The sequence below is a fragment of the Drosophila sechellia genome, chromosome 2L (genome assembly GCF_004382195.2).
Source record: "Drosophila sechellia strain sech25 chromosome 2L, ASM438219v1, whole genome shotgun sequence".
NCBI classification, from domain to species: Eukaryota; Metazoa; Arthropoda; class Insecta; order Diptera; family Drosophilidae; genus Drosophila; species Drosophila sechellia.
This window is the reverse complement of record NC_045949.1, coordinates 14,437,538-14,506,433: the sequence shown is the minus strand read 5'-3', so window position 1 is coordinate 14,506,433 and position 68,896 is coordinate 14,437,538. Positions and strand designations below refer to the sequence as shown.

The 68,896-nt window shown below is 40.2% G+C and overlaps 12 protein-coding genes across 15 annotated transcripts; 5 read left to right on the top strand and 7 right to left on the bottom strand.

Moving 5' to 3' along the window:
- Positions 1 to 3,925: 3,925 nt before the first annotated feature.
- LOC6611309 (serine protease grass) lies at positions 3,926 to 7,708 on the top strand. 2 transcript variants are annotated; one of them, XM_032727830.1, is made up of 5 exons: positions 3,926 to 4,583; positions 4,682 to 4,727; positions 4,795 to 4,946; positions 5,043 to 5,329; positions 5,429 to 7,708. In XM_032727830.1, the coding sequence occupies exons 1-5, from the start codon at positions 4,355 to 4,357 to the stop codon at positions 5,513 to 5,515; spliced, it is 801 nt and encodes a 266-aa protein (XP_032583721.1). In that variant the 5' UTR covers positions 3,926 to 4,354; the 3' UTR covers positions 5,516 to 7,708. The 2 variants fall into 2 exon arrangements, with proteins under 2 accessions (XP_032583721.1, XP_002035856.1); XM_002035820.2 differs by having other exon boundaries at positions 5,043 to 7,708.
- An 8,671-nt stretch (positions 7,709 to 16,379) lies between these two features.
- On the top strand, positions 16,380 to 17,708 carry LOC6611308 (cathepsin G). Of its 2 annotated transcripts, XM_002035819.2 has the most exons (4): positions 16,380 to 16,616; positions 16,705 to 16,750; positions 16,812 to 16,987; positions 17,043 to 17,708. In XM_002035819.2, exons 1-4 carry the CDS (start codon positions 16,382 to 16,384, stop codon positions 17,624 to 17,626), a joined length of 1,041 nt encoding a protein of 346 aa, XP_002035855.1. In that variant the 5' UTR covers positions 16,380 to 16,381; the 3' UTR covers positions 17,627 to 17,708. The 2 variants fall into 2 exon arrangements, with proteins under 2 accessions (XP_002035855.1, XP_032583275.1); XM_032727384.1 differs by lacking the exon at positions 16,705 to 16,750 and having other exon boundaries at positions 16,817 to 16,987.
- A 143-nt stretch (positions 17,709 to 17,851) lies between these two features.
- LOC6611307 (serine protease grass) lies at positions 17,852 to 19,462 on the top strand. The gene is made up of 4 exons (XM_032727383.1): positions 17,852 to 18,094; positions 18,151 to 18,196; positions 18,246 to 18,424; positions 18,502 to 19,462. Exons 1-4 carry the CDS (start codon positions 17,875 to 17,877, stop codon positions 19,401 to 19,403), a joined length of 1,347 nt encoding a protein of 448 aa, XP_032583274.1. The 5' UTR covers positions 17,852 to 17,874; the 3' UTR covers positions 19,404 to 19,462.
- A 6,508-nt stretch (positions 19,463 to 25,970) lies between these two features.
- On the top strand, positions 25,971 to 27,149 carry LOC6611306 (CLIP domain-containing serine protease 2). Of its 2 annotated transcripts, XM_032727365.1 has the most exons (4): positions 25,971 to 26,180; positions 26,237 to 26,282; positions 26,337 to 26,497; positions 26,590 to 27,149. In XM_032727365.1, exons 1-4 carry the CDS (start codon positions 25,988 to 25,990, stop codon positions 27,066 to 27,068), a joined length of 879 nt encoding a protein of 292 aa, XP_032583256.1. In that variant the 5' UTR covers positions 25,971 to 25,987; the 3' UTR covers positions 27,069 to 27,149. The 2 variants fall into 2 exon arrangements, with proteins under 2 accessions (XP_032583256.1, XP_032583257.1); XM_032727366.1 differs by lacking the exon at positions 26,590 to 27,149 and having other exon boundaries at positions 26,342 to 26,466.
- Positions 27,150 to 31,888: 4,739 nt separating this feature from the next.
- LOC6611305 lies at positions 31,889 to 32,494 on the bottom strand (the record flags this gene model as incomplete). The annotated part of the gene is made up of 1 exon (XM_032727367.1): positions 31,889 to 32,494. A coding segment is annotated over one exon (498 nt), but the record flags the coding sequence as incomplete, so codon positions are not given.
- A 6,620-nt stretch (positions 32,495 to 39,114) lies between these two features.
- LOC6611304 (ATPase family AAA domain-containing protein 1-B) lies at positions 39,115 to 40,493 on the bottom strand. Its single transcript, XM_002035815.2, has 2 exons — positions 40,410 to 40,493; positions 39,115 to 40,351 (listed from the first exon to the last, which is right to left on the bottom strand). Exon 2 carries the CDS (start codon positions 40,321 to 40,323, stop codon positions 39,169 to 39,171), a length of 1,155 nt encoding a protein of 384 aa, XP_002035851.1. The 5' UTR covers positions 40,324 to 40,351; positions 40,410 to 40,493; the 3' UTR covers positions 39,115 to 39,168.
- A 1,704-nt stretch (positions 40,494 to 42,197) lies between these two features.
- LOC6611303 (COP9 signalosome complex subunit 1b) lies at positions 42,198 to 43,562 on the bottom strand. Its single transcript, XM_002035814.2, has one exon. The coding sequence runs from the start codon at positions 43,400 to 43,402 to the stop codon at positions 42,308 to 42,310; it is 1,095 nt and encodes a 364-aa protein (XP_002035850.1). The 5' UTR covers positions 43,403 to 43,562; the 3' UTR covers positions 42,198 to 42,307.
- A 693-nt stretch (positions 43,563 to 44,255) lies between these two features.
- LOC6611302 lies at positions 44,256 to 45,421 on the bottom strand. Its single transcript, XM_002035813.2, has one exon. The coding sequence runs from the start codon at positions 45,214 to 45,216 to the stop codon at positions 44,428 to 44,430; it is 789 nt and encodes a 262-aa protein (XP_002035849.1). The 5' UTR covers positions 45,217 to 45,421; the 3' UTR covers positions 44,256 to 44,427.
- Positions 45,422 to 60,984: 15,563 nt separating this feature from the next.
- Positions 60,985 to 61,426, bottom strand: LOC116800395. Its single transcript, XM_032715095.1, has 2 exons — positions 61,415 to 61,426; positions 60,985 to 61,362 (listed from the first exon to the last, which is right to left on the bottom strand). Exons 1-2 carry the CDS (start codon positions 61,424 to 61,426, stop codon positions 61,021 to 61,023), a joined length of 354 nt encoding a protein of 117 aa, XP_032570986.1. The 3' UTR covers positions 60,985 to 61,020.
- Positions 61,427 to 62,307: 881 nt separating this feature from the next.
- On the bottom strand, positions 62,308 to 62,863 carry LOC6611301 (antifungal protein). Its single transcript, XM_032727303.1, has 2 exons — positions 62,769 to 62,863; positions 62,308 to 62,693 (listed from the first exon to the last, which is right to left on the bottom strand). The coding sequence occupies exons 1-2, from the start codon at positions 62,778 to 62,780 to the stop codon at positions 62,385 to 62,387; spliced, it is 321 nt and encodes a 106-aa protein (XP_032583194.1). The 5' UTR covers positions 62,781 to 62,863; the 3' UTR covers positions 62,308 to 62,384.
- A 1,445-nt stretch (positions 62,864 to 64,308) lies between these two features.
- LOC6611300 (heterogeneous nuclear ribonucleoprotein A1) lies at positions 64,309 to 64,968 on the top strand. Its single transcript, XM_002035811.2, has 2 exons — positions 64,309 to 64,402; positions 64,466 to 64,968. The coding sequence occupies exons 1-2, from the start codon at positions 64,391 to 64,393 to the stop codon at positions 64,757 to 64,759; spliced, it is 306 nt and encodes a 101-aa protein (XP_002035847.1). The 5' UTR covers positions 64,309 to 64,390; the 3' UTR covers positions 64,760 to 64,968.
- Positions 64,969 to 65,061: 93 nt separating this feature from the next.
- On the bottom strand, positions 65,062 to 66,403 carry LOC6611299. The gene has a single exon (XM_002035810.2). It carries the CDS (start codon positions 66,281 to 66,283, stop codon positions 65,234 to 65,236), a length of 1,050 nt encoding a protein of 349 aa, XP_002035846.1. The 5' UTR covers positions 66,284 to 66,403; the 3' UTR covers positions 65,062 to 65,233.
- Positions 66,404 to 68,896: the final 2,493 nt, after the last annotated feature.

The following is a 68,896-nucleotide window of genomic DNA, read 5'->3' as shown; positions in this document are numbered from 1 at the left end:
GTTGGTCAGCGGCAGCAGGAGAAGCTAGAAAAAACATCGAAATGCCCACGAATTTTTGCATGTGACTCTGCGGCGAGTTTTTATCTTTCGTACACCAGTTGTATTTCGAACTGCGGCTTAGGCCCGCGTGTATATGTGGAGTTGGGTTCATTAACGTTGCAATTCATCACCTCCGCTTGGCTCATATAACGCTGAAATAATTATCATCTACTTACAATAAAATGATTATAATTAGCGCTCGCAATTAAAGGTGATTGATTATAAGTGAACGACATTTTATGTTTTAATAAATTAAATTAAATAAATACACAATAGTACATGTCAATTACCTTAAGCTTAAATTTAAAGCTTGCATAACCCACCAATTGACCCATTACATTAGAGCCACCCCGAGCTGTGGCCCAATTAGTCGCAATTTTCGCTCATTTGTTGCACTCACTTGTTGGGGACCATAAGTCCCGAAGTCTCGACCATCAAATTATGATGAGGAGCGAAGTGAGGGTCACAACTTTATATCTTTGGCAGTAGTTCCTGCCGGATGTCGATCTTCTTGCTCTTGTTATTGTTGGCCATAAGTAATGCCGGTTCGGGTAATTTGCGTTTTACTTCTGGTGAAGCGTAAAACTTTCAAAAAGTCATCAAAAGTTATTTTAGGCGGACCCACCTAAGTCGAAGCACACAGCATTTTGCCAGCTCTCTGATTTTTTCCTTTGCATATGTTAACAGAGAAATTTTCAACGCTCGCAAGTTGGGCACAACTTTTAAAGTCTTCTCACTTTAGAGTCCATTTAAGTGGCCATAATTTAAGTTGGGGTTTTGGGGAAAAGTCGGGGCGCTGTTTCAGCTAATTAGCCAATGCCAATGGGAAACGCAACGCACTAAACGTAAACTCGATTCGATGCTATCGGGTTGCGACTACTTACATTCTCCCATCCAATTGCTTGTTTCTGCTTCGCTCACTCTCGCCTCTTGTAATTGCAAAAGTTTATCTTTATCTCATCCAACGCAGCAACTCGCAGCAGCAGAAGCTACATCAGCAGCAACTAAGGCGGCAAATGGTCGCATTAAAGTAATTACTTTCGCTGCCCTGTTCGCATGCAAAGCCAATGCTACATGAGACGAAACCAAAACCAGCGAAAAGAAATGAAGGATAAGGAAGCAGCTATATAATACCCATTGATCATGAGTTAACCCTTTTTTTTTTGGTAAAAATAAGTTCTGACCTAAAATATAAACCACTTGTATACTTTATAACTTATTTTAGAGCTCAATAAATATTGATTTATAATTAGCTGCGACCATTTGTTATAAAGTCATCTCTGTGACGCTTGTGATTCACAGTACAGTAAACACTAGTTTACTAGAAACGTACATGCAATATACAAGCAAAGGGAAGGCTACAACATGGTAATGAGTTTAGTTGTTCACAAATTTGTTTTCCAAAAGAAAAATAAACTTGGGATGATAGAACCAGAGGTTAAATGATTCCCATATGGATATTCGTTAAGTTTTCCAAATTCGGGGTAATCAATCAAAGGCTTTCTATGTACATCGAAATAAGCTGTTTATACCATCTGAACCAGTGATGTTTTAGGAAGAAAGCAGAAAGCTATAAAAGCTGCTATAGAAGGATCTGAATGCTTCTTGCCGATTTAGCTCCTTGGCTTGCTTTATTACCAACTCACATTCTCCACTGATGACAGTCCCCCACTGGCACCGCAGCTGTGCCCGATGCGAGGGCAGTCTCACTTAAGAAGATTAAAGACTATTCGTTAGTGGGACTGCGAGTGCAGTATTTCCCATTTCCTTTTTCCACTCGCCAGCTCAATTTTCCGTTTGCGTCTTTTCGCGGTCTGCCTATATGTATGTATATAACCACTGGTGACAACTTCATTTGTTTGCGGCATCTCTTACAATCAGTTCCAGGAGCCGCAAAGTCGAATTGCTTTTTATGGATGCTGCTTTCCCGCTTTCCACTTTCCAACTGGCAGAAAGGTATACAGTTATCCCTTTTAGGGTCTGAAATTCAATTTTTATCTGCGTTTTCTAGCTATTAAGTTATGGAATAAACATGCATTTTAAAGATGGCACGGTATCAGAACTACCCTCTTAAGCAAGATGTTTTGCACACCTCAAATAATAATCCTTAAAAAGGAGCTCAAGGTTGTATCTATCCTGTCATCGCAAACAATCGCATTCCCCTGGCGACATCCCTTTCCACCCCCATCTACTTATTTGCAAGTATCCTTGTATTTTCATCTCCCCCCGCTAACACATTTATAGCTGAAAACATATTTCTGCTGCATTTGTCGCCATTCCGTTCGTCAGCCAAAATGCAAATATCGCACTAAACATAAATCGAAGCATTTTCAATAAATTCCCACAGTGTCGACGACATTTCTCTAACTCTTACTATGACGGCCCGCCGCTCCGCTGTTCTATCTCTCATCGAAACGAAGCGAAAAATAATAAAAACTAAAAAATGTTCAACGAAATAGCGAGACACGAGAACAATGTGTTTCACTATTTGCAATTGAATTTGGCACTCTTGATTTGCTGCACCCCACATTTCCCCCGCCAAATGTACCAGCCATCGACTCCTGAATTTTATTTGCAATAGATGCCGTTTTCGTTAGAAAAAGAACTGAGCGGTTCGAACAAGATCCGTTGAATTGAATTGCGCTTTTTAAATTTTTCGTTTGTAAAAGCTTAATAATAATATAATAAATACAAATTAACGAATTATAATTTTGCTAGCTTTGTATTCATAGTTACATAGCATTTGGTTGGGAGGCAATATGAAAAAATAACACATTTTGAAAATTATTTATCGAATTTTTCTTCCGTTATCCATATTAAAAAGTTATTTAACATTGCTCCAATCCTTTAGACCTAATGTAAATTATTTCAAGCCATCGCCAAATCGTATAAAAGTGTTATAAATTTATACCATTTTACCATTTTCTGTCTCTCTTCGAATACATGTTCTGCTCTCTTATATGCGGGTTTTTAAGAGTCCTGTTGCCGGCTTTTAGCTCCAGTTGGCCTGACTGTTGCTCCACTTATTGGCTTCGTTGGCAGCCGATTTTCCTTGGCCTACCGCAAGCAGAAACTTGGTCAACATTATCCGCCTCTCCACATTCAGCTGTTTCCCTAGACTCGCTGAATCGGCTCTCTTTTGTCCCCATTTTCTCTCATTTCCCCAAAAGTGTTCTCGTGGCGCTTGGGCCTCGTTCGCCATGGCGCTCTGTGTCAGTTTGAGTTTATGTCTTCATCGGATTGGGTCTGCTGGAAATTTATTTGCATGCCGGTCAGGCCTTGCCCCTTGGAGTATGCTCTATAAATTAAACATAAATCAGCTGCACGGCAAATCATTTGATTTCATTTGACGAAGCTCCCTGCTTTGCATTCTAGCTGGTGACACTTAGACTTGTCTCACGTACTCCTGCATGGATGGGCCTTTAGGTCCGAGGTCCAAAATGACTGGAGTTAGTCAAATAAGGGCAGAAGTTGATGAGTGAGTGTCAAGGGTCACAGGTCATTGGGGTGGGGTGTTGGAGAGGTGCTCCAATGGGTTGAGACGGCATTGATAAGCAAATAGCCATTTAATGGGCCTGAACTGAATACTCAAAGTAATCAGAGTGATTAGCTGTGAATTAGGTTAGGAGCTACGCTTTTTTTGTTCTGTCTATCAGGCTTATTATATTCTGGGTAGTACAAAAATCGATGATGGCACAAGGTACCCCAAAAACAGCCACCAGCGATATATGCATCTATCAATATATAATATTTTATGGTGCATTTTCAAGCAAGTTTACGATGCGCCAAAATGAAAAGTTTTGAAATAAAAATGAGGGGATGGTTATGTGGAAATAAGAGCTTACATTGTTGGACAGGTTGACGACAAAACAGACAGCCACGTGTGGCCATAAAAACTGGTACACCGAATGTACGTTAGACGTCGATTGTATTCGGCAAAGGTATTTTAGGTTGCCTGACCTAGATTTAGCTTAACTTGTTCATCATATAGTAAGGCAATATTATCGACCATTTTAATGTTTTTTGAACATAACATAAAAACAGTCAATATTATTTTACATATTATTTTTTAAATGATGACTTTTTAATCGCCTCATATGAAGCTTTGCTTATTCTTAAAAAACGCAGTGGCATAACTGGAAAAACAGATTATATTTAAAAAAGGGCAACCCTCTTATCACCAAGCAATGGCGACAAATGACTACAAATACAGTTCCAGAAAGCCTTTATTGCGTGATCTCAAATTCTTTGAATTGTACGCATGATAAGCATTTATAAAATCGACTTACCCAACTGATCAGTTGGCATTCCGTCAATGGAGATCGTTGTAATCGGAATGGCATTCATTCTGCTGCTATTGGCACTTTTTCCCCTACTGGGGTCAACGCAATTTCTTGATTCGGAATGTGGTACACGCTCTCCATTGAAGCTTGGACCTCGTGTAGTTAACGGCAAAGTCGCGGTTAGAAACTCTAGTCCTTGGATGGCATTTTTGCATACGTCGAGTAATCAATTCATTTGCGGCGGAACTCTTATATCTCGAAGTGAGTACATATACATTTTTCTAGAGAAATTTTAATTTAATCATAAAAGTTGTGTGATTTCTAAGTTGTGAAAATATTGATTCGATTTTTGTTTTAAGGACTGGTACTAACTGCAGCTCACTGTTTTATTCCGAATACCACAATGTAAGTTTTGTTAAAACGAAAAACTAATAAATATGGATAAAAATTAATATGTGGTTGTCCTCTGCAGCGTTGTTCGTCTGGGCGAGTTTAATAGAAAGCTAAAAGGATATCGAGAGGAGCATCAAGTGGATAGGACCTTTCAGCACCGCCTTTACGATCAAAACACGCATGCCAATGATATAGCCCTACTGCGACTGCTGTCCAATGTAGTTTATAAAGGTAGGCTTGTTTGAAATCCAATATATATTTAAATTTAGTCTTTTATTTTTGACCTCCAAGGCACCGTATGGATTTTTAACTGATTTTCTTTAATAGCGAACATCAGGCCTATTTGCATTATGTGGGATGTGTCGTGGAAACATCATATCGATAGCATTAAGGTGTTAACTGGCACTGGATGGGGAAGAACTGAATCGATGCATGACAGCAATGAGCTTAGGACACTGGACATTTCGCGGCAGCCTTCAAAAATGTGCGCGTTTGGCAGCGTTTTGAGCAATCAATTTTGTGCCGGAAATTGGAACAGCAATCTTTGCATCGGCGATACTGGTGGTCCTGTGGGAGCAATGATTCGTTATAGAAGTGCATACCGCTTTGTTCAAGTAGGTATAGCCATAACTAACCAAAGGTGCCAGAGACCTAGTGTATATACTGATGTCATGGGCCATATCGACTTTATCCGTCGTATATTTTTGTCGCAGAACGGCAACGATAGGATCCAGACGACACTAAAGCCAGATAAAGAGCCGGAATTCGATTGGAATAATCCTTATCCTATACTCTGGTAGGCCTCTTACAAATAATGTGTTCTTATTATATTTAACAGGTCATAAAATTAGTTTAAGGCCATGGTAGCTCATCAAACTACCTTCTTATATGCTGACCTAATTGTGTTGCATTGAAGAATTTTTAATTTTTGTTAAGTTTATGAGCAAAAAACCAAAATTACCGAAGCTATAGATGCTCCAAGCCCGTTTGCTTGCATTTAAGCCCAAATATTTAAGCCTGCAGCCAATATGGTGGCTAACCCCTTAATAGAACGTGAGGGATTTTTTGCCACGTCATTGAAAATACGCAATAAAATCAAATCATGCTCAAAATTTGATGAATATTCATGGCATTAAAAGCTCTTGAATTATTAACGACGAGCATATTCAGTTGGCCAAATGCTCTTCGGCAAAAGCACTTGCCCATCCACACCCCCTGTGTGGTAACCTCATGCATATTCCCGTACTATCATCTCCGTCGAAGGCAGAAAGTGTTCAATAATGAATTTTTGACAATGCTTCCCTAGCAGCGGCGACCTCGAGTAACCGGCAGAAGGTGGAAAAGCTGCAAAAAAAAATGGTCTGTGAAAGGGGGCTAACAACCCTTAAATGGGTCTGCAATTTCACCTTTGCCAGGACTTTATAGTGAAGAGTCATTGAAAAATGCTTTTGGCAGAGTGCATCCGTCTGATCCCCAAAACTGAAAAGAGCAATGCAAGTGAAAGGGCCAACAAAGGCGCTGATTAGACGATGGAGGAGACAAAAGAAGGAAAATGTCGTCCTGGATGCATGTTAATTGAGACAGAGGAATGGGATTTGTGTCGAGCGTATGCAGAATGATTCTGCCTGGAAAATTACTCTTATTGCTCTTCTTACAATCACATTTCTAAGAAGTCCTTAACTTGCATGTGTTTTAAAACAAATTGTTCTCTCACGAACACATCGTTTTCTTAAACTTTGTAAGCGCAATGCCTGCAAAAAAAACTCAGAAAATAAGTTCTTGACAGGCAACAATCAATTTTTTTAATATTATTATTGTTTATGTTTACTTTTGTTTCATTGGACGCACAAAAAGCTAGACTGTGTAGACGGCACAACGTGGGTGTAGAGCCCACACATTGATATTTCGTTTTAAAATCATAAAAAAAATGGTATAAATTACTCATAATCAAATAGTCGAAAGTCAGACAGTTGTTAAAAAGGTGTTCTGTTCACATTAAACAAAGAGCATATGTTTTATTTTATAACAAGTATAAGCGTTGGACTTAGTAATTACAATAAGAGTGATTCATAATACCGAATATACATTTTAAACGACCTAATATATTTCAAGGCCACGTTAAATGAACAAACCCATTTAGTAAAGTAGCAACAGAAATTGAAGAAACATAAAAACGAAATCAAATTATGACTTAATTATTGCTAAACGCCTATTACCACAAGGACACAGATGTTCGGTGTCATAATGTTTTCCTCCCCGCAGATAACCAACCTCTGCGGAAAGTTGATTTCGCAGCAAAATAAATACTCGTAGCCCAGAAATATTTGTTACTTGAGTAAATTGGTCACGTCGTCGGTTTCAGGTATAAAGCGGATATTGTAAAATTAAATTGATTCTCTTTTGCCCGCCCCTTTTTCTTCGGTTTTTGTAGAATTTATTTTTCGATTTTTGCTTTATTCGCATAATGAAAAGCCGCATGTATATATTGTGGGCAGAATAAATAAATATAGATGTTGGTTCATCATTCGCATTTTCATCAAGAAAACGTTACAAATTTACGTGACAGATTAGTGAGTGATAGATTGTGTACCAGGAAGCAGAAAATGGCAGACGAGGAATATATTTTTAATAAATTTCAAATGTATTTCAAAGCTTAACTAGAAGAGCTTTGAGTCCTGCCGCTGAGCTTGTGCTCTGCGTCCCGATGTAAGGACATTTATCAAAATGTTGAATACAAATTCATAACAAATAGGTAAACTAAAGGCTATTCAATAATGTATAGGTTTGGTACGATAGTATTTAAATTAAAAGAAATACATTTTTTAAACAAAATTTAGCTTGCCACTTGTTTTATCACAACAGTCAAAAGTATGTCCCCTCAAGGACAACAATTAAAGCCAGATGTGAACTATTTTCTTGCTTAAGACTAAATAATTTTGAGTTTACAGCAATAAGTTAACGGCTTTCCGCATTTGTTCATCAATTAAAAGTATAACAGCATAACCTACCACCATTCGTTTCAATTCTATTCAACCACTGTCAACAAGCACATCAAAATATAAAGCAAAACAAGTCCGGGAAATCGGGGAAAAAACCGTAGGAAAACAACGTGAAAAACACTTTCATAAATGAAGGGGGAGACGCTGAAGGAAGCGCAACAATATGTTGCAATTTTCTCCCAGCGCGTTGCAACAAAAGTGAAATTCTAACATCACGTAGGATGTACAAGCAGCGAAAACAAAGAAAAAATGAGAAGTAAGAGCATCAGTATCGGAAAAAGCCAGAGCCACGTATGCGAACGTTTGGCGGCGGGTTCTATGATTTTCCCATAGGTAGGTATTCCCATATATGACCATATCGCTATGTGAGTGTGTGACGGAGCTGGTGTGTCCATCGCAGTTGCCGTGACAATCCCAATCTCAACAAAAACAAGGACCTCGCGGGCAACTGCTGCAAACAGTGAAACGAATCCAGTCCTAGTATCACGATAATTGGTACTACGCGAGTGAGTTTCTCCTCACATCTTCCACAAGGCAATATGACCCACGCCAACGGCTGCGAAAGGAAACAAGAAAAACGACCAATCCAGATATTCATTTTCACGAAAGGCAACAAAAAATTCGTGAAAAGTGATCTACATTTGATAAGAATAGATACACTAGATCTCCGATTTCAGCAATATTAACTTATATAAGTATGTTGTCAGTAAATAATATATTTATTTTGGATTCCTGAGTATAAAGTGAAACAAAAGATAATACATAGATCCCAGCTGAAAATACTTTTAAGGTTAATCGTGTTTACACACTTGGAAACACAATTGGCAAGGATCCTAACTTGTGTGTAATCTGAAAGACACTAAGCGCTAATTTTCGGCTGTGTTATTTGGGCCAAGTGCCAGAAACAAAGGTGTTGACTGTGCTTGCCAGGCTGCTAAACAATATATATTTAAAGGGTTAGAGGTTTTCTTAAAAGGTCAGCTTAAACTTAAGTATTAGTAAAATTAAATGCATTTCTTAAGAGATGCACATACATACTTGATCCACAATTTGTAACATCTTTAGACAGTTCAATTTAAAGTAGACTACATTTAAATTGTTTGTCCTAGCAATTTGGACAAGGAAATGTGGGAGTTGAACAAACTTTCTATGTAGGTTGTTGTTTTGAAGTCCTGTTATATTCTTTTTCCTGTTTTTATAACAAATGAAGCATTTCGCATTATGTTTCGTTACTCCCTAAAAGCACCACACAATTTACACACACACATCCGCGAATTCAGGTTCGCTAACTGTCAGCAAATCCTTTACATCTCACATGGACACGTCAAAAACCACATTTATTATGCAGAGATGCAACTTGCCTAGGAAGTTGACGACGGAAAGCTTTTTAGTTTGCTCCTGTATGTTTTTAGTTTGTGCAGACTGGAGTAGTAAAAAGAGTGTGTCTTTTCTTATATTCCGCTGCTTGTACAAAATTAAAAGGACTCGCATAGATGGGTTATTGTAAGGGTTTAAGCCTTAACTGAGCAAAATGTGCTTGGTTAATCTGTCTTTGCATGTATAAATAAAGAACAATTTTATACTTTAGCGCCATTTTAAAATTTTATATTTTAACACATTTATACCCAAACATTTAACTTCTGTATTATTTATTATATGAAGATACAACTTTAGTGCTTTAAATTTCACTGAAAAAGAACTTTTTCAAAAATTTTATATTTTATTATTCATATCATTATTTCTTATTTATATTGGTGTTTTATGGTTCTATTTTAATTATAGCAGGCTTGCGATAAGCGCAAATTATTGAAAATAAATGTTAAATGTCAAATGTTGTCGTTTCATACTGTCGCTTCCCTTAAATGATTCAATTAAAGAAACAATTTGCATTCGATTTTAAACGATTTTTATTTTCATTTTAACTTTTTCCACGACAACAATTACTGCTGCAAATAAATTACATTAAAATAGGCAGGGGAAACTGAACGATGCTGTAGACAGCGAGAATTTAATGTCAGTCCTGTCGAAATAAGTTCATCAGAGGACACCCAATATTGGTTGCGTGAACTGAAAATATTCGATATAAAATGTTTCAGAAAGGTATATGCCACTTGGAATTACGTAGAGACTCCTAAATTTTTCATATTATGGCTCTATGAAAATGGTGTTTAATTATTTATTTTTGTATGTAATTTTCTTTTCTGCACATTAAGAATTTATGTTCTTCGGTATTCGATACTAATTTCAGTAATTTCAGAAACCTGTATATCCCGAGGGCTTTGTAATATTCGTTCGTAAAAATCCACAAATACATTTCCGCTTCTGAGTGTCTCTGATCGTTATGTTGTTTCAGTTGTCTTTTTAATTTGCATATCAATGGGCAGCGATTCGACCCGTTTTCCTGGTCGCGCCCAAAATGCATCCATCAGCATTTCCATATGTCGACATCGTCATCGACAGGAGCGGAAAGGACAACACTTTTGCCCAGTAGCGAAGGCAATCGGGCAATTTGTTGTTGTCATTTGGCACCTGTAAAGTTGTGCGCTGGACTGCGCGTTTTAAATTCATTTAACCGCAAAAATGTCAAGCCGCAAAAGAGTTAATGCCACGCCCAATGGCCGCAGCTTCCCCCTTTACGACGATGCTGAATTTAATTACTCAAGTGGCAGGCACATAAAAAACGTCCGGAAAGAAGTTAGTATTGGGAGCGGATTACTATACACATACAATTGTGTGTGTGTGGGTGAATTTATAGCCATTGAATATAATTTTTTTCCATGTGACTTTCATGTCGAGCAGCAGCATGAACATTCACCAAGAATGTCCAAGGACGGATAATCAGAACAACAGAAAATCTGAAAGAACAATGAAACATTTTCCTTGATTTTATATCCCCTGTTGTCATGAGTTTTCCTTAACGGTTGATTGTGAAAAGACAAATGAGTTAAATGATATTAAGCGGAAATTATATTTATTGTATTTATATACGAAGGTCTTTTCAGTGGCATTTTAGAGAGCACCAATTTTGGTTATACATTTAGATACTAGCCGAACGACTGTACTATATATCTGATAGAACTTACCACTTTTAAGCTTAATGCCAAAAAAACCCAACAAACTTAGGGAGATGCACGAGAGGGGAAACTGTTGCCATTTCGCCGTAAGTGGCAGTTTTTCGCATCCCAGTGGGAGATTCCCCTGCTGCAGGCATTTGCTGCTGCCTACCGAGATCCCGACAGAACTCCCCGGTTAAAATATTCGATTTCTGGCACTTGCCAGCCAACTCTTTAAATATGCATTATGTACATTTGTAGCACGTCCCGAGACAGAGGTTTGGAACCGACCTAGGGGATCGTGAGGTTGGGGAGGAGCCTTCGGTGCTAGTGCCTAATGGCACTTAAGCTTAGGCATCTCCTCTGGTGGATGGGATGCCCGCAGCCCATGCCCCCCTGCTCTCCTGCCTTTTGGTGGTCCTGGACCCACTATATCACCGCTGGTTCTGCTGGAACGTGATTCGTTGACGCCCTACGACTTTGCTTTGGTTCCGCATCTCGCATTTTTGCCTAGGTGCAAATGCAAATTTCAGGAAAATCAGATTTCGTCTATGGATTCCATGCTACTCCTGCATAATTTATACGCACAATGCAAGCATCCAACAGTTGGTGAGGGATTGCTCAAGAAACGGAAATGGTGTAATGGCGGATGTAATACAGATATTCCAGATATGTGCTATATTTATACTATTCCTGCATGGCGGTAGGAATAATAGGTTGGAGAATAATTAGCGAAAGCAGGAAACTATGATAAATTTATATCTACTTACATAAATCGTTATCAAAATAAATTCTTAAATTTAAAAATTAACATCCTTCTTCTCATAAGTTCAGAATTGTCTAACATACTTGCATACCTTGAAGGTTTGATTAAATGAGAAAAAAACTTAAATAAGTATTAATATATAATGATTCGCTTCGTATTCGTAAGTATTTTTTTCCGATCAATAAAATCAATTAATTAAGTTCAGTAAGTTAATCCTTGCTTTTTGTTCATTTTTTTCCATCCGATTGCTTTGTTATCCCAATATTTTTTTCCTATCTGTGTCGGTGTCTGCAGTGAAAAAAGGGAAAAACTCTGAAATGACGCCACTAAAGTCCGTGCTGCATAGCCGCGGGCTGCATTAACACAATCTTTGTAAATAAGCTTTTATCCGTGCCACGCAGGAGCATCTCTCCACCCATTTTAAGCATTTCTGTACCACCCAGTTTTCCAGCTTTCTCTGTTCTTCGCAGACGTATTGTCCAAACCGAGTCGAAAGGGGCTTGCTTTCTCTTTATCTCTGGGCGCTGAGGCTTTTGTTTGGGCAACAGCAAGCGAAACAGACGCCGCGGAGCCGCAGCGGCGCAGGGTTCAGTTGGGCAACGGGGCGTATGCGTAATGTTTCCACTTTTTGTCCATACATATGCCTGCCAGTGTGTATTTGTGTTGAAGTCTTTTGTGTGTCGACGGTTGTAATTATTGCTACTGCTACCGCTACCGTCGTTGCTTTCCTTTCGCTTTACCTTCAGCCATATCGTTCCGACATTCATACATATATATACATGTATATATATATATAAATACGTATAGAAACACACATACTTCTGGTCTTTCTTTTCGGTCAGAGCTTGTTCTGGGTTTTCTACACTTCGTGGCCTGGCAACTCCTTGTATCGCCTCTGCGGCGCTTCGTTCAGTTTTTCGAGCCTTTTGTCTGCGCTAATTAGCACAGCTTGTGGCCTTTTCACTTAAGAATTGCCAGCCAGCTCTGGTACAGTAAAGAAAAAGTGTACGAATGTGGTCTAATTTTCAGTGCTTTCCATATTTTTGATTTTTAACGGGAGATTTGAAGTATTTTTTGAAACTATACATCATAAATTTTTTTGTATTTTTCTGCAAAAAGCTGTTAAGTCCACAGTTTTTATTTAATCAATATCAAATTAAAAAAAAAATAATATAATTTAATTTTTTGTATATTATTATTTATCTAACATATTACGTAGACTGCCTTGAAAATAGTATTTCCTGATTTATTGCAATATATTATTTAAGACACTAGCAATTTAATTTATTTTCCTACCGAAATGGTAAAACTTCTTAGTTATTTTGATTATTAAATACTGATGAAACATTACAAAGTTCGAAACTATTTAAACCTAATATTATGTATAAATTAGGGCTTCAACATGTCACTTTAATTGAGTCTATTTAGTCTCCAGCCTACATTCTCTTATACACCCTATTTATTTCTATAAGCCGTCGGCGATACCTTTATCCATTTAGCTGAAACACATTCATCAGAACGCTTGTGTGTGCGGCTCTATCCCTAAACTGTCAACTCAACATAATTTCAATTCCACAAATTCTAAATCAATTAATGTTAAGCTCTATCCGAAAACTTCGAATTTTTTGTGCGCCAGGGGGGCTTGTGAGGCGGGGGATGCACTGCCCTAAATTGGAAACAACAAATGTCAGCAGTTTTATGTACTGCAGACCACCACCGGCAGCAGCAACAACAACAACGTCAGACAAATACAATGTATAAATGATGATGTGGCTGATGATGAATGCACAAGGATGTGCCTGTGCGAGTGTGTGTGTGTGAGTTCGAATAAAACGGACATCCCTCCGTGCGTGTGTATTTGTCTATTTGTGTGCATGTGTGACAAAGTGAATACGAAATTTGCATACGTTGGCTTTACGACTGAAGGGAAAGAGTTTGCCTTGGCTACCAATTTACGAGCAGATCACCCAAATTGAAGGACTATCCGTCTCACTCCGCCGGACGTGTGTGTTTGTTGGTCTCGTCGCTTGTCATTTCGAATTTCCAAACATTTCTCGCAAAAAATAAACGATTTCAGCTTGAACCACTTGATTGCGGTACTAAATTAAATTATGGCGTTACTGAATACAGAATACATTTTAAATTTATGTAAATTTCGGTGCAAGTTTATGTTCATGCAAATGTGTTTATAGTATACAGAATGTTAGAAATCTCTAGAAGTGAATGAGGTTTATTTGGAGGAGAGACCCAGACAAGAGATAATGAAACTAGCATTTGTATTCTATCTCCAAGTTCCCTTTGCTGTTAATTTATATATATAGATATATATATATATATTTTAATTTTATAAGTTTTTAATCTTTAAGTGTAAGCATTTTTTCTATCAAGGGAAAATAAGTATTTGGATTAAATTACACATAAAACATTATCGATTATGTAACTGATAAAGGAAATAAAAGCGGCACGCTTATAATTTTCGTTTCATCTCATTTTCCTTTCAGGTAACTTTCGTAAAACACTCACTTTTATAAACGAGCCCCAGCCATCTTTTGGTTCAATGCTTTTTCAGCCATTTCTGGTTAGCCTTCGTTCACTCGATTTCCACCTGAGTGTCTTGAAAAGCAAAGCGTAGCTCATTACGCAGTCTATTTGCAATATGCTTAAGTAACCAGACTCCCAATCCCCAGTTTCCCGGGCATCCAGTTCCGCTGCACCAGCAACTCCCACCGCCGCCGACCCACCCACAACTCCACAGAGTGCATTGTAGTGCCACTTGGTGGTCCTGGGCCCTCTTTTGCGTCCTGGGGCGGCCCGACGCTGATGTTTTGCGAGTGCTGCGGTGAAAATTAAAATTACTTTGGTTACGTCAAATAATGTTGCCTGCGGCGCTGTCCAGGACTCAAAACATAAAGCGATGGCAAAGAAGAACGGGTTGCCCAGAGGAGCGACGCAAAAAGGATGCCAAAGCCAGCATCTTCACCGGCAAAAGGCAACAATTTATAGTGGCCACCGAAGAAGGTATAGTGATAAATTTGACATGGCCAGCGCACAGACCCAAAAGGCAGCTGCGAAGAATGTAGTTGTGGAAGGCAGCAAGTGCTGCATTCCATCCCAACGTTCTCTTCATCAATTTTAATTATGCCCAAGACGGAACAATGGCCGCATTCTAGCGATGATATGGTTGGCAAGTACAAAATTGGAGAGTAAAGTACTTTACTTATTTATATATTAACTAGCATTTAAACATAAAACAGATGGATCCACCCTTCTTTCTCCTGGGAAACTCCTTGATGATTTATATAATAGTATCGATATATATAAGTTAAAGTTATGCGCCCTCAATTGTAATAAAATAATCCACTTTAATCTTAGCTTAATTCTCAACTACTACGCCAACTCGTATTGCAATCATGCTGGCGTTTACCTCCTTTCAAATCAAAGGGAAAATTTTTATAACGAGCTGAGTTTGTGAAAGTACACAGAGGAAGGGAGAGACACAAACTACTTGCATGCAATATTTTATGGTAATTTTATGCAATAAACGTTGAAATGTTTGTCATCAATTTTCTTAACTCATATTTCATGTGCAACCCACCCACAAATTCTCCCACTTGCCCCACTTAGTCAACAGAGTCCTGCACTTTCTTCGCGCGGTTGGATGGAATTGAACGCCAGATGAAAGGAGCGGGTAAGCCGCCTGAAAACTATAATTTCAAACACTTTTTATTTTAGCCGTTGTCTTCGCTAAGCGCCCCCCTTTTCCACCCAATATACCACCTTTTTCATCCAACTCCGTCTCCATCCAAATGATTTTACGGCAGACGCAAAGTGCATCTCTCTGAAAAACAGGGTAGTAATATAATTGGCACTCCAGTTAAATATGGTATTCAAAAATAAATTTTAATGCTTTTTATAATTGCGTTGTATGTCCTGTTTATACCTTCGATCTCATCTTTAAAAGGGGAGGTACTGTTAAAATATTTTAATGAACACCCAGTATGAGGCATCTCTATTCTGGGGTATCTTGTATTGGGGATGGTTCGGCCAGAGTTCGAGTGGTGGAGCTATGCACTCTCCGTTCTCTGATGCCGGCCAATTTTTATTCGCTTCTCTTGGTTTTACCCTCACCTAATGTGATTTTCTGCGAATAAAAACGATAAATCTATGGGTAGTCCGATGATGATGATGACTACGGGAGGTGCGGCTGTGCTTGGCAGGGAAAGCGGTTTCGTTTTCATTCTTTCGTAGATATTTCGCTGCCTTCACTAACGAGGCAGTTAAAACGAATCTACGCCAATTTCTGAATTGCTTCGAACTGCAGCTAGAAATTGCAACCCATTAAATGCACATTTCCGTTTGTGAACGAATTTCCTGCTTTCCATTTCGAGTTAGCAAAATTTTTATTTGTATTATGTTGTTTTCCCCTTTCATGCTTTTCAATTATAACCTCCAACATAAAAGTGTTTAGCTAGATACCAATGTTATTTCGCTGTAAATGGTGAACAATGTAAACAATAATAACACGAAAGAAAATTAGCTTCAGCAACCCGAAGATTATATACCCTCACAGTATTTATAAATTAAAAAAAAACACCGATGTCTGGAGTGAAAACCCAGAAAATGTTATATCTTTTTTATCATTGTAAATATATATACTTTATATGACCAAAACTGTCCTCTTTACTGCGATGCCGTTTTTAATGCAATTCATAACTGCTTAACGTGTCACTTCTTTACACTTTCTGTAATACGATTTAAGAATTTTAATATTATTTTTGATACGAGTACCCGCCTGATAAGCTGGATTATAAAGCCGAGCCTCAGAATTAATCGTCAAGCACTCGCGCAATGCACACCGCAGTAATCGGAGTTCCAGCATTCGTTGGAATTATTCTGATGTTCCAGCTTCTACACCCCGGATGCAGTCAATTTCTCGACCCAGCCTGCGGAATTCGAACACAATCGAGGACTGCGCATCGCATAATCAATGGCCATACAGCTAAATATAACTCGAGCCCCTGGATGGTTTTTCTGCACTCGACTACAGACATGTTTGTGTGCGGTGGATCTCTCATTACGAACAGTGCGTATTCATTGGACTCTAATTCATTGTCATTGTCATTGGTTGTAAATTTCTAAGAACTGTATTTAATCTTGGCACCTTTCAATAGAACTAGTACTAACTGCAGCTCATTGCTTCATTGCAAATCAGCATTTGTAAGTAGCAATAAAAACAATACAGATAGACTTTCAAGCACTCAAATGCATACCCTAATAGAGTAGCCAGGCTGGGGGAGTATGAAAGAACGAGGAGTGAAGAATGCATCGGATATTACTGCAATTTTCGAGAGGAGCACATGGTAGATGCGGGCTTCAAGCACAAGTTGTATGATCCCAATACACATGCTAACGACATTGCCATTCTGCGGTTGGCCAAGAGTGTCGTGTACAGAGGTAGCAACCTCGGTTTTTGGGAATAAAATCATTTTATATAACATTATTTTCGTAGACAACATCAGGCCCATTTGCGTTGTGTGGGATCATAAGTGGAGGCAGTATATAGACAAAATCGATTTGCTAACTGCTACTGGATGGGGAAAGACCGAAATGGAAAGTGACAGTGATGCTCTTCAGACGCTGGACATTCGTCGCCAGCCACCAGAGGTGTGTGCTAGGTTCATCGGCCAGACCATCGCTGGTAACCAATTCTGCGCAGGAAACTGGGACAGTAATCTCTGCAATGGCGATTCCGGTGGTCCATTGGGAGCAATGATAACGCATAAAAACACACAGCGCTTTCTCCAAATCGGTATAGCCAGCTATACGAACAGAAATTGCCAAAAGGCAAGTGTTTTCACTGACGTTCTGAGCAATGCCGAATTTATCCTTCGAGTGTGGAGGATGTACGGCAAGGGTCAAAGGTTACCGATCCCAAAGAGACCCACACCGACCACCCGTCCACCTACATGGTGGCATACTCCAAAACAGACTTTCCAAGACTACGATTACGACACCAATCATGGATCGCATTGGGATTGGAACTACAGTCCCGAGTGGTATCCTGGAGGCTACTTTTATATTTCAACCTGGTAAAAGTTGTTAGAATATTTTAAGTACATTTATATAAATAAAACATACATACATATTAATTAAAAGTTAATATAAACAAGAAATGGTCACTTAATCACAATTATCTTGCGAATTGCTCGAATTACTATGAAAATTTACATATACATACATACAAATTTCCGGGAATCCATTCTTGATAAGCCCATTGGCGACGTTATAAAGCAGAGATCTTCGATCGATCACCCGACATTCGCGCAATTAAGACCGCAGTTATGAAGTTCCTAGCATTAGCCATTGTGGCTATGCTATTTATTCTGCCACTTCCAGGATATTGTCAGTTTCTTGACCCGAATTGTGGAACTATAACTGAATCAAAAAGTCTACTAAGGGTCGTTAATGGCAAAATAGCGAAATATAACTCGAGTCCGTGGATGGTATTTCTTAAATCAACTGATGGTGATTTCGTGTGCGGCGGAACTTTGATCACAAACAGTTCGTACAGAAATTGTTTTGTATATATACGTTTATATTATAAAATGTCATTGCAGGACTGGTACTGACTGCAGCGCATTGCCTAAAACCGAACCAGACATTGTAAGTGACATCCATCCAATGAAAAATATTATATATCTTTTTTTCTCAGATATGCTCGTCTGGGGGAGTACATAAGAAGTGGAAAAGATGACAAATGCGTTGGAAGTTACTGCCATGTTCGAGTAAAGCACAAAGTGGACGAGGCTTTCAAGCCACGGCTATTTCACAACAAAATGTTCTGGAACGACATAGCCATTCTGCGACTAGAAAAGCCAGTGGTTTACAGAGGTGGGTTTTATGATATAACTTCAGTTTTCCACACAAAAGCCAAATCCAATTTTTTAACTTTTTGTATGCTTCACTAGATAACATTAGGCCCATCTGCATTTTGTTGAATTCTAAATGGAAGAATTATTTCGATAAAATTCCGATACTAACCGGAACTGGTTGGGGCAAGACCGAAAACGGAACAGACAGCGATGCGCTCAGGACCCTAGACATACGGCGGCAGCCACCGCAAATGTGCCGCCAGTATATCGGTGCTAATATCGTGGGAAATCAGTTCTGCGCGGGAAACTCGAACAGTAATCTGTGCAATGGCGATTCCGGTGGTCCTCTAGGTGCCTTAATTCCCTTTAAGAACTCGAAACGCTACGTCCAAATCGGCATTGCCAGCTTCACAAACCTACAGTGCAAATATGTAAGTGTGTACACGGACGTTATCAGCCACATCGGCTTTATTCTCAAGGTTTGGCGTAACTTCGGCAACGGTCAGAAAAAGACAGTTTCAAATAGACCTCAGGTCAGACCTTCAACGCGACCGCCAACTAGACCACCAACCCGACCGCCAACAAGACCACCAACCCGACCGCCAACTAGACCACCAACCCAACCGCCAACTAGACCACCAACTCGTGCGCCGAGTCCGACGAGTCCGCCGAGTCCACCGAGTCCACCGATTCCACCGATTCCACCGAGTCCACCGATTCCACCGAGTCTACCGATTCCACCGAGTCCACCTATTATCATCCCACCAGCACCGAATCCTCCTTCCAAGCCACCTGTCATACCCCCGATTCCGGAACCTAACTTTATAGATCCCATGCCAGGACATTGGGACACCAATTATGATTCGGTTTGGGACTCCCATGAAGGTCATTACGGGAAAGTGGACTATGACTGGTATAATGATTATAGCCCAGAGGGCGATTCGCACGAGTATTTTTATAGACATAGATATCCAGGAAACTTTCCAATGATTCTTTAGCTGAAAGCGTATATGTTCGATAAATAAAATATTTAAATCAATGCTAAGAAGTACAGAAATATATGTGTCAGCTTTACATGCAATGCCATAGACAAAATTATTTTTGTTCCAGCTAAGCTTTTGTTTTCCATGGGGGTTCGTGTGAAGGGGCTGGCAAAAAGCAAAGCAAAAGCATTGCCAACTAATTAAACTGATGAGAGACAAAGCCTCATGTGAAACAGTAACAAGCAGTAACAAAATAGCAGCAAATACTGCCTATCTGTCAGCAATCCACCCTGTACACTTCTGCCTATTCCCCGAGCTCAGACTGATGTATGCAAACAACGGGCAGGAGTGAATCTACATCAGTATCTGTCTTGTTCGAAATACCCTTACCAGTCTGCAGATACATCCGTTTAAGTATCTGTGGGGGCTCCATAACGTTTTGCGTACCTTGTTGACAAAATGAAATCCAGAAATGTGCGCAACATCTTGGTAAATTTACAATTTTGCTAATTATATATATATTTCACATATTTTTTAAGTAACCTCATTTACTTCACTGAAGGGCATTCTTAATTTGTGTTGCGAAGGCCAGAATTTCTTTCAGGTTTTGTGTACTTTTTTGCACTGTTGTTACGGCACATTTAAACAATTGAACACACTCGTATCCGTATGATGGTCAGACCATGTGGCCATGTGTATGCGTGGCATTCGACCCCCCAAAAGCGAACTGTTGTCATGGCATTTGCACAATTTCCCACAATGAAAAATAAATAGGTGCTGGATTCATTAGGATTACAAGAGTTTGCAGTCGACAATTGTCGGAAAAAGCGGAGACATCTCATGTGAATGTGTAGAAATATAAAAACAGATAACAGTCAATTCGATTTTTTAATTGATGATTCCGGCTGTGAGCTAAACTGCCTCTAGCAATCAATGGATTGACGTGTTCAAAGAAATGTAATGAATATTTTTACTGCCTGCAAAAATTCAAAAACCCCTCAAAAGTTGTAAACAGGCTTTCAACATTTTAAAAAAATTTAATAATCTGACAAGGATATTAATTTTGTTTTTAGCCGATGGGTCTTAATAAATAAATATTCGTGGTATATAAATAAACATTAAATTAACAGAGCAGAAATCTTCTACACTACACGGAAATATGGTATATTGTAAAATTTCCTTTGTGTGAAACTTTAATGTTATCTACCCTATTTGATTTCAGTGCACCATAATATATTGTTTATATATTTATCGCACTGATATGCCGACTTTCGTTTCATATTTACCTCTGAATTTAGGGACATAGCTTACGCTGCGTCGCCTGCTAATTTCAATGTAGACTCTAATTTCATTGGTGAAATTCCCTTCTCTGGTAAATGTTTGCTCAACAACTGGCAGTACAGTTCCCAGCACTGCTGCAATTTCTGCATTCAAAATTTTGAGCAAATAGAGTTCCAGAATGCATGTGCATGCGTATTGTTTGGACAGAAGCAGCAGGATGTGTCGGTCGTAGGGTGCATGAGGTGGTGTTGGAGTCTCTACCAAAATATTTAGCTAATTTATAAATTGCACATACTGTCCCTTTTCATCGACGCGTACACATATGCCCATTTTATGTTGAGGTTTTCGACCAACAAAGGCATGTGAAGCACAAGTGCTGGTCAAACAGCAGTCAATTTAATTGACAATATATGCCTGCTTTATAAAATTAAAAGCCCGAAAACAACTGAAAGGAAATTTCCCTTCATTATCGTAGGAAAATAAACAAATATCTTTTTTCTTTTAATGCTTAATTTTTTAATGAACTAATAGGCACTTATTTTCTACGGAGCTTGTAGCACACATTCAATCGTTTCTTTATTAAATGTTATACACAATATCCGGTATCATATCGCTTCAGGACGGTTACATACTTGTGTCCATAAATGTGTATACATATTGCATAACTGCAAACATAATTCATTTTAAAAATCGATTTACCCGCTGGGTTCTGTGTCCAGTGTCCTGTGACGCAGACGTCGTCGCTGCAGTTTATGAGTTTATTGTTTACGCTGCTTTCAACCATAAATATTTGCAAAGTGCTTGTAAAAAACAAAAGGTGGCAAGAAAACGGGGCACCCAGAGTGGGTGAGTTTGAGCATCGGACAGACAGTGTTGATGATGGCCAAGAACGCTGGGTAGCGGAAGCGAGGGAAAGCCAATAACTTTGTTAAACGCCATCGAGTCGAGCGGCTTTTGTTGTTACTCTGCTGGGGTCGGAGTTCGCACAGAACTTAACTTTTAGTTTGCATGTTTCAGCCATAAATGGAGCTGAAGGAAATTGAAGTGTCCATTGTCCTGCTGGGAATGGGATTAGCCAGCTCCACCACTATAAGCTCGCAGAAAACAAGCCAGCCAAATCTATAATTGCCCCCAAACAATCGTCAATCAAATTGGGATCCTTCCATTGACTCCTGCTCCCGTCTGTCCTGGCTTCCTTCCGTGTTAGCGCACCCAAGCTATAAAATTTAATTTATTTGTCTCTAATAATTTCCCACGGCGACTGTTTGTTCTGCAAGTGTTGGCCAGCTTGTCGAAGGGCGCAGAGTATGTACGATATCTACAGGAGTGTATCCTTTGTAGTAACTATGTTAGTATATTGTTTTAAAAAAATATTTATGAAAATTTAAAAGCCCTCTCTCCTTTTAATTATAATTCTTAGATATGAAGTATAAGAGATAAATTTATTATATCACAACATAGTTATAGGCGCTTAAAAGCTTGGTCATTTTTTTATTAAACATAAATTTGTATTGCTTTAATGCAAATTTTTTAAAATAAGGGTACCCACACTGCGGTGTTTAAGTATCTGCCCAAAGCGCACACTTGTTGTACCGATTTCTCCAGACTTCAGCCGAGCAAATCTGAAGCAACAAGGAGCTTGAATAGGACCACACACTCGCTCCAAGACCCTCTCTGTTGGCCAAACTCATAACTTCATTTGGCTTGCGTGCCAATTTGAATCGAATCGGAGGTGGCTTGAGTGGGAGCAGCTAAGGGGAATGCTCGTAAAGCTGCTGCTTTCCCACTTAAGCGCAATTGGTGGCCATAAAAGCCACCGCGCTTGGCTTGAAGGGATGGTCAACAAAGCAGGGAAGGGCCACGGATAATAAATAATTAGATCGTTTCGACCACAAATTGAAACTAAATGGGGCTAATAATAGGCAAACCCTTAACTGCAGTTATATGCATTTTTTCCATGAATTGCTAGTGTACACTCAAGCGCAATTATCGCCGTTTAGCTTTCGCTTAGCTATAATTTTTACATAATTAAACATATTTTATTTATTTCACAATAAAGTTGGAACTGGATTTCCAATTTCTATTTCTTTTTTTTTACTGCTACATCATTTTATGTATTTATTTTTCTGAGTGCTGGAGGCGTAGTTGCTGTGGCAACGGAAATTTCAAGCCAAACAATTGACTTATCATTTGACTGGCGGAGCAGCCAATCCCCTGGAAGCGATTGAAGGGGACAATGGCGGAATTCCACGCAATCGGCTTATTCTGTTGACATTGCTGCGGTTTGTTGCCACTCCCAGGACCTTTCCCTTTGACCACCTGCCAACAACAATCACCCAAAGCCAACAACAATCACCGAGCATATCTTCCCAATGCGAAACAAAGAAGAGCTCGTCGGAAAATCAACAATGTTGACAGACATATTTTCGTGCTTGGTCGAGGCACGTAGGTAGCAAGTTTATTGCAATTAAAAAATGCTTTTAAAATAGAAATTTATAATCTTCTTTCACTTATCCTAATCAGCCAAGAAGAAAATTCACTTTAAATTGGTTAGCTAACTCGTTAACCTTTTGCTACTACACTAGATAAAAGAAATTGATCAATTCATTTAAATTTGCATATTCTTTCGTTTTCGCCATTTTACTTTTTGTTACTAGGGATTTTTCTGTCTATACTTTTTTGAAGTACACGTGGAAAGAAGCCACATTGGCCGAGATAAAAATTCAATTAAGCCCGTCCCAAGCCCACTAAAAACAACTGGCACGAACACCTTTGTCAACTAATTACATGTCGGCAACCCGATGGCCGACGAAAGGTTAAAGTAATTTGCAGGGGACCGTTCTTTGGCTTTTAATTGGAAAAATACGTTTTCGCATTGAGTGACAAAGGTGTGATTTATTATAATCAATGGCTGTTTGCTTCATCACTCCTTTTGGCCTTTTTCAAACTCCTTTTGAAACCCTTTCTGCTCTTGATTTTCTTATGTTTTGCTTTTTGTTGTCTGCAAACTTTTGTATTTTAGATTGCTTCCAAAAAGATTTTTCTTGCCAGACAAATCGAAATGAAATGTGTTTGTCTATGCTAAACGACGTTTGCCTAAAGGACTTTAAAATTTAATTAAATTATATAAAAAGCATAAACAGTTAACAAAATGAGATTAATTTCAATCTTTCTCAATAACCACCACCTTGTTAAGTGCAACAGTGACGAATAATCAGTAATCAAACAGGAAATTAACTTATTGAACACCTGCCAAACGAATACAATTCTCGGAATGTTCCATCAATTTTGATGGTGATTAAAATTTAATTAAAAAGTCTAGAAATAACACCAATGGATGGAATTAAAATAAACAGGAAGGATAACGAAAAAATTATCAAGTAAAAAAATCTTAAGGGAAATCAGAACTCTCAGATTGCCACTTTGATATCAGAATATGAATAGAGAGTATGATCGAAAACTTAAAATTATTAACTTCGTGTTATTTTAGGGAATAAATGGAATAGTTAACAATAAATTGTAAAATTCAAAATAGTTTAATCAATAAGCCTTGACGTGGTGTATATTTTTGTAATTTAACAATCTTTGGTTAATCTTTGGTTTCTATTTGGTGAAATATTTATGTATTTATTTATTTACATATAAAATAGCATAACTCATTGATTGGAATTAGTTGTATCTTCACCACACTTCCTAATAAGGACCTAATGTGAAGGCCATAATGTGAACGATCATTGAGAGATTATAACATATTTCCATAAAATTATCAGTTCGGTCTTACCAGCTTATTTGATGTTATTGCCAGGGCATTATGAAAAATTCCCTGTGTGTTCGATGCCTAAGTGGCCTCAGGTGCGTGTGTTTTAAGCCACTTTATGCTGCTGTGCACGTAATTAGTTAACAAGTTGCATAAGTCCTCAGACCTAAGCCGTTTAAGTAGCCATGGAGCGTTGATGTTTTCGTCCTCCTTTCGGGTTTTCGTTCTTATGCCACTTATAGTCGGCTTTGTCCACTTGTAGCTAACGTACACGTTCGTATAAACGTGTATACGGCTATCTACACGGATAAAAATTACTGACTTCCTTATAAGGTTTTATGATAAAAGAAAAATAGGCATAGGTCCAACCTAAGACTAACTATGAGTAATTATTTCTATTTAAAATTTAATTAATTGCCTTGCTTTTATAATTCCTTATAGTTTACTAGTGTATTTAAACATACGAAATTAAGTGGAATTTTAAACCAATTTGGGTCGACTTATACTTGTAAGTACCCCAATTGCTCTAAACCGAAACGCATGTGTTGTTCCCTTCGAAGGAAACTATTTTTCCTGTGCATCAGTACGTTTGAGTTGGCAAGGACATTTTATGCAGCTAATGATGTATTCATTTTCTATGTGCAGCTCATGCTCCTCCCCAGTGTGTCTTTTCAGGCTTTCAATTGCCGGCAAATGAAGCTCCTTGTGGGGCTGTCAGAGCGTTCTGTGTGCTTAGTGCACTGGAAAGATACTTGAATTCGTATGAGCAAATAATGCGATTTGCTTAATGAGCTTGCCAGGACACAAAAAAAAGCACACAACACATACCCACACCGATAAGTAGGCAATTCGGTCAGCGAATTTCAACCTTGAACTCAATCTGTGAGCCGTAGTTAATTCCGGTAAATATATTCACAAATTCCGGCTGGCTCGGGCCGATTCTTTGGCCCTTCGCTCCCAGGAGAACTATAAATAACCCTTTCGATAACAAACATTGCGATGTGTTGATAATAAAGGGTTGATTTATTTCTATGCTATGTTGTGATTTATGACCTTTAATGGCCGGCGATGGAAAAGCTTGTGATGCGAACGCCGTCGTTGTTGAACAATAAAGGGGGAAGGAATTCGACAATGAAAATTTAACATTTAACATTGGGCAGCTGCAAAAAATGTGAAATAAAAAACAAAGTGAGAAAAGGAAGCAATAAATGCGGAAATTGTGGTGACTGGTGTGCCTTGAAGTTAATCAGTGAAAAGACATCATACTAAAATGAAATAATATCCAACGAATTATTATTGTGTTTATTTAATTGCGAGGCTTATCTTTTCTTGCCATTCTTTCTAATTTATATAGGAAAAATGAATTCATTTTATTAAATATTTAGTGATTCTAAGATATTAGCAACGGTGCTAATGATTATGTTCAATGATCAACTGCAATCCATTATACTGATATATATATATATATATATATATATATTCTCGGAATAAACAGCCTGATAAGCCCGATTGTCGAGCTTATTAAAAAGAAATGCACTACCGATTGATCCGCAGTAGCGTAATGGATTCAGTTGTAATTGGAATCTCAGCACTGCTGTTTCTGCTCCCCATTCCGGGATCATCGCAATATCTCGACGGAAGGTGCGGACTTCTGTCGAATGGGAAGATTGCGAATAATATCTCGAGTCCGTGGATGGCTTATCTGCATACTTCGGAATTGCTATACGTGTGCGGCGGAACTGTGATAACTGAAAGTTCGTCAAAGCAATCTACTTCCTCGAAGTCAGATACATATTCTTTAACATTACAGAACTAATTCTGACTGCAGCGCATTGCACAAGGGCCAACGAACAATTGCACGTGATTTATTATATAAATATATAAATTTCTTATAATATATATGCTTACAGAGTAGCTCATGTTGGAGAGTTTATAGGAACGGAAGATGCTAATGACACGATGTTATCAGAGCACCAAGTAAGCCAAACCTTTATACATCCCTTATACAACACGACTACAAACGCCAATGACATAGCTATTCTCGGCTTGGCTACAGATATTGTGTTCTCAAGTGAGTTTATTTATTGCATTTCCTTTCTTTTTAATCTATTAAGAATCCGAAGTATATTGCATTTGCTTAATTCGAATTGGTTCTCTTCGTAGAAGCCATTAGGCCTATTTGCATAGTGTGGTGGACCATTTGGAGAAACTATATCGACAACATCCAGGTGCTAAGCGGTGCACAATGGGGTCTACCCAATTATCAAAATGAAAGCGATGCATTTAGAATAACCGAGATCAGACGTCAACCAGCAAATATGTGTTCTACCCAAAACGGCTCTGAAATTTCGAGCAGTCAGTTTTGCGCTGGGGACTCGGATTCCAAACTGTGCAACGTAGACTTTAGCAGTCCTCTGGGAGCCATTATATCCTTTAAGAACTTTCCGCGCTATGTTTTAATCGGCATTGCAACCACTAACCAAAAGTGCAAAAGGGCAAGCATTTATACGGATGTTCTGAGTCACACCGATTTTATCCTTTCAGTATGGCGACAGTACCACAAAAGTGAAAGATCTCCCAAAACTTGGGATTTGCAAAATAATTTCGATGTGGAAAATACCACATTGAATGCTAATTCATAAGATTAATATTATTTTGTTAAGCTTTTGCGGCGTATTAAGTATTAATAAAACAGTACAATCACTACAATCACTGAACTATGAGATTTAAAATGTGGTTCTTACTTTAAGAATTTTAAAATAATTCAAAATTACTTTTAAAAGCAAAAAATATCCTTGAAAATGCCGCAACCTTCTTACCGTTAACCTGCATAAATGAAAGCGTCCATTTTGACGGAGGTGGTACTGCGAAAAAAAGGAAAGCCTTCGAAACTTCCGGAAAATCCCGATTTTGTTTGAACAATTAAAATGCCTGAATAGCCGAGTTGCCCGCCCTCATGCCAACCGACAGCACATTAACTACAAATTACATTCACATTAGTGTTTCGGAATTTTGCAGCCTGCCCATCCGGTCGGTTCCTTGGTCCTTGGTCCGTGTGCCGTGTTCCTTCTTCCTGGTTCCTCGATTCGTCCGGCTTGTGCTCGTCCTCTTGTGCTTTTCATTTCGTTGCCTTGCTTTTTTTCACCAAACACCTAATAAATCAAAGCGGACTCGTGAGAGACCCCAGGAGTATGCTTGTTAAATGCTCGTAATATATTAGCTGCCGCCTCCCGGACCGCAAAGCCCGGCCCCGCCCCCTGAACAACCGCCAACTGAACCGAACCCCCACCCACCTGCCAGACACTGGGGGTCCCCGACTCCAGACCCTTGATTATTGGCTTAGCTCATGGTCTGACCATTTTACAATTGCCTCCCCGCCATCCGATGCCCACCAATTGAACTCAATCGATGCCATTCCTACTCTACACTCTGTGGCCCAGACTCATTCATTTTGCTTGCAATTTTATTTCTTTTTCTTTTTTGTTAGACATTTTTTTTGTGTTATTTTTTAATGAAGTCAGCGCAAAATTTTACGCTGCGCTAGCAATTATTGAGCATGGCGGGTGGAGTTTTCCGATTGGGGGAAAAGATTTCCCGCATTTGGCGTTCTCTTTTATGCAATTCATTTTTAATTCCGCTTTGCTTGAACTTTACGCTAATAATTTGGGTGAAGTGTTTAAAACTAGTTGAACCAGTTTCTTTGTTCTCAAAGAATACTGTCAACTATTAAAAAATATTTTACGGCTCACAAAAAATACTAGTCTAATAACGCGGTGCTTGAGTTTCCTAATATCAAACTCAATTTCCAACCCTTTGCATTACCAAAAGGCTCGTGTTGACTGAAATCAGCTTTCTTTGATATAAATACAACGAGCTCATGAGCACACACGGACATTTTTATGAGTTGCGCGTAAATGTTGCATAATTGTTTCATGTACACAATGTCACACGCACGCGACTAACGAAGTGCTCCATGATCGGCGAAGAAGTCGCAGTTTTCTGGCAGAAGGAAGCAGGTGGGTCGAGTCGACGCTAATTAGAATGCCAGAGACAGGTAGAGGAAACCAAGTAGCAGGGATAGTCATCTGCAGCATCCCACATCCTGCACTCAGAAAAATGTGATGTTGTTAACAAAGTATTTGTAAAAAGAAATTGTCACACAAATTATACAAATACAAATTTAAGCTGTACCGCATAAAGCCCACATTTGTGGGTGATATTTTGATATTTTAAATATAATCCAAAAAAAGACGTTCCTACTTATTTTCAGTGCTGAAAATTTTGTGCCAGCCAGGCAAACTTGATGAGAGGGGCCTTCTTGACTTCCAGCCTCCGTGCCAAACTTCCTTTCTACCATTTTATTTGAACAACTTTGGCGCAGAAAAGTTCTTAAGCGTGCAAGTAAAAATGCAACGTCAACGCCTCGAACGTAGACCCAAAGTTAAATGTATCTGAGTAGCAGCAGTAAGGTGGGTAATGGGGGAAGTGCATCACGCTAATTTCAGCAAACGCGTGGCAGGCTAAAATTAAAATAGCAACGCCAGAGATGCTTACTTTCTGAATCAGCAGCAAATAAAAGGTGGCGTGCGCTGCAAGGTATGCGACCAAATTTGTGCAGGCTTCTGCAAAAAGTTATACGTTTTAAGTGGATACAATTTTTAAAACTTTTTGTATGTTCACTTACTTATATCATACAGACAAATACAAATACAAACAGAAATTATTATAAAAATATAAAATATTCTAAATGACTAATATTCGCACTAAAATATCTAACAATATGTATACAAATTTATAAAATATTTGCTTTTATTTTAAAGATTCAAATGTTCATCGGCAACCCTCTGTACGAGTACATGATATAAAAGCCCCAAAATTCCGAGACTTATTTATTATTCAAAAGCCAAAAATAAGGGATTCCGTTATATATTCAGAAGTGAGAGGCTGAAAGGCTAAGCAATTTTTTTAATACATGCAGCAGCAGAAGTGGTGGCTTGGTCACTTTGCAGTTGCATGTCGCACGCGTTCAGTTCCCCCACCACTTTTGGTCACAACTGTTGCCCAAGGCAGTCCAAGGAAAATCGCTCCAAATGAAAAATCACAGCGCCGTGCAGCGGTGTCTCATTCCGTGCGCCCCACTTCCGCTTTCCCCGCATTCTCTTCCGCTTCCTGCTTTTTGGGTTCCGCTCACCCACTGGCCAGCGAGGTCCTAACATTTTTATTGTGTTCTGCTCGGTGTGGCAAAGTCATATTCATTCACATTCATTCATTCACTTCTGACTTGCAACACATTTTTATATCTCCTCCTTTGGTGTTGCTCTTTTTCAGGGCAAAGAGTGTGAATGGTTTTGTATTTTTATCCAAGTTTCTCATATACACTTTTTCGAAATTCATTGTAAACCCAACTTTTTGGAACCGCACCTTGCTTTCAAATATGCAGCCAATTAAGGATAACAATTAAAATAGACTTGCGTTCATTGATTTCATCTAAGAACTTCTCTGCAGTCATTTATAAATGTATATTTATACATATTGTATTCTTAAAGTAGAGAGTTGTTTGTAGTCGGCCTGACTGAACGACATTCGGTTTTTGTTTATTTTTTTCGTTTTCATTTCCTATTTTCACATTTTTACTTCTGTCTGTGCTTTGGCTTTTTGATGTGTCCCATTTTGTGTTTGGTGTGGTGTGTGCAGTTAAAAGATTTATAAATATGAATTTTATACATTGTGGCATGAAAAATGCAAATTTTAGAAATGGCCAAAGGAAATAGAAATGGTTGTGCGCAAAAGCACAGATTTTGCCATTTCCCTCAAAAGACTTAAGTCCCAACATTCCCCTTTGCCCCTAACCAACGTCTATTTTGTCTCTCATTTTTTTGTGTCCTTACAAAGGAGTTTAATAGTTTTTTCCACCATTTTTTTATTTTGTCACACAGATGCGTTTAATGACCAAAAGACTGAAACATCCAGGATTGCAGCGAATGCAACAAATGGCCACAGGAACCACGAAAAGAATACTCTTTTAATAGAAAAAAAGATGGCATATCGGCACAGTATTTCATATACAGTATTTTGATTAGTTCTGCTTATATACTTCAAAATTTAAAAGCTATGGTGTGCATAATCCTTTAAATGCAATTATTATATGTTCTTATTGTTCAAAACATATATATTTGTGCAACAAACTGCACTTTTAAAAGGTACATTAAAGTCGATTCAATGTTTAATTAAGCATTTTCGTTTCATTACTAGATAATTAATTGCAATTTGTGCAGGTTTTTTTTGCAACCCCACTGGCTGAATGAACTTGTTTGTTTTTTTTTTGTTTGGCAATATCATAAATCAGTACACTTTTATGCAAAATTTTCCGGAAATTTTATGGCTAAAATTGGCAGTTCGCTGGCAAGCTGAAGGACATTAATATTTATTAACATGCGGTGCATGATTAATGCACAGTAATAAAATTAGTTAAAGCCTCGAGAACTGCCGGCATGCAACGGGAAAAAATAGAATGTGCCCTTTACAAATAAAGGTTTCAAGTTGGATTGTAAAGTGTAATTAATATTAAATGTCATCAATTATTCTAAAACAGCACATTCGTGCACATGGGGTGCGATAATTGACAGAGAAATCGCTATTCCCATTTAAATCAATTAAATTATGAATGCGACTAAAATTATTTAATGATGCACAGGGCCATCCCGGCTTGGCTTCTCCCAGCCACTTGATGACAGCAATAAAATAAATTTTGTATTGCGCAATTGCAGTTAATTATTAATTCAATAAATTTTTGCCCACTCACTTAAAAGTATTTCAAATAATTGTCATCAATAAGTGCTCGTGAGTGTGTCTGTTGGTGAAGCAAATTACATAAATTATGCAGTTTATCAACAGCCGAGGCAAAGAAATTGTCATTTAAAGAGTGTGTTAATTGTCAAGTGGCTTGCGGAAGTACACAATTTAATTGAAATAGCCAACTGGAGGACCTATGAAATTAATATTTAAGCTATCTGATAAGTTGCAAGAGGTAAATAATTTAATCAGGCGAAAACCACACGTCAATTTAAATTCAAAAGCAGAGAGCAGGTGAAAAATCGTCGCCCTCATGTTCTCCAAAATTACATGTATTTGAATAGAAAAGTCCTCTGTAATTTGGTGCTCTTTGAATTAGCTAGCAGAGTGAATCATTAAAGTTTATCGACTGTATGCTTTCAGTTTCACATGACTTTGCCTCAGCGCATTACTAAATTAATTGTTTTTTGCTGCTGGCTGTTAAAATCCTTCTCCAAAAGTTTCTCTTGGCTCAATTATGCCATCTAGTAGGCAATTGTGAAGACGCCACAGCTGCATTTGATTTTATTACACCGATTTACATAAAACAGTCAAGCTAAACGGCGCATACAATCGTAAACGTAAATTTTGTTGACAATCAAATTAGTTGGCCAAATCCGTTTACCCCGGATGACATTTCAAAGAGTATTTTGCCATCCCTGATAAGTCAGTAATTAGCAAAATTTACATATACAAAAATTGTTATCCTTTATCTGAAAGTTTTTAATTCAACCGGAATTCATTTTTGATTAGTCGGTGACTTTTTCGCTGAACTAGATTCTGAGGAACTGTGACCTTTGCTATAATACCGCCATGCTCGCAGGATAAAGTCCATGTGGCTTAGCACATCCGTGTATATACTGGGCATGTTGCACCTTTGATTCATTGTGGCGATGCCGATCTGGACATATCTCTGTATCTTTTTGTGAACCACCATGGCTCCCAGAGGACTGCTGGAGTCCGCGTTGCATAGTTTACTTTTCGTGTCCCCAGCGCAGATCATGCTGCTCGATGTGTTCTCCCTAAAGGTGCCCATATAGTTGTGACACCATTCTGGTGACTGGCGTCGGATGTCCACGATTCTGTTTCCACCGTCATTCTCGTTCTCTGGCTTGCCCCGTACAGGGCCACTGAGTATCTGAATGCTATCGATATAGCGTTTCCACGAACGATCCCACACAATGCAGATTGGTCTGATGTTGTCTATTCCAATAAAACATATTCTCCTTAAAAATCTAATTGATTCGTGTTAAAAGATTTTCTAGCAAAACCACTCTTTATATGCGAATTGAATCTATATATTCACCTGTGTAAGCAACTTTTGTGACAAGCTCAAGAACGGCTATATCGTACGCATGTGTTATCATATCGAAATAGGGATGCTTGCTGGCTTCCTTTACATCGTGCAAAACTGGTAAAGTTTTTTCTTCTGCTACCATAAACTCTCCAAGCCGAGCTACTCTGAAAAATAAACATCTATACAAATACTATTTTTTCATCGAGTAATTACTTTGATTAATTTACTTACAGTTTTGAGTTGGACGTTACGCAATGCGCAGCAGTTAGTATCAGATCTAAAAACAGGAATTCCGTATTATCATCAGGCAATCAAGCATATATGTACATGAATATGTGATACTTAGAAGCTAATATCAAATAATAGCTTTTATTACGAACTGTGAGAGATCAAAGTTCCAGTGCACACGAATATCAAATCAGTCGTGTGGAGGAATGCTATCCAGGGACTCGAGGCACGACTTACTGTCCGTCCATTTTGCTGAACACCGCACTCGCCGTCGAGAAATTGGTTTAAAACTGAAGAGGGTATACACATCAATAGAATAATACTAACTACTGGCATTCCGATTAGTTGTGCTTTCATCGCGATACTGTCGTTTGATCGTACAAAGCTCTTAGTTTATTATAATCGACATTAGTATATGCTTATCAAGAAAAAATGGGAAATGAGCTCGCTGAATTCGAAAGCTATCTTGAAAAGATCTTTTGAAATTGAGTTAACAGAAATATAATCCGGTTTTCCAGATTTCCATTTAGGATCGTCTTTTATTTAGACAATCTCCATTGAATTTAGGGTGCATGGCATTTCGGGGAACTCGAAAGAGTGCTCCCAAGTTTACAGGTCACCAGCGGCAGTCAATTTTCTTGTTTACTATAGAGCACACATACGCAGCCCCACAACCCACACTCCACCCCATTCACACACGCACACAATGACAAATAGCAAACAATTACAGGGGGCGGGGCGAGGCCGTCTACGCCCCCATATCTTTGTGCGGCTTCGGTGTTGTTGTTGGTTTTTGGCCGCAATAAATACAATTTGCATGACAAAATAGCAAACACCGGCAGCTTTTGCATGTGCCTGTGTGTCCCTGTATGGGTAAGTGTGCGTGGGCGGGAGATGAGTTGGGGGCGTGGCGCGGAAGCGTCTGCAGGTTCACTCAGCCAAACAAAACTACACACAAAAACAATCAACGAGCAGTCCAATGCGACAACACTACCAACAAAGGACCTCATTGCATGGTCCTAAATACCGAATATAAAGTACCCTTTGCACACTTAAGATTGCTCTTAAAAACCATTAAAAGCATGACCATCGATTTTTCTCATCTTATATCTTTATATAATCCTATTTATTAAAGCTTCTTAATTTTTGGTAGTCGGCACTACAATAAGAAATTTAACTAAACTAACTAAATTATAACTAATCATGTATTTAGATGGGCTATATAAGTTAATATTTTCATGCAAACTTGACTGGCTGATAAAATCTAAGTTGAAATATTCAACATTTTCCATACACCGACTTTATTATTTAACTTCTTTACATCTGAATTGCATATGCATGATAAAAATAAAAACACTCTTCGCAAGAGTAATTCAGAAGCAAACGAGGCGGAGGCTGAGGTCCGTAGTTAGGCTTCTGCCGCTTCTGTGAATCAACTTATGAATATTCAATTTTACATAAAAGATTTTTTCTTGTTGCTGTCGTAGCTGTTGTTATTTTGAGTTTTTGTTGCCACTGTGCTGGTGCTGTTCTTTCGCAGCCGTTCCTGGTTGCAGACCTTTTTTCAGATATCTCGCCGCTCTTCATGGCTGCAAAAACTCTTCATGCATGCCATGAAATGTGAAAAATATTGGTCGGGCTGACAGTTTGGGGTGTTGGTAACTGGGCAGGATGAGCTAAAGTGAGGTATAAAGAGGGTAGTCTCGTAAAATAGAACTAGCCGGAAGATAATGGCGTAGCACTGAAAAAAATTAGCTTGGCTGTGAAATGGAATTTGTTATTGAACATTCCAAGCCGGTGGGAGGACGAAGGAGGCTTGACGTTTTATAGTTTAAAATATAAATTGATATAAAATTTGGCTTATACATTTTTTTTTTTTTTTTTGGATATATTAATTTAAAACTGTCCTTCGCGGACAATCATTAAATTTGATGACTAAACTTAACGGTAGAGAATTAATTGATTACATAAATTGTTGCGAAACTATACAATAACTGTCGATATTGTATGTATGATGTATATAATAATGTATGTATATAATTTAATTTAATTTGCGTGTCTAATCCCAGAGAGGTCCAAAGGGTGTGATCGGTGCAGCCTCCTGGTGCGTTGACTGGTGTCCAGCAGGTCTTGTGCCAGGTTGTTTGGGTGGTCTTGAAGCCTCTGCATGTACTGCCTGCTGCTTTTCTTAATCTCATCCTTCACCCAGGGGAAGCTGAGGACCTCGTGTATAGTGGCATTATCGTGGAAAGGGTGAGCGTTTGTGACTGTGCGGAGCGTTTTGTTTTCGAATGTCTGGATAATGTTGATGTTACTTTTCGATGCAGTGCCCCACAGTTGAATGCCATACGTCCAGATTGGCCTTATGATCGCTTTGTAGATAAGGAGCTTAGTGGAAGTCGGTAGCTTAGATTGTCTGCCCATCAGCCAGTAGAATTCACGGACTCGGTTCTCCGCCTGTTTCCGCTTCTTTAGCAGGTGTGGTCTCCATGTAAGTCTCCTGTCCAGTGTAAAGCCAAGATAATTTGGATTGGCTACCTCTGGGATTGGGAACCCGTTGAAACTGACTGGTGGGCAAGTGCCGCGTCTAGTTGCGAAGGTGGTAGCGGTTGACTTGTCGCTGTTTACCGATATATTCCATCTCGTGTGCCACGTGTTCAGTAGATCTAGTTGCTCCTGCATAGTCTGGGAGGCCTCTGCTGGGGTATCTGCTGTTGTTAGGAACGCAGTATCATCGGCGTAAGTGGCTGCCATAATGTACTGGCTCGGTATCACCGGCAGGTCAGCCGAATACGCGTTGTAGAGGAGCGGACCGAGAACGCTTCCTTGGGGAACTCCTGCACGGGCTTCTTTGACGTCTGAGCGCGCTTCTCCACACCTGACGGCGAATCTTCTGCCCTCCAGGAACGATTTTAAGAACTTGAAATATGGCTGGGGCAGGCCGTTTTTGAGCTTTAGGAGGAGACCGGGGTGCCAAACACGATCAAAGGCTTGCTTAATGTCCAGCATTACTGCTAGGCAGTATTTCTTATTCTCAAAGGCGTCCAGGATATATTGCGCTACTCGGTGGCCTTGCTCTGGTGTCCCGTGGCGGCGCCTAAAGCCAAACTGGTGATCAGGGATCAGACCAGCCTCCTCAATCACCGGCAATACTCTGGTCAAAAATACTCTTTCGAGTATCTTGGAGAGTACTGGTAGTAGGCTGATCGGGCGGTAGGAGGCGGGATTGGCTTCGTGTTTACCAGGCTTCAGGATCATAACTACTTCGGCGCGTTTCCATGATGAAGGGAAGTGCCCCAATTGCAAGCACTTATTTATTATGGTCGTGATTAGTGACTTGCTAATAGGGGGGAGGAGCTTTAAAGCAATGGCATTGATGGCATCATCGCCTGGAGCCTTGTGGTTACCCATTGCCGCTATTAAATTGCTGATTTCCTCTTCCGTGGCCTGGGGTATCGACTCGGAGTCAAAGAGAGGTTCTGACAGGAGCCTGGCTGTTTCGGCTGCTTCATTTGGGGAACATCGATTGGCTGGTGTGAAGACTTCCTCCAAGTGCTCGGCGAATGCGTTGGCTCTTTCGGTCTCAGTTCTGCACCATGAGTTGTCTTGTCTTCTGATGGGCGGGATCCTCTTCAGTGGCCTCTTGATGCGCTTGGTAACATTCCACAGGTTGTGGTGGGGATCACCCGGCGCGAGATTACCAACAAAGCTGTCGAGGGCCTCCTTCCTTAGCCTGACCAGAGTTTCCTTCAGCTCCTTGGTGGCTCTGTTGAGAGCTGTTTTGTCTCTAGGGTTCCTGGAGAGGAACCAAACCCGTCGGAGACGCCTTTTCTCTGACTTGAGCTCATTAACCCGATGATTCCAAAAGTGGACGTCTCTACTTCTGTCCCTCGTTTGGTTAGAGAACCTTGGAGCAGCATAAGTTGCTGCCTCCTGAATTTGCGAGGTGAGGTTCACAACGGCCGCATCTATAAGTTCAGGGGTATCCAATGGTGGATTAGTGACTGTCGAGTTGTTCAGCCAGTGGTGGTATTTGCTGATGTCGGACGTTTTGAAGATTAACTTTTTACCCGCGGATCTCAACATGGCTGAGGCGTAGACCGAAACGGCAATGGCACTATGGTCCGAGAGAAGGTCTTCCACCTCCCTGGTCTGGATTCTTGCCGGGTCCAGGCCGCCAGAGATCGCATAGTCCAAGATGTCTGGAGTTTTTGCAGGGTCAGTGGGCCAGTATGTTGGCGTCCCAGTTCCGTGGCAATTGAGGTTGCGGGAGAGAACCTGCCTGCATAGCGCGCGTCCTTTTGGATTGCATACTCTGGAACCCCACCAAGTATTCTTGTCGTTAAAGTCACCTCCTATGACGAATTTGGGGCCGAGGCTGTCCAAAAGCGAAGAGAAGCAATCGTCCGTGGCTCTAAATCTGGGTGGGCAGTAGGCAGCAGCTAAGTTAATGTCTCCGTGGGTGGTGCTTACCGATATTCGGGCGCATTGCACCCAATCCTCTTGAATTGGTGGTTGGGTGTCGAATTTGATGCTGCTGCGAATAAGGATGGCGGCGCCGCCGCGTGCTGAACCATTAGGGTGGATGGCTGACACGAGGTCATACCCCCTTAAGGTGAAGTAGGACCTGTCTGAAAAATGGGTTTCGGATATGAGGAGAATATCTGCTTGGTTGGTCTTGCAATAAAGCTCGACCTCTGGCCTGTTGTTGATCAGGCCGTTTGCGTTCCAGATGGTTATGTCTAGTGCTGATTGCATAGGGACTTACAGACGGTTGCCATCATCTGATTCATTTGACTCATTACCTTCTCCATCATCTGATTCGTTTGACTCATCGCCTTCTCCATCATTTTTTCAAACATGGCTTCCATTCTGCCCATTATTGTTTCCATCAGGTTGTCAAAATTGGCCTGAGTATGAGGGATGGCATGTGTCTCATCAGTTGCCTGCTTGACAGCGTTGGCAAAACTAACGTTAGGAGTAACCTTGCTGCTGCTCACAGTGTAATGGGCGCGTGGGGCTGAAGCCAGCTTTGGAGCGAGCATGCTTTTGGCCTTCTTATATGCGGGACAACCTTTATATGAGGCTGCATGCGGTCCTTCGCAGTGCAAGCAATGGGCCGGCTTATTATTATTTTTACACTCAACGGTTGGGTGGCTGTCTCCGCACTTGACACACCTGTGTTCTAGGTGGCAGTACCGTTGGGTATGTCCAAATGCCTGACAGCGATAGCATTGCGGCACGTCATTAAACTTTATCGGTGGCTCGATTGTCACCACTGATCTGCAAAGTCGCGTAACTTTATAGGCCTCCTTGTTGTTCTTGGCCGGCTCGAGATTGGCGAAAAATATGTTAAGTGGCTTTTTGGTACTTCTTTGGGTGGGGTTGTAGAGGTCTCTGACCTTGTGTCCGTGACGGTTTAGCCCATCCCGAATTTCCTCTGGGTCCGTTGAGTAGTGAAGACCTTTGATGACTACTCTATAGGCACGTTCGTCTCGGGGCTGGAAGGTTTGAAACCTTTTATTGGACTTGGCCAAGAAGTCCTTCAGGGCGGAGAAGCTTTCCTTGTCCGGGGTCATCACGCGAACGTTGTTGTTGCTTGCCATTTTCAGTGTGAACTCCACATCATTGCCAAGTACTCCAGCAATGCTATTAGTGAGAGCCTTGATATTGGTCACATCCGGTATGAAGATTGGTGGTGGCTTGAAAGTCCTGAGAGTAGTCTTGGGTTTGCCCGGGGTTTTGGTGGCAGCAGGTCCAGGTTCTCCGTCTTGGATGCCTTGTTCGTCGTCGTCATTGCCGTCCTCTTCGTTCGAGAGAATGGCAAATCTGTTTGCCAGCCTTCGACGATAGGCTGCGCTGATGTTGGGCGTGGGTTTGCTCACAGGTTTGCGCTTGCCAGGCTCCGAATGCGAGGTGCTGGAGTCGCTGCTCGGGCTGGGTTCCCTTACTCTGCGGGCCTTCTTGCAGGGGGTTGATTTCCCTGGCTTGTGGGCGCAGGGGGTGGCCTGCCAATCCATGATGAGGGGGGATGGATCGTGGGGGGGGAGGGGGGGGACGGTGTCTGGGTACAGCTGGTCGGTGTACCAACCACTGCACGTGGGTGCTGCTGTGTTAAATTGCTAAAATGCGGGCTCTATGTGAACAACACAGATAACTCGCGGCCCGCAGGCACGTCTGCACTCGTTGAGTGTTCGATCGCGACGATATGCTATGGTGAACACAAAATTAACTTCGTAAAAAAGTAAAGTACGACAGTAGACGCAAATAATGATAATGGCTTATACATAGAAATCTTCCAAATAAGACAAGAGAGAACTGCGAAATTGCAGATAACGAAGCTTTTATTGCCGATTTTATGCTCATCAATACCCAATACGGAGTCCTCAGTCCAACTCCAGATCCTTTTCGACAAAAGTGCCCTGCTCCTGATGTTTCGACGCCTTCATGACGGACAGCGACTTGAGAAAGTCGTCCATTTGGATTTCCAAGTGCTCCCACTCCTGCAAGGCACGATCCTTTACCTCGAAGTCCCATTCAATCTTGCCCTTTCCAATTTTCTCGCCGGTGTTCAGCTTTTCGCGCATAAACTTGCGCATACGGTACAAGGATGCGTGGCGACACAATTCCCGTAAATCGGATCCTGAAAACCCAGTCGTCAAGCGGGCCAGTTCCTTTAGATTAACCGAAGGACACAGTTGCTCTGTCTGGAGGATCAACTGAAGGATTTCCAGTCGCTGGCAGTCTCGCGGCACTCCAATGTGAAATTGTGCGGGCATGCGGCGTAGGATGGCTTTATCGAGGTCTTGCGGCCGGTTTGTGGCCCCCAAAACGAGGACATAAATGTTGGTATTGCTCATTAACCCATCCCACTGCAACATAAACTGAGTCTTTATCATGGCAGTGGCCTCGTGATCATTGCTACCCCGCATCCTGAGAAAAGATTCGATTTCGTCTATGAAGATGATGCAGGGCTGAAGTTTTTTAGCCAGCGTGAAAACGGCCGTGGCCAGCTTCTGGCTTTCCCCGTACCACTTGTCCGTTAGCACACCCACGTCCAGATTTATGAATCGCATTCCAGCATCCTTGGCAATGGCCTTGGCGATCAGGGTCTTGCCACAACCAGGCGGCCCATGCAGCAGGACTCCCTTGGGCGCTCGCCAAAGTTTCGATCGGCTAAAGAGTTTACGATGACGCACTGGGAGAACCACCGTCTCCCTGAGCTCCTGGATAGTCCCATCCAGCCCGGCTATATCCGACCAACTGATATCGATGTCCTCAGGAGTCACCAGATGTGAAGCGATCATGATTTCGTGCTCATTAAAGTCACGGGCTCGAAACTTCTTTGCCGCGCCAGTCGCCGAGGAGTTCAGCTTGCGCAGCTGCTCTTCCGCCACATATTTCGCCTTACCCCGGATCTTATTATTGGGATCCAGCACGTTGATCATCCATTTGGCAGTGTAGTACGTTAACGCGCTAAACACACACACCCGAATTACGACGGCTAGGATGTGGCACTGAGTTCCCTCCTGCGAGTCCATTTTTCACACACCAATTTGTATCGACAATCTAGTATCGAATAATAAATAATTGTCTTTTACAAATTACACATCGTTGTATTACTAACTGCCTACTGCTACGCGCCAGTGTATATACAACACAGATTTACGATAAAATTAATATAGGACTGTCAAGTGTCGTAGAAAAATATTGCTTTAAAAAGTTGTCTAAGCTCGCAGAGACAAAAAAACAGAAGGTGCTTTTTAAAAATTTGCTAAGATTAAATATGAAAAGTAGTTCTGCTAAATTAAATAAAACCAAAGCTACCTACTGCATAGAATAAGGAGTAATAAGCCATTTTTACCCACTGTGCATTGTCCAGATGCGTTTTAATTTCTCTGTTCCTCCTGCAGGATTTTGACGCTAACCTGCAAGAAATGCCGGCAAATAAAACTTAAAAAGCCTGAATGGAAGGCGGAGAAGAATGTTTTCTAGTTTAGTATCTCTCAGCGGAAGTCAATGTAACAAAAGATAAACTTGTCGAGCCAGCTGCTGTTGCTTGTTCCTTGTATCTAGCTGCGAGAATCCATCGCTGTTCCTTCGGTATCCTGCTGAATTGGACGCAGCAGCCAAGGACGAAAGGCCACGCCATAAGACGGTCAGAAGTATTAACTAAACACTGCAGCAATTTATCTGCGAACCCCTTTACCACCCAATTTTCCCAGCCCACCGAACGCAGGTCAGTTCTGTGCTTTGTCTTGAAGTTATTTCCGCTACCCTTTCCCTCTTCACGGAAATCGCTGTACACTGTGTTGTTTTGGGCTTCCTTCCGCATTACAAAAGAATTACTCAACACAATGTCTGGACGAAGTTTCCACTACTACGAGCAGAGCCCTTTTATCCACCGTTTTTGCCCAATAGTTTTCATATTCCTGACTCAGGTGTCTCTGTCTGCCACCCAAAAATTGGTATTTCGCAAAAGTCTTGTTAGCATTTTAATCCAAGATTTTCAAGTCTGTTTGCGCCGATCAAAAATTAAATCCAATCTAAGCCAGAAAATGTTGTAAGTTAACGGAAACCAAAGAGAATTTCACAAGCGCTTACTCCATGTAAAACTAAACCTTGTCTATAATCCACATGAATTTAGTTCGATTGAGCTATTGGTCAACAAAATGAATTGAATTGAATGAATTAGGGCATGTTTAAAAATTTCTTTAAACAAATCTAATTAAATTTTAAAGACTACCTTAAGAAGACCTTAAGAAGTGAAATCCATCTTAAACAGTGAAGTGGCTTATTTTTTATGAGCTCTAAAATCTGATCTGCTCTTGACCTTTGCCCACTTAACAGAGTTTTCCAGACTTGGGCTCAGCTTTCGGCGAAAATCACCTTTATCCCGAAATAGAAAATCGTTGGGCGCCATTATGGATGCAATTTCAGTGCGCACTTTGTGCAACATCTTTAAGCTCGTTAGCGTGCCGGGAACCATTATGTTGAACAAACAGCCCAAGTTCTTCCACTGTCTATTCGCCTTTCACTGAGCTACTTTTGAAGAGTTCATAAAAATCACTTCAGCTATGCAATATTTCATGATTTCACCAACTCCTGCTCGCTCACTACCTTTCGCTGGATACCACCCACTATATTCGTAGTCCTTTTCCCTTATTTTGTCTTCTTTGTCAGATTCCAAGTTCGCTCGTTCGTTCTGCTGAGCACACGAAAAATTTAATTATATATTTTGTTGTTATTACTGTGCCTATATTGTTGCAAAAGCTTGAGCTTTCACTTGGAAAGTTTTGCATCATTCGTCAAATTGTGACAAGACAACATAAAAAAACATCCTTTAAGTTAGATGTTTTGAAAGCAAACTTAAAATAGCTGGCAATATCCAATGGAATGTTTAAAAAAAAAAATAAAACTTTTAGGTTGGACTTTATTTGTTGTAAAAAAGAAAAGGGTCTTTAAATCAATAGGGTCCCCGAAATACAAATGCAAATTCGGTTTTGATATGTCTTTTTTTAGCCTTTATCTTGATTTCCGCTTTTTCACAGATTCCGTCATAACTTCCCTGTTTTTTTTTTTTAGCATTCTGGCCATTATCAAATCGTAAAGCGCACTGACATGGGGAGACAAATAAACATCCAGCCTGACATGATCTTCGATTTCGCGCAACAGAGTCATACAGGTATCGAACTCCCTCGCGTAGAATTTGGCCAATATGGTCCACATTTTTGGCGAGAGCTGAAAAAATGGCTTAAATGCTTCCGAGTTGATAGCGTCCAGCTGTAAGATTTCCCGATCGAAAGTGGCTAGGGCGCAAAGGCCAGCATATAGAGTAACGTCTTCGGGTGCCACGATTTTATCGTAGTCGTAACGCCCATACGGAGTACTCAGAAAATATTGGGCTGCTGACTTGTATATCTTTAGGCCCATATGAGCCAAACCGGCGGCGCAGCTTAGACGTGCTGGAACCTCCTGGGCCAGATTTTCAAAGCCATAGGCATACTGCTTGGCCTCATCGATGTAGGTGAGTACGTGCCACCAATTTTCCATGTAAATTGATAACCTTATCAGGTTCCGGAACATATTGATTACATTCTCGCTGCTGGTACAGTAGGGCCTGGCTCGAGCATAAAACTTGACCGCCATCTGCAGGTTTCCACTCTTCTCGTGGTGATCCCCGATCTCCTCTAGAATGCGTCGCACATAGGAGCTGCCCGAATTCGATTTCTTGAAGTTCAGCTCGGCGTCTAGTTCCTGAAGCATCAGAGTGGCCTCCATGATGTTGTCCTCCACCCAGTAGGAATCATAGGGCACCACCTCTCTCCCCCTGCCACTCGAAGTACTCGGCTCGCTTTCACCAGTGGCATGAAGTTCTTCGTTTCCCTTGGACTGGGTGGGGTACTTCCTGTCCACCTCAACGCACAGTGTTTTGTAGAGTTCGTCGTACAACTTGACATTGTAGGTGGTCTTCACATGATTGAGGGCCAACTCGAGAGCAGGAACACTTAGCTCCGGACAGACCTGGGCAATGAACTTCAATCGGATGAGGCGGGGAATGTCCGTATAGCGATCAGCGTAGCTGGGCAGATGCAACAAGGTCTCCTCCACATTATCCATGGCATTGGCTGTTATCAAAATGTAGGAGGATCGGGAAATCAAGTTGGAAGAAATTCGGAAACTCTTTCCGGAATTTGTTACTATTTTAGTCCAAATGTTTGTGAATGGGAAAGAAGAGCGTTCTAGTTTTTAAAATGTTATTACTAGTATAGTATACTCTTAACAAATTCTTTTATTTACCAACATACTTTCTACTTTATGTTCAAAATATCAAAGCGTGAAAACGCCACACTTGGCGTCCGGGTATTTTTTAGAGCAAAGCATTTGACAGCTTAAGAAGCCGGCTAAGAGCCAAATCAATTCAACGCTTTGCTCGATTCCTCCATTTCGGTTTTGCCCATTTTCCATTTGCGTGCGGAAGCGAAAGACCAACGACCAGGCCAATAAATTCAGCCAAAAGCGACGCATCAATAAACCGTTAACTAGCGGTAACAATTTCTTATATAAGTACGATTCCTTTCCCTTCGTCTTCCCCACTGATTTATGGCTCTCTGATGTCTGCGATTTCTCAAGTCCTGGTAATTTGATTTTTGCATTTTATCCCTACCTCTCCAACCAACCCTCGTTTGATCCCTTTCAATGCCTTTTGCCAATTTGATTTGTATCTGTATAATGGAATTTGGTTATTTCCCTGGGAATTGTAACCACTTCGGACAATCTGCAGATACAAACTCGCGTACGGACTGTTGCATATTGCATTTTTGCGAGCATGTCAGCGCACCCGGCACCAAATGCCAGCAACAAATTCACATCATCTCACACTAAAAGGTCGAGTTAACATATATACTAGGACTTACTATTTAAGAGTAATGTGCAAAGCCCAATACCAATGAATTTAAACATACACTTTTTATTCATATCGAATATTTTTATAGTTCTTTAATACGAGCATGACAACACATAGTTGGGATAGAATTGTCATATGCTCTCAAAATGCGAAAGCACCTTTTGTTGCGATAGGCCTCCAGACATTAATTTAGTTGGGTCAAAACTTGGTAAAAATCCTTTGGTGAAATCGAAGTTGATTAGCCAAATCGGCGGCGGTAGTGGCGCCACATATCGCAGATGGCCGGCTTGAGCAGGCAGTTGCACTCGATGGGTCGAGGATCCGGGAAGGGATCGCGTCGACACTCGGAGAAGCTTGGATACTTGGTCTTGGGTCTCTGGCCACAACGTCTAAATGGACGACGGCACTTGGGCGGATCGCGGGCTTCCTTACAACAGTTGGGCATTTTGAAGCGCGGACATTTCAATGGTTTCGTAGCGCAGGGTTTAATGAGGTTAAGCTCCAGTTTGCCCAAGACACACAAATCCTCGGGGCAGGGGGGCTTGAGCGACTTGCGCTTGCGCCTCGGCATCGGAGGCGGTACGGGGACGCAGTGGGCCTTCCGCTTCCGCCGCTTGACCACACATTCGAACCAGGTCCGGGGATACTTCCGTTTGCCCATGTCAGAGGGCTTATAGTGGGTGAGATCGATGGCCAACATCTCGGTGGCGCAGGGGTCTTCTAAACAACTTTTGCGCGAATCGATGAAGGCGTGCATCTGAAACTCTGGATCCGAACGGCACTTGTATTCGGTCCGTCGCGTCGTTTGCCAACAGGCATCGTATACCTTTGACCTGTCTTTCTTTTCCAACGGCTTTAGGTCCTTGCGCGGCAGCGAGGGCGCCGGGTAGCCATTCTCCCATCCATCCTGGGAGTACAAATTGTTCTCGGAGTTAAAATGTCGAAACGAAGACGGAGGCAGAAAGCCTAAAACCTGCTTTTGCAGCAAGTGCGACATGCCAATCAGCGGTTTGCTTTTGGCCAGCATTTTAATTTTGTTTGATTAAAATTTTGTTGCAGCGAGTCTTCAAATCAAAACGAGATAATTTTGGATAAAAACTGGTTCGACGCCACGAGCTTACACTTCGATTTCAATTTCGCAATTTAACTACTGACCGCACCGCATTTTTTGTTTTAGATGTGCTCCCTTTGGAGCGTTTGAGAAGACTGCACGTGGGGTATTGTGCTGGGGTCAAATTATTGACATATGAACTGAAAGAAATCTCATGGATGTTTAGAATTCTCCAATTTTCCGACTTTCAATAATAATATCAGGATATGTTCAAATAGCATCATAAGGGAGGGATATTTTATAAAAAAATCCCAACAAATGAATACAAATATAATTATGAAATGTCTGATGTCTATAATGAACATGTGACCGAAAATTCTTTTTCTCGATATAAAAATATACAGAATTGCGAAACCATTTTCAAGAGCCAAAGCTTCCGAAATTTCTGGTACTGCTTTACTTCAACTGGAAATAGAAGCAGAAAAACCTTCATTGGACCAAGTTCCGACATGCCACGCCCCGTTAATGTCCACTGACAGATACACACTCGCCCACTTGACCGCTAATCGAGCACCGCGGCTTTGAGCCTAGATTGCAATTAAAATCGATTTTCAACTTTGATCGGCGCTCTTTGATTGCCAAAGCTGCCCCTCCCACAAGCCCCTCCACCGCCCACCAGCCTGCGTTAGACGTCTATTGTGTCGATTTGTGTCTGTCAACGTCTGGGACTCCAACATCCATCCGACAACCGCCCTTTGCCGTCAGCCCTTTGAACACATTTTAATGAAATTAGAAATTTGAGCGCGCCGACGAAAAACTGAAAACGATGTCAACGTTTTCTGGTGTACTGCACTCTTGTCCTCTCGATTACTTGCCAATCGTGAGCCATTTTTGACTTTGATTGCAGAGCCTGGGAGAAAGCGAGTCCCCATCTCTCAGCTATCAATCTGGTCGACTTTGATGCTTGGACCCAAAATCTGTCGGCGCGATTGCTACTTTCAATCAAAGGTCACTTTACATCGGACAGGTCACAATGGCCACGCCTTGACGAAAAGTCAACTTCGCTCTACAAAAACAATTTTCAAGCCTCCATTCATGTTATGCAGAACTTCTTTCAAAGCACTACTTCTAAATTGCACAGATTTTATTGCTTTTTAAAACGACCATTTTGACACATTATAAACAGGCTATAAAACACTCAAAAAGTGCAAGAAATTTATATAGCAAGTCTGCCCTTGTGAGAAAATTTAATTATATTTCAATTTATTTCCATTCCTTTTTCCCACCGCAGGAAATTAGCACAAACAAAGATGACTAAGAAACGCAGCCAGGAGTGAACGAAGGCTTCCACTTTTTGCACTTCAATTTACTGTCTTTGACGCGGTAGAAGAAGCTAGACAGTGTCTGCCACGCCCCCAGTAAGTTGAAAGGAATGAGCAGTTCTGTATTTAATAACAACGCTTTCTGACTACTGATGAGTAAAAAAACAGTTCGCTTTAAGCCTTAAAATATTTTTTTCTTTAAAGGGTATAAATAATTTAACACAAAGAAAAGTATGCAATTATCAATAGGCTGTCTTAATATTTTATTTTCTTCTTATATTAAAATATTTCAGAGAATTAAATTGAATGTATTGATAACTGTCTTTTATAAATGATAACATATGTATTTTGTAAAAAAAATGGTAATATCAATGTTGTTCTAAGCCGTACTTCATAGCTTTTATAATTTTCCTGTGAAATGTGTCATTTTATTTTTGTTTTAAGGCTTCCCAAACTGAATCGTCCAATCAAGGCAATTATCCAAAAACAAAAGCTCAATTCAGACAGAAGTTGAACTGACAACTCAAAAAATGGCAGGCAACAAGCCAATCATGTCTAAATAATTGTTTATTTTTATCAAAATTTATTGTTCACTGCACCTGCGGCATGCCCCAAAATTGAGCACATAGACTGGTGCACAGAAAAGGGGCAGTTGTGTTTTCCAGACTTGTATAGATTTTCATTTATACTCAAAAACATGGAAACTGAATGCCCTCATGAGTGTGCAAATTTTGTATATAATTTGTACAACAAACAAATGAATGCCAGAGTGAGACAGAGACGCAGTGAGTGAGACAGGGAGAGTGCGATTTAGGCTTTGTGCTGTGTTGACCATTCAGCTTTGGTAAATAAAACATGTAAGCTGTTTGTCAAATATTTACCATTGAGGCTTAAACGCCATTGCACGCGCGATATCGGACACTGAAAGCCAACCTTTCCACATTGACCAGCGATGGAAAAAATTTGAAATATTTGTTGTGAATGCGAATCCAAAATTTTAGAATTTTAAAATAAAGATGGGCTAAAAATTATGTTGTGTCATAATTGCTTGCAAGCATAGAAAACAATGGTTGAGTTTATAAAACAATATATGCAATAATCCATATCATACTAAATTTAATTGATAAATTATAGAAAGAACGTGATAGGGCCCTGAATTTATGAGGAGTTCGGCTGCTGTTTTTGCTCTGTACACCTGACATACTGAACAGGCAGCCCGAGTGGCTAAGTGGGAGGCGAGGACGATGAGCGGCAAAGTTCAAATTCAATTACCTTTCAAATATTTGCATTTTGCGACACAAACTTTCATCATAATGCTGCACAATGGCTGCCACTCGAACGCCACTTGAAAGCGGGCAGTGGGCGGTGGGTGGAGCTGGGCTGGGCTGGGTAGTGGGAGTAGGAGTGGGCTTGTGGTGCAGGCACGATAAAGAACAGACCGGCAGGAAGCAGCCCTCAAAACAGTTGCCGCTAATGTCGTCCTTCTTCTCTTGGCCCAAACGACAGCGACCCAACGTCGTCGAGTTCGGAAACGACAATGACGTTAACTTTCGCCGCCTACTGTATCCCGTCGCTCCTCGTTGTCGCCCACTTTCGAAACAATTACAAAGCAAAGGCCAGGGACTCTGAAACCCCTGCAGCACAGCACGGTCGACATTGAATGTCGTTCGCATAAAAAATACGTAAATAAGCCAATTTCAAAACAGAAATTGCAACAGCAACTATGCCGTCCTTTTTCCAAAAGCTGCATGCAGCTCGGAATATTCTCAATGTCCCCACGGCAAGATGAGAGGAAATCCAAGAACCTTTTTAGGCTCACATTTAAAAATTAATATTTAAATAATGTGAAATGCAGAAAACTCAGGAAATTACCCATCTGAAAATTAAATTATTAAATTATTTTGACTACATAATCTTCTCACCCATCTCTTAAATATACTTAGAACTTCAAATTAAGTTTTAAGAACAAGCTTAAAATATTTTTGAACTGCCATACATCGAAGTCTCGACCAGAATTGCCAATTAATGCAAGAAGAAATTTGTCATTTCCGAAGCAGACATCGAATGCATAATGCATCAAGGTACATAGTCACTCACTGACTCCACACACTAACCCTATTGACATGATGAATTCTTTGCCACGCACCAATTGAGGAACCTAGGTGACTGGCGATAGGTCCGCACAGAGCATAGGTAATGCCTTCCGTCGTCCTGGCAGTGGGACTCCGCGTGCATAGGGCAAAATGAAACTCCCATCTGCATACATATAATATTAGTTCTGCATGTACTTACATTCATCGTACGAATGCCCTCTGGCACGATATAAAATGCATAGAATTTTCCCTTTAGTCGATGCGTTTTGAGTAAAATTTTTATATTATGCATGGCGCTGTCTCAACAAATAAGCTGGAATAAAAAAAATGAAAATGGCAATGGAACAAGAAAAATCATTTGCAAAGGAAATCATTTAATTTCCAATATGCATTGTATATTTATAAACATGAGTTACTGAAACATGTGTTTAATTTTAATTTGGAAGTCTGAAGTTGATACACTTATGACAACTTAGGTGTTGCTCTTGCTAATATACAATACAAGCACCATTTTCTTAATTATTTTTTTTAATTTTTCGTTTCCTTTGCGAACGGATTAAAAGATATGTCTTTGAATATATCCGAAATTTATGAGTCATGCCAGGGACAAAGCACGGGCTTAAGGAACAAAAAGAGCAAGCTAATGGGGAAATATGGTATATGGGGTGCTGCTGGCTCCCCTGACGGAATATGGGTACTATTCTGTCCGATCTGAGGCGACTAAATGTGCAGCTGCTGTCGCTGCAGGAGTCGGCGAAGGACAATGGGAACTGTCATCTACAATGAAGATGAGCAGCAGACTGGCTTGAATGAGCTCGGTATGGAAAGTAGTATATGGAAAGTAGTTGGGGATGGGGATTGTCTGGCCGCCCTCTTATATTTGCAGCCTGCATGACCAGCCGGCAAACAATAAGGGCTAACATTTATACAAGCCACCCACATGTGCACATGCATGTATCTGTATGTAGGCACATGCGAGAGGGGTCATACATGCAGTCCAATCCTTTCGCCCAAGTTTGTTTCTGTCCTCGTCATCGTTGCAGTTCCCTTATCCCAGCATTGTCTCTATGCCGGTTTAATCTGTGTCAAAGGCGTGAGTTATTACAAGCCGGCCACGCCCACTTAGCTGCAGCCTGAATTGTGGGTATAAAATGGGGCTGAAATCCAGGGCCAAGTCAAAGGTTTATCTCTTGTCATCGGCTTTTGTGCCCACGGCCTAATCAAGTCATTTTGATCGGATTCCCCTTCAAAGCTTAAGTTACCAGAAACGCAATCCGTCTCGTTTAGGTCAATTATGCATGGATAATTAAATAAGAGGCATATGCTAAAACTTTTACTTATGGCCCATGCCAGCTAAAAAGATCTTGGCTATAATGGAACCAATTAAAATTCAAATACAACTGACCATACCGACTCTGACCAAACCACATACAAAAAGCCTATTCAAAGGGAAATTAAAATATGATTATATGAGCATAAAAGTAACATTAACTATAATTAAACTAAAAGGTTCTGGCAAGCATGCAGTCTGATGTTGGAAGTTCCCCCTCTTTTACTTTAATGCTAATGAACTTATTCCGCATTTTGAACTCGAATGCGGAGCGTTTTCGCTTCACTCGCCCACACCTGCCCATTGCAAATTGGCTTATGGCAATCAAGGGTCATTAAACAATCGAATCTGCTCCTATGGTAGGTACAGCAGAGAGCAGGCTATTTTGAATATGAAAGGATTGCCGACGATGGTTGGTGACCTTTAATGGCATCCTTTGAATTTAAATGTTTTTCCTGAATTACTAAAAACTAAATAAATAAGTGTATAAATTAAATATAAACTCTTATCACCCTGTTTACGTAGAGTAGTACCTGTGTTAATTGAACTGAAACTACGACCGAACGGCATTTAGTTTCTTCTGTGCACCCTATATCTTTTAACCTTCGCAGAACTCCATGGCCGAATGCATACAGTTGCTGTTGTCTGTTCTCTTCAATCGAACCCTGGTGAAATTTTATTAGTTCAACAATATATAAAGCTATTTTAGTTGATATCTGTGAAGTGGGCGTCGGAGCCGCCCCTAGTTCTGTACTAAAAGTACAGAGATATGAGGGAGATGGGGAAACGGGAGGATAGAAAAATATGGCAACTAACTATAGAGCAAAATAACCATGAAGCTGTATGTTTTGCAGTTCACTGCATTCTGCTTATTGTACCAGCCATGGCTGCCCCTCTAACAACTTAACCCACTATTTTCTGTAAAGTACTTTGCCGGATAACCAAATAGATGGTATGGTATCAGCTGAACCCAGTTAGAAGTGCTTGTATTTGATCTTCTTACCTCCTGCCTCACTTGACCGCTTTTCAATTTATTCACTTTTTCTAGGAATGTTTTCAGCTTTTTGGCTAAGACAGGCTAAACTCTAGATAAGTTGTTACATTCCTCGGAGATGGGATTGCTTTGTTACCGCTGCATAACGATTTATGTAGGAGTAGCTTTTGGCAATACTTCGACACGTCCACTGGTCATTGGTTTTTAGAGGTTTTCAGAAGCTTTCGAAACCAGTCGACCGTTCATCAATACTTAAACAAGCCATTTTATAATATATAAACGCCTTACCTCAGGGAAACCATGATTGTTTGTTTAACAAGACGTACCTTTTAGGCAATGCAATGATTTTGGCTCTTCTATATATATATTAACATTTTTTTCCAACTTTGTAACTTAAGTTGTGTAGTGGCATACACATATTTTCTCAGCTGCATGCACTTGCGATAGGATTAATGACACTTAACATCTGGCATGGAGCTCAGAACCAATAAAGGAAAAAGCCATTTTCTATAGATATTTACACTACTAAAAAAAATTTATTTCCGAACAAATTTCATATCTTGATCATCTAAAGTAGTTAGAATAAAAATTGTATATATATATAACTATTTTTTAAATTGTCAGGAAAAAATATATTTCAAAAATTGAAAAATATTGTTGGTATTGGTAAATAAACGTACGTACCAATCAAAATTGAACTTTTAATTATATGCATTTGCTTCATATGTTGAACTTGTCAGCACTGACGAATTTTCAAAAAATAATATAAAAGAGGGCCAACGATTGGGGTGAGGAGTTTGAGCTGAAAAGTGTTTCCAAGTTAAATGAAGCGCATCAAACGTCAGTCGATAAATTTAAAAGCCAAAGCTATTGACTTGCAGAAATAAAAGCAAATAATGCTCCTGACCAGGCAGAGTCAGCCAGGATGGCAAAATGGAGGGATCGAAGGATGTCGCATGGCACGGTGGAATGGTTGCAGGATGACTGGATGGCGGATGCCAATCGCCAACCCAGACCCAATCAAATACAGGAGAGTGGAAAAGGCGATTCCATGTGCATGCTGCTGACATTTTGCTGACAGCGGCAGCAGTGGCAGTGGCAGCGGCATCGGCCACCGGAAGTCCAAGTGTTGACAGCGCTCTCTACGGACCGCCAAAGGAACTGCACACGAAACTTCAGGAGAGCGACCGACGGATGCCCGGGCTGAGTGAAGGACAAAAGGAGGACATGGTGATTGGCTACTTAACTCCTTGGCAAACTCCTGACTCCGAATGGTGGGCGTGGCAGCAGCGTATGTGATCCAGCCTCTTAACTTCCTTTGCCCAACCCCAAAATTCACCCACACCTCCTCCAGCGGGCAATGGACAAAGTTTGTCTTTTGCATGCTGTCGAAACTTTTATAGAAATTCAATTTCTCCTATATCGGTTCTATTTTATTTTGTTCTCGTCGAACTGCATGTGTCGCCGGGGTCTATTGAAACAATAAATTTTTGAACTTGAGAAGGGTATATGTCTAACCCAGCCGAGAGCTTTGACCCCAGCCCAATAAAACGTATAAAATGAATAAAAGTGTTCGAGCAGAAGGTAAAAATAAAACAAAGTTTACCCATTGCTAAAGGTATTGTGCAAAGAGTTTTCGAAATGTTTCAGAGAAGGAACAAATAGTACAATGTCACCAAGTTTATAATTGGAAAATAGTTAATCAAACTATAGTAGTTTTAAGACGTCAGGTTTACCTTGTAAATACAATAACTTTGGTATTTACGTAAAACTCTAGAAGTTATAGCTTCTTTTGTTTTTTATTACATTGTAACAAACATTGCTTTGTGTTACTTTTTTAAGCAAATAAAATCCAGCTCAACATATTTCCCATTTCAGAAAACGTTGACAAAATTAGTCAACTAGGGTTTCATTCACTCTAATTTGTGCTTTCCGCAAACAAATTGCATATAAATTGCACTCATTTATTTGCGGGTTGGGAATGATGTTGCAAAAAATGGGGAATCTACATAAAAATATTTCGTGGGAACATAAATTCCATATTCTGCAATATTCTTCTACTCTTCAGGGGATATCATGGGGCTGCCACGCCCCCAACTATACCACTACACACCTTCTGCTGTCAGCAAATGAACAACAATATCATCAGCACAATCAAAAGAAAAGGGAAGGACAACTTTTACCTTCTCAAATGACTTGCCACGGCAGGTTCCCCTTTTCGGATGGTATTTTTGATGAGCCGTACTTGCATTGTGCCACTCGGAGTGTCTACCAAAGTCCTGTTTTCCAGGACTTTATTAAAATTATATATTTGCATGCTCGTTGCAATTTCGGCGAACGTACGAATGCAAAAGAAATGGGAGTATTTGAATTTATAAATATGAAAAGCCATTTCAGTTGCCTTTTTTAAATTAAATGTCTACCTGTTACTCGAGGAGGAACAGGCTATTCTGGATGCGTTGAAAACATAACATATAAAAGAAGAGATTTTTACAACATAAAGCATATATTTTTTTGATCAAGATCACTGTCGATGTTAAAAATGTTATATTTTATTCTTACTACTCCGTCCAACTGACTATCTAATAATTGTGAAACTCGGCTATAGCGTTCTCTCTTGTTTTAGTTGCTTTTCTTACTTAAGTATTTTAATAAAGGAGGATATCAAACTCGAATGGATGTATTAAATAGAATTGCCTTATGCACTTCATTGAAAAAAAGGTTTCTCATTACATAAGTGCATCAAAGCTGAAAATAACATGTCCTTTTAATCAGTGAATGGAAATCAGCTTTTAACTTTGTTTACCAGGAAGTGATCCCGAAAATTCCTCCACGCCAATGAGTTAAGTGAGATGTTTTCGTATCTGTGTGCAAAATGCTGGCTCTTGAATTTTTCAAGTGGCATAGACGTCTGCACAAATAAGCCGAGCATAAAATGCCTGCACAGATAGCAAATTCAGGATGCGGGAGTCGTGTAAACCAGTGGCAGGTGCAAGTGTTCGAGTACATGGGTTAAATTAAATTGAAAGGCAAATGCATAGAGCCAGGAAATGTGAGCATAATATTTGCGCCTTGTTAGTTTGTCAACGCTCCGCTGGAGCTCAATGATGACGACGACTACGATGATGGCGCTGAGTGGTTAGCGAAAGGAGTCGAATGGAAGGGGCGATGGGGGAAAAAGTTTCACATTTAATGACATTTAACGTCCGACATAATTAAAATGTTAAACACACTAGCTAACAAAAAAAAAGCATGTCTAAACTTTTCTTAAAAACTCATTTATGTGGCTTATAATAACTTGCTCAATAGGCTTTAATAAAAGCCTTTTATTCTAAGGTCCTATATGGTCCTTTATTTGATAATTACTTTATATAATCTTAGGGAAAATTTAAACTTAACTAGACCCACTCTCCACATTCAGCTCTGTAAACCAGTGTAATTATGGTGCAAAATAAATAGTTCAGGAAAAATTAAGTAAAATAAAATGCGAACAATTTCTGCTCCAATTTCAGCTTGGCATTGGACTACTGAAAAAGTTAAAGAAATGCCGCACCAAAAGACCAAAACCCCAACCATGCAACTGCCAGAATCACGCTTAAGCTAACGATTTATGTGAGATTCTTTATGTGAGATTCTTTAAGCGAAATCCAAGTCAATTAGTTTCCTAATTCGTTTTACGAAAAGGAATTTATCGATTTTATCTGCAGACGTGCAGAAAGTAGTTAAGACCAGTTTCTTCAGAACCTACTTTCTCCCCATACATTTCTGCGAGTGTGTGTGAGTGTGTTTCAGTGTGGCTGTGCATTAGTGTTGATAATGATGTTGGCTATGTGTGAGTTCGTGTGTGTTTTATGCTCTCTCTGTGGGAGCGTAAGCAATAAACCAGCCGCATTGTTCATACGCCGCGTGGAACATTGTAATAAAAAATTGGGGAACCAACAAAGAAAACAACAAGCGAACTCTGCTTAATTAAATTAGATTTGAAATTGGTTGGAATTTAATTTCATTGCTAAACAGGACCAACTTAATCCTTACAGGTAGGCACTCTACTCAAATAAATAATAAGTGTACATGTTATTCTATAAACTAAAACACATATTGTATTTTGCTAGTGTTTTTTGACAATCTACAAATGTTATACGAGTCCTTTATTGCCCCTTTAATTTTTAGCAACGCTATAATTCCATTCTAAGAACATAGACTTCAAAATAAACTAAAATATTATTTAAAATTAAAAACCTAAGTTCATTCCGCATTTGTTTACATATTCCAGCGCCTCTTCATCTCTCAGCCCTCGTCTCCTCCGACATCCTTTTAACCCGCGACGCGATCGCAATTTGTTGGCCTTCAGCAGGAAGGAGTCTTGTAGTGGCTCAGGACGAAGTGGTAAAAGTGTTCCGCAGTCTTAAAGAATTTTTAATTGCTTTAAAAACAAGTTGAATGCTGTTTTATTTATTTTGGCGGCGCGCGGCAAAAGGAGTGCTGGCGAATGGGCGAATGGGCGAATGGCAGGCCTGGGGGCAAGACGATGCCATAGACAAATTCCATTAAACTTTTGGCTCCTAAACTGTGTCAAAGTTTTGGCCGGGGAGTAGGCTGCCTTGGTCCGCTGGCTCAGGATAATTCACTGGAGAAGCTTAGGGACGGGGGACTCGGAAGCTCTCTGGGTAAAAGTTTTAGCGCAAAGTAAACTCAACTCTGAATGAAATGAAAATGCCACAGAGGCAGAGTCCAATAGGGTATAAAAAGTCCTCCCCGCTGCCACTGCTGCTGGTGTTCTCGGTGAGCAATCAATTTCTGTTGACGTTGACAACAAGGCAAAAGTCCGGCTAAAGTTAAGGCCAAAAAGAGATGGTACCGGGGGCAAGGAAGATGAGATGAGACGCGACCGAGGCAACAAATCAAAGTCGAACCGATGCCGATGCCTCTTAAGACGCCTGTCGAATTGTTCTGGACGCGATGCCACGCCTACACTTCCTCCGGCATTCCGCCCACGGTTTTCCCTACTGCAATATCTCAATCTTAAGCCTGCTGCGGTTGAAGTGTATTTAAAAGTTTGATTAGTTTTAATGTTTGTAGGGTAAGTTTTTGGTTATCATCGTTATTTGGTACTTCTTGTGATTTCTATAAAGTTGATTCGATTTGCGACTGGTATTTAATGTATCTGCATCTGAATGTATGCCCAACACTGCCTATTCATCCATAAACGAACTAATCACAAGCATATTGCATAAAATAGCAATTTCATAAATGGAAACATTTGTCTAGACACATTGTTTGCTGCCCATTTAAAATGGTATGAATAAAATTATGCAAATTGCTCGAGTTCCTATGTTGTATAAAAGCTCAATTGAATGTTATAAATTTAAGGAATATCCATTCGGTTCATGACTACATTTGATAATTTTTAGATTACTTTTGTTAATTTTTAAGAGCCACGAGTTTTGTCGAATTCAACTATTTCGAATTTTGTAATAGAACTGTAATATTAATTAATTAAAAGCGTGCATTCCGCTGCAGTAAATTAAATTATTTTAAGTATAAGCTTTCGGACTTCAAAGTAATCTCCTGTCTTCCGTCTGCCACCTTTCAGCAGTTAAATTATAATATATACATTGGAAAAAGGACCTGGCAGATGCAGTCATAAATTATGAATTATGAATGTCAAGGTGCCTACGTACGTGTGTGGCCCAAGGACTTCGTCCTTTTGCGTTCCTATTGGGCTGCTCGTCCCTCGGGTCCAATAATGTTAAGAGTCCCATGCTCTGCAGGGGGAGGAACCTGGGCCAAGTTAATAGAAACACTTTCGGTGTGCTGAAGTTATAAACATTTATGGCAGCTACTTAAAAATGTCAAGCGAAAAAATTATGATAATGATACGTGACATTTGAAAGCAATAACAATTTAGTTAGCACGCACTTTTTGATTACTCTTCTTTTTCATCGCATCCAGCCATTCCTCTTTTTTGGCATCGACCTCATACTTTGCTTTCGGTTGCCTGTGTTATTTATGATTTTGGTCCACATAAAATGGTAAAATTGCTTTAAAAATTGCATTATACACATTTAGCTGAGAAAAATGAAATGGCCTTATAAAATGCTTACGCCGTTTTGTGGTGTTTGAGTAGGAAGACAGGTACTTTATGGAAATTATTCCCTTATATGTATAGCCATATACGATCGTAAAGCATATTTTAATTCATATATCCTTCCATGCCAGCAAGTCAAACAGAACACCTTAAATAAAGCAAACACCTTATATAAAGGACACCTAACAAGGATTTCAGAAGCTGCACATTTTGCAAACAAAAAAGATAAAGTCAGATATATGTATAACTGGAAAACTTACTCAGCTAAGCACTTTTTTGGCAATCCGCGCTTTTAGCTTATTCAACAGGCAAGTGTGGGTGTGTTAATTTTTCACCAATTGTCATGGTTACGAAATTAACCAAAAATGCAGAGAAAACTGGGCTAGGATCCGGGCGCAGATCCTCTGAGGAAAGCGGGCAAACAAACCAGAAGCCAGCAACTGCAACCAGCAGTGTGGCAGTGGCAACAACATGAACAGCAAAGCACACATCCTGTGTGTCAACTGAATAATTCGTTGCATGCACAAAAGGCATGCACTCACATCCGGTTTCCTGTCATTCTTTTTGCATTCTGCTTGCCAGAGATAGAAAGGGCTAACCAACACTGTTACACTGCAGTGCTGGGAGTGGGAGTGGAATGTAGTGGAGTGGCCAGGCCTGCAATTTATGTCTATATATTTGCTGTTGTTGTCTTTATGGCGTGTTCGGTATTTGTTGCAACTTTTGTTTTGAATTCCTGCGGCCTTGTCACACGGCTCCATGAGTTTGCAGTTAAATTTATGTTTCATCCCACACTCACACACACACACATGGGTCCAACTCTTAACTCTTAACAATGAGCGGGGCAGAAAAAAGTGTTGAATGCATCAGAGGGCATCCAGTCCGGGTCCGGGTCATAGGTCTTCTGGGATAGCGACGCGTCGCCCGCTTTTGTAAAGCAGCGTATAATCCACTGATTGCTCCCAAGGTTCAGCTTTCAACAATGAAGGACACAGCACATGCACAGAGCGAAATCAGAGGGCGCAAGCGTGAAACATGGGCAGTGCGGAGAAGAAGAATGATGACGGGACACGTTACCTTTGGTTCTGCTATAGCTGTCGTGTCAACGGATGTGATGCACTTCGGTGTTGCAGGCAGAGCAGTTGCCCCATTGTAGGTCCATCAGCTATTCTATCTGTTTGCTCTATATATGTTTTGACCTATATATTTCTTTAGGATATAAAATTTTCGCTCAAAGCTACTAAAGAATTTTATTGTACCTTTTTGTTTGAGAATATTTGGTAATAAAAAATTGTTTTCAATCAAATAGCTACCAAGTTTTTAGATTTGTGCAAAAAAGTTTTAACATAGTTTCAACTATTTACTTAAGGTTTTAAAGAGTGTATTTAAATTGTACACAAATTGTCCCGGTGGCTCCATCATCCCTATCCTTCGTCCAACATTCTGCAAGTCTTGGAGTCCTTTGTATGTTCGCTGAATGACATCGCACCTGGCCTGTTCGAGGCTTGAACTTTCCACAGCAAAAGTCCCCATCTGGAGTCCCCAGCCAGTATTAATTTTGCATATGAATACGAGGACTATGGACCATTGGATGTGTCCTTGTTGTCAGGATAGTGCATTGCCGCCGCTGCAACTATTCCCAGCATTGTCATTTTCGTTGCTGCCGCGTCATAACTATTGCATGCGATACTTTTAATAAATAGATACATTCTAAATAATGAAAAGAGAACATTATAATACACATAAATAACTTGCAAGTATATTTAGTGTCTTCTTGCATTATACCCGTTATTCGATAACTAAAAGTATATAACGGTTAGTAGAGAGCGTTTCCGATCCCATAAAGTATATACATTCCTAATCAGGATGACTAGCCGATTCGATTTAGCCATATTTTAGTTTGTTTCAGAGTCTCACGCCAACAATCCGCAGTGAACTGATTACCTCTTAGGAAATGTTATGTTTTTAAAATTCGTATCGATATGCCATAAATATTTTGAATACTCATACTCTAACTCATATAAACCTCCGATTTTCTTGCAAGATTCTTCTAATCACTTCTAGAAGCTGAGTAAGGTGTATCTATTAGGCGACGTTATCTATTGTTTTAGTTTTATTGTCCATGACAGCAACATATCTGTGCCATTTATAATCAATGTTTGAATATTGCTTTTAGCATAAATAACTTAGTTTCCGAAAGCATAGTCTCGACTTCAAAAATCTCACCGAAAGAATGCAATGAGCTTAGAATTTTCTAACCACAAACAATCGATGTTTTTGCTGCTGACTTCCATTTGCATTTTCCGACGCTGGCTTCATTAGGCAGCACCCAAGTAAATCAAGTTTGCCTGCAAACGTAGCAGAAAAATTTAAATGATATGTGTGCACATCTGAACCAAGTATTTTTCTTTCACATACGCAAGCACACTCACCTGAAAAAAGGGGTAAAATAAAGCTGCCAACTCGGCAGTTGTTGTTGCACTGCACTGCATTTAAGTAAAATAAATTGCTTGCAATTTATTTTTGTTGCTTATCATATAAATTGCACTCGCTCGCCTGCAAGTCATTATTTGGCACATTTGCGCTCAATGAGTGCACATTGTTTCTACAACGTCCTCCAACCGTATCCCTCGGCCACAGTGTTAAATAGGAGTGACGAACCGGAAGTTTCCAGATACAACAACTGCTGACCCAGTGGGGTTTGTGTGGCCAAAATATACCTGATCGGTTGGTCTTTTGCACTTGACTGCATCCTTAACCTTTTGCAGGAGCTGAATTCGAAGACACCTGAAAGTGCCACTTGAGCATTTTCAGATTCTTTATTTACCACCACTTGAGCACTCCGCCCAACGCCCACCCAAATAAATTTCCGGTTTGTTTTCCACATCTTTAATTTATTGCTGTGTGGAGTGAATCGAAAATATACATCTTAACATCTAAAAGTGCATGTCGATTTTTATCAAATAAAGTCAGTAGGGAAAGTGCTTGCCCTATATTTTTTCTCAAAGAGCAAAGAGTCTATACACTGCAAAATTTAAATTGGAAGCAATTAACACCATTAATAACTATAATTTACATTATAAATTATAATAATTTCCAAGCATTTGCCAACATTTACATGAAACATTTTTATAACAATCGCTTGTGAGGTCAAATTCCAAAAACATTTGTTATCAATGATGCTAAAAACCATATACACAATTTCACAAGAAATCTTGGCCCCCAAATACAAATTTTAATCGCATTGAATGTCGACACCAAAACATGGAAACAATAAATTCAGCACACCGAAAAAAAAAGATTAATTTGAAATCAGAAAACTAACTATGCACATGGACTCAAAGGTATCATTAATTTAAAGGGTACCTTTGTGTGTGAAAATTTGTGAATTAAAAATGTTATCTCCATTTAATATGATATTTGAATGGTTTGTCTACATCTCAGATGCTTTTTTTTTAAATTCGCTTTCGTTTCCAGTGCATGTTTCGAAAATGGTAAAGTAATCATTGGGTTACCCAATCGTTTGGTATATAAGCAGGCCCTGCGGCTCCCAGCAGATTCATAGCAACAATTTTAATTGGTGACGATGGACCTTAAGTGCTGCGTAAGTTCGCTTGGAGCAGCATAAAGCTGATCTGATAGCCGTGAGCTGTTTCTGACCCCACATTTGATTAATAATACCTCTGCTTTTGCTATCGCTTCTGTTTGCCGGGGCTTTGGGTCGCCCAGAGCCAGACGCGCCACGCCCAACTCTACCGCCCTGCTCGCCGTGGTGCGCCGGACAGCCCCCACCGCCACCCGGAGCAGTGAACTAATTTGTCTTGTCATTCCGATTGTAACACAAAGAAATACCATTTTATAATACCTCTAAATATTTAGCCAGCCGAACAAATTAAGCTACTAAGCGACAATCTTAATTTAATTTAATTTAATTTAATCATTTAATTCAGTCCTTAATTTGGGATGATAGTAACGCTTGTGGTACAATTTTTATGACCGCCGAAATCTTGGGTGCATCGTATATGGGTGCATTCATATACGTCAGTATTCCAAGCACATGAATACCTGTAGGAAGATGCTCTTCTCTTGGCTGCTATATTTTTAGGAATGGAATAGCTAGTAGTGCAATCTTGTTTACCATCTAAAGTATTTGTGCAAAGCTTGTAAGTGCATTTAATCGAATTACAGTCATATCGGTATGATGATCCTAGGTTGGTTGCAGCTAAAGCAGTGACCATGAAACTGACTAGTAGAACCTGAATAGAATAGATCAATAAAAAAAAAAGAACTTGAAACTATAATATTTTTTTATCATCAACTTATATTAGCCCATTACGCCTTACTTACCATAAACTCCATCTTGTATGTAATAATGCTCTCTATTGCAACCTGCGTCTTATATAGCGAAAAATAAAACGAGCTTACACTTTATCATTAAATACCCTTCCAAATACAATAGTTTAAAATACCTATTATAACCATTTAAGGTACACATACTTTATATACATACAAATAAAACGAGCTTACACTTTATCATTAAATACCCTTCCAAATACAATAGTTTAAAATACTTATTATAACCATTTAAGGTACACATACTTTTACTTAGGACCTCACCTTAAACTTATATGCATGTTTTATTTATATTTCTAAATCGATCGTAAAAATGGTCGTACTCAAAATTTTGTTGAGAGTAATTACATTTCCCTATCATCAGTATTCACTAGAAGTTGATATTTCCAGCCTTGCAATGTTTCTTCAAGAGAATTAGCTGATGCAACGATGAATTCCCAGACTTAACCCCATTGAATGGAATCGACATTTACAGCTGTTTTCCCATCTTTTCCTAAGCATTTTTTCAAGAATATATTTTTTCATACACATAATCACACTTTCTGTCCACGTCCGTCCGCCTGCCTGTCCGTCTGTCGAGATCAGAGGAACTTTAAAAGCTGATAAGTTTGCTAAGGCATACAGATTCCAGAGGCATAAACGCAGCGCACGTTTGTTTTTTGATGTTGCCACGCCCACAAACTGCCAAAAATTTCGTGGCTAATGGTTGTCCTCTCATATAGAAAGAAACAATAAACTTGTGTTAAAATCTGTAACTAATACGTTCAAAAACGCTGACTATTGTTCTACTAAATTTTATAGGAATTTAATATACCCCTTTTTGTCTACGAGCAAGGGTTATAAAAGACAGCTGCTTTTAAGCTATTGTAAATAGTAATTTCTGCTAATTTTGTTTTGCGACATTAAAAATGTAACTAATTTAAGGGTTTTTTAATTTGGAAAATTTTTTTATTTAGACTGTATTTTAGTAACGTCCGTGTCCTTGCTGGCCATGTCCACCTTGTCCGAATCCTTGCTGGCCATGTCCACCTTGTCCGAATCCTTGCTGGCCATGTCCACCTTGTCCGCCGAATCCTTGCTGGCCATGTCCGAATCCTTGCTGGCCGTGTCCACCCTGTCCGAATCCGTGTTGGCCTTGTCCACCCTGTCCAAATCCTTGTTGGCCGTGTCCACCTTGTCCAAATCCTTGCTGACCACGTCCACCTTGGCCGTGTCCACCCTGCTGTCCAAATCCAGCGGCAAAGGCCACTGCGATCAAGGCGAAGAAGACAATCTAAAAGAAGAGAAATAAAACGATGTTTCAATTCCGAACCAACTAAAATCCTGTCAAGGAATTTGCAGAGCTTACGAAGAATTTCATTTTGGTAGATTGATTGATTGTCGAAAGCGTTCTAACTAAATCTATGTAAATGGCTGGGCTTTTATAGCAGGTGGAAGCCGAATGGAGCGATTGGCACCAAAACAAATTAATAAAAACAAATTTTTCTTATTTTTTGCTTATTATTTTCTATCGAAATCTATATACCCCAAGCTGTGGTTAATAGATTAAGCGTCTGCGATGAGGTAGCACAATTATGGCACTGCATTAACAGCGCTGATTTCTGATCAGGGGTGGAGACCTTTCACCTGATCTTTCTTCTTCTCAATTCGTTTTGCTTATTTTGGAGCTGATTAGCTATGTACCGATTAAAAGCTTTCCAATAGTATAAGAAACGGCGAAGACTTTTTAGCGCAGCATTTAATTTCAAAAACTTAACAGCATTCTTTTAGGCTGAAAAAGGTACAATTGGTTTACAAATTTTAAATGATTTTGAATGTGACCACACACAGCGAAAAAATTATTTAAATAATATTTCAATAAAAAAAAATAATGTAAAGTTTGTTGCCGTAACACGTTTGTGAAGCGTGAAAACAGAACAAAAATGATCTAAAGTAATCTCAAACAACGTCTTCTTCTAAGTCGCCCTTAGTTTTTCTAAGCAACTGTTGCGGACTTATTAGATTAGCCTCGACTTCCCAGATAAGATTGAATGTGGAATGTGGCCATTAACTCCTCAAAGTCAGCCTGTGTAACTTTTTCCCTGCGACCCGGAACCTGCACAGATCTGACCTTCGATGGAAGCCCTATCACCAATGCTAGTTCGCACTGCTACCTAGGAGTTCATCTAGATCGGAGACTGACCTGAAGGGCCCACATCACGTCGGTCAGATCTAAGTCACTGGCGAAGCTAAAAAAGCTCGACTGGCTCTTCCACTCCAGCAAACTTCAAATGAGCTCTAAGGCTCTTTTAATCAAAGCCATTCTCGCTCCAACGTGGAGTTATGCCATCCAGGTGTGGGGAACTGCCGCCAAATACCAGCTTAATAGGCTCCGTGTGGTCCAGTCGAGAGCTGCACGTCACGCATCTGGGCTCCCCTGGTACGTGACGAACATAGTCATCGAAAGAGATCTGAAAGTTACCCTTCTTGGGGATCAGATTAATTTCCACAGCAGCCGTTATGCCGACAGGCTTATGGCCCACCCGAACCAACTAGAAACTATCCTAGCTGATCCCATCTCCCTCCGAAGACTGAAGAGGGTACACCCCAGCGATCTCCTTACCCGGAGGATAACATAACATATTACATTTTCTTTTGTACTTTATAATTAAGATACCACTTGGTCTCATTTATCTTTATCACACATTAGGTTAAGTTCAGAGGAATTACTGAACGATTCCTTTTGAAACCTTAATAAATAGAATAGATCAATAAAAAAATTGAAGGGTTCCCCCCGTGGAGCATAGGCATTGAAACAGTGCTCAAACATTAAATTCCCAGACGTATGGAAATTTTTTGGTATTTTTGTTGTCAAAACATTGATAATACTTCGGCGCGTGACGACATGACGAGATTGCAGGAGAGTATAAAAGATCGGAGGCGTCCAAAAATTTTATTCACATTAGCAAGACTAATCGAAGCATCAGCACCATGAAGTTTTTGGTATGTTTTACATATAGACTTCAAAGAAAATCTTTTAAGAACTAAGTTTTAATATTGTTACAGATCCTCTTTATTGCCCTCTTCGCCATGGCCGCTGCCCTACCTCAGTTTGGAATCCCAGAACGCAGCTGGCCAGTTGAACAGGAGCAACAGCTGCAAGGGGGATTTGGCGGTGGATTCGGAGGTGGATACGGAGGTAGATTCGGTGAGCAGCAGCAGCAGCAGCAAGGATTTGGCGGTGGTTATGGAGGCGTTTTCGGTGATCAGCAGCAGCAGCAGCAGCAGCAAGAAGGCTTTGGAGATGTATTCGGAGGGGGATTCGGTGGTCAGCAACAGCAACAGCAGGAAGGCTGGTAAAGACCAATTAAGGTTCAGAGCACCGCCTTAACGCAGATACCTCAATAAAATACGACACTTTAATTATAAAAACAATTGGATTTTTAATTTTAACGTGAGAAATCTTTCTCAAAACAAATGTATATTCATTACAAAAAATTTGTTTCTATTTTCGGTTCATGGTAAAAATTTATTTTGCATTAAATTCGCATTAATAGAAGCGATGTCAATATGGCGTAGTTTATATTTATTAAATAGTGCCCAGAAATAAATACACTTAACATAAAGGATAAAATGAAAACTTCTCTTTCAGATGTTAAAATGGTTGCCATTTTTACTTAAAACATTGTAAATATAAATAAAAGCCAAAATATAAAAGCCATATTATAAGTGTAAGCCAAATTTTCACAAAAATTTTGTTGTTCTTTGAAATATGTAACGCAACCACAAAGCGGATTCAACATGATTGAAAAAACTGATACAATTTCGAGTATTCTAATCAATGGCCTCCTCCGCAGCCACCCTTTTGTGCTCCTCGATCTTTACCTTGTTCAGATCGACTCCATCTTTTTTGGCTCCCTGTATCTCGCCTTCCCCCTCCGGTCCATCTAGCTGGTTGGCCTGCCAAACTCCTATCCACGGCAGAGACATCACCGACATGACCGTGGACAGACTGTTATGGTTTTCCTGGTCTAGATCACTCTCCCCATTTCCTTCCCGTATTCGTCTGTCTCCATCCGGCAGATGCAAATCCTCGCAGCACAGCATGGAAATCAGCAAGTGCTCGGCGAAGAGGGTTCGCCGCAACCTTTGAAATTCGTCCGTATCCTGACACTGCACTTTTTGCTGTGCAATCCACTGAAGTAGAAAATATCGGTCGTCGTACTGTTCAAATGGCTCCCCGGCACTCAAGCCTAACTCCAAGTACTCTGAATTGACTGCCTCCTCTGGAGGATCATTGTTGCCGAGGAGCTGGTGATCGGAGCTCACACGTCCAGTCGACAGCCAATGGGATATATCGAATATCCTTGAATTCCGAGTTGTTTGCAGCTGCGATTGGCGGTGCTGGCGCATGTGATTCCGGGTAAATATTCGGCGTAGTGGCGGTGTGTCGGGCTCTAGGTAATTGGCGTGATCGATGTGGTTGTGCAGGAGATGTTTGGACAGGTGGCGTATGGCCACCAGTTCGACGGCCGACAGTCCGGCGCACATGGGGCAGACCACATATTCATTAGACACCCGGTGCTGTACGTACACATGCTCGATAAACCGTTTAGCCGTGAGCGCAAGTAGGCCGCAATGTGGACAAGTGAAGCAATTGGACAGGTGGACCAGCTCTGGGGCTTCGCCGTAAAGCAGCGGAACCAGATCGTCCGAGTCAGGGAACAATTGCATGGGATGATTGGCGCGATGCTCTTCCGTTTCTATTTGATGATCGTAGCATATGTCACATAGATTATAGTTCACGCAGCGCAAACATCGGAAGCGGCTGCCCTGGAAGATCGTAATTTGACAGCCGTCGCAGCAAATGTGGCGGTGACCCATCCTCGATCCTTGTGCTAACTTCGTTCTTAGCGAATAGACCTAAACTCTGGTCGAAAAAACGGGCAAAAGGGTTCTAAATTTTAACAAATCGAATCTATACAATGACATGTTTTTCATAGATGCAATATATTTCCGGTAATGATATAGAATTCTAGATGCAATATATTTCCGGTAATGATATAGAATTCTACTTTTAAAACTATATTTCAAACAAACTTACTCAAACTTACTACATATTTCCTTTGCCTCTTTTAAGCAAATGTTTATTTTTGGTACCTTAAGAACAACAAAAAAAAAGTTAAATAAACATGCACTGTACTATTTACTTTACAAATAACGATAATACAATATGTTTTCCTAACTTATATGATACGAAAAATACACCCCCATTATTGATAAGGAACTAAATCTTTTATGATTTCACAGTTGAAAGAAAGATAAATCTGTTGACAGTAGAAGATAACTCAAAGGCTATTTTATTTTTGCTCAAATCGTACGGAAGAATGGGGAACAACGCATATTAGATAGTCGATAAACTGTTATCGGAAGTTAAATTTTCCTTCAGCTGAAAGTTAAGCTTGAATTTATAATTATATCTCCAAATGTGTATACATAAAATTCAAAACCCAAAAAATCCACAAAAAATGGCCTATTTAGTAGGTATTGCGTTGAACACATCGGTTCTAAATGTGGCTGTTATGCCATTCGTTGTTCTTCTGTCTCTGTCTGTGCTTGAATCTCCATCTCGCTCTCTTCTTTTTAATTTTCCAGGCTTGGTGCAGTTGTAATAGAAGTTTTCCGGCAGCATGCACCTCCGGCCTTGCACCACCCCCTTTCGAGAACCATTGTGGTGGATTCAGTACACTCTTAAAAATAAGATCTTTAATAAATAATGGATAACATATAAAATAATTATTCCATGGTTCAGTCCTTGGAAACATTCCGAAACCTTATAAATCATTAGGTCTCAAAACCTGAACCGAATCAAACCCAAAATGACGTGTATACATTGAACTGGAAACTATAAAACTATTCGGAACTTATATTTTAAAATTATTTTTGAAATGCATTAAAGCTAGCATTAAGATGTCAACTTCGGAACTTTGAATGTTGGAAAATTTTTGGGAGTGCATAGCAGAGCTCCTGTTATTGCGCTGGTGTTGGTAATTATATTATATAGTGTGGCAGACGGAACGCAATCTCTTCGACGGAATGAGTGTGTGTGTGTGTGTGCGTGGGCAACTTATGTTTACCAAGTGCGAAAGTGGAAACGTGCTGCAAACATGGAGTCCTGCCGCCACTGCCTTCCTTACTCCCACTTCCCCAGTGTTTTACCCTTTATAATAGGATTTGAATACAATGGCATTGTAATGAAATGTGCAGCAAACGATGGTCTGCAGACGGTCGGTCTGTCGGTCTGTAGCAAGTCGAGCTCTGCGGTTGCCTTTGGACTGGGGCAAGTTCTGCGATTGCGATACGGTTCTGCAGCGGTTCTTCGCCGGCTGTCCCTTGGCAAGAACAAGCCAAACAGCTGTTCCGCCATTGTCTGTTAGTCTGTCTGTCTGCCTGGCCGGGTAATTTGAGTTGGTAATTAAAAGTAAAGCAAAAGGCAAACTGCTGCAACGGCCGCACATCAAGGCACCGCTTCACACGTATGCTCCGTACGCTTTCAAACGCCAAAGCAGTCTTCTAAGTGCTCCACATTGGTTTTTATTCGAGACTGCTGCTTTAAAGGGTGTGCTGTTTAGGGAATAGATCGTAATCTACACAATATCCTCCTGGTGGCTGACGGATCTAAGCAGTAAAAACATAAAAGAAATGTTTAAAAAACTAAGAATAAATTGGTCATGCCCAAGAGTAGAGTTACAAAGGCGCTGTTTTTTCAAGTTCCAAACTTCCGAGCAGCGTCAAAGGCTTGAAAGCCCTATTTAGTTGCGGACGAAATATGTACTTCTACGAAAATTTAAAGAAGGGAACGGGAAAACCCCATCAATCATGGCCTGTCGACCTTTGTTGATTAGCTTATCAATTAAACGTAATTGAAATTTTATTTTCATTAGCCTTGCAAAGGGTATCGTTAAACCCGCTTCAATTGTGCTAATTAATGGCAAGCCTAACTGAGAAGCTTCGCCGAAATCTCGCAAAATCAGAGGCCTTGATGAAAATTAGAAGGCATTGCTCGTTAGAATTGGTAGGTGGAAAACGAAAGATGGACACTTCTAATTGCGCTACGATTTTCCTTTTGTCGGAAGCTGTCAATGAAAAATCGTTCCTTGGCCTCTTTTATTTATTTTAATTCGTTTGCCGTGCTTTGCTCGATTTCAGATTTTTTTTTTGCTCCTTCCAGCGTAACGATATGCTCAATTGCTTTTGTAATCAATCAAAGTCAAAAGCGCAAAATGTTACTTACATACACGTATTGGGGGAGGCGTTAAAGGAGCATGTCCTGATGGGTTCGGGAGCGCGGATGGGTTGCAAAGTGCAGGCAGGATGCTCGGGGCGGAAACTGGATTGTCATGTGTGCTCGCGGGTCTCCCGATGCTAGATACTCAATGCTGGATGCTTGATGCTCTTTGCTCGTATTTTGTGTTGGTGTTTGACGTGACACTTGAG

Excerpts from the sequence above, each read along its gene's own strand:
- LOC6611309 (XM_002035820.2), top strand. The coding sequence starts at position 4,355 with ATGGAGATCGTTGTAATCGGAATGGCATTCATTCTGCTGCTATTGGCA. Across the intron at positions 4,584-4,681 it reads CGGAACTCTTATATCTCGAA|GACTGGTACTAACTGCAGCT; the intron begins GTGAGTACATAT and ends TTTTGTTTTAAG. Across the intron at positions 4,947-5,042 it reads GTCCAATGTAGTTTATAAAG|CGAACATCAGGCCTATTTGC; the intron begins GTAGGCTTGTTT and ends TTTCTTTAATAG.
- LOC6611308 (XM_002035819.2), top strand. The coding sequence starts at position 16,382 with ATGCACACCGCAGTAATCGGAGTTCCAGCATTCGTTGGAATTATTCTG. Across the intron at positions 16,617-16,704 it reads TGGATCTCTCATTACGAACA|AACTAGTACTAACTGCAGCT; the intron begins GTGCGTATTCAT and ends ACCTTTCAATAG. Across the intron at positions 16,751-16,811 it reads TTCATTGCAAATCAGCATTT|AGTAGCCAGGCTGGGGGAGT; the intron begins GTAAGTAGCAAT and ends ATACCCTAATAG.
- LOC6611307 (XM_032727383.1), top strand. The coding sequence starts at position 17,875 with ATGAAGTTCCTAGCATTAGCCATTGTGGCTATGCTATTTATTCTGCCA. Across the intron at positions 18,095-18,150 it reads CGGAACTTTGATCACAAACA|GACTGGTACTGACTGCAGCG; the intron begins GTTCGTACAGAA and ends ATGTCATTGCAG. Across the intron at positions 18,425-18,501 it reads AAAGCCAGTGGTTTACAGAG|ATAACATTAGGCCCATCTGC; the intron begins GTGGGTTTTATG and ends ATGCTTCACTAG.
- LOC6611306 (XM_032727365.1), top strand. The coding sequence starts at position 25,988 with ATGGATTCAGTTGTAATTGGAATCTCAGCACTGCTGTTTCTGCTCCCC. Across the intron at positions 26,181-26,236 it reads CGGAACTGTGATAACTGAAA|AACTAATTCTGACTGCAGCG; the intron begins GTTCGTCAAAGC and ends TTAACATTACAG. Across the intron at positions 26,283-26,336 it reads ACAAGGGCCAACGAACAATT|AGTAGCTCATGTTGGAGAGT; the intron begins GCACGTGATTTA and ends ATATGCTTACAG.
- LOC6611304 (XM_002035815.2), bottom strand. The coding sequence starts at position 40,323 with ATGGACTCGCAGGAGGGAACTCAGTGCCACATCCTAGCCGTCGTAATT.
- LOC6611303 (XM_002035814.2), bottom strand. The coding sequence starts at position 43,402 with ATGGATAATGTGGAGGAGACCTTGTTGCATCTGCCCAGCTACGCTGAT.
- LOC6611302 (XM_002035813.2), bottom strand. The coding sequence starts at position 45,216 with ATGCTGGCCAAAAGCAAACCGCTGATTGGCATGTCGCACTTGCTGCAA.
- LOC6611299 (XM_002035810.2), bottom strand. The coding sequence starts at position 66,283 with ATGGGTCACCGCCACATTTGCTGCGACGGCTGTCAAATTACGATCTTC.